We start from the raw sequence: 70,465 nt of genomic DNA, 5'->3' as shown, positions 1-70,465 counted from the left end.
GAGAACAGCTTGACGCCCTCTTCTTTGGGGCAGCCCCTGAGATACTGGAAGACTGCCATCATGTCACCCCAGTCCTTCTTTTCATTAAACTAGACATACCCAAATCCTGCGACCGCTCTTCGTACGTTGTAGCCTCCATTCCCCATATCGCTTCCGCTGCTCTTCTCTGCACTCTAAGCATCTTTTTTACATGGTGGCGACCAAAACTGGATGCAGGATATTCCAATATTCCACTCTTGCCAAGGCAATATAAAGTAGTCCTGACGCTTCACGTGGTCTTGATAACTTCCACGTCTTGTCTGACCTTCCCAGTCTAGAATCTCTAAGTGGCCTCCTCTCCCAGCCCTAACAAAACAAGGGAGGGTTTGTTCCTCCTTAGGTTTTTTTTTTTTAACAAGTAAACATGGTCAGCTAGTTAAAAGTGAATCCACGTTTCCAGGAAGGAGGAGCATCAGAATGCGGGGACGTCCTGCTGGTGGATCGCCAACGTTCCAGAACGGTGGCGCTCAACTCACCATTGGCAGAAGCTAAGCCTAAGGCGGTCTTCCTGGAAGAGAACATCTCCACAAATATTCAGGGATTTCTCTGCCACCCACCCTCTGTCTCTTATCTGTCCAGCAGCCAATTTCACTGCATCACGAGCTGATGTCACAAAGCTTCTTCATTCAAGCCCCATCCTCTCCAAGAGGTCTTGGGTCTTGAGGGCTCCTAGAAAAGGACCAGTTCCTGAGCGGTGTGCCCATCCATGTCGGTGGTGAAATCCATTGAGCTGGTGATACCCAAGGAAGTGTACGTGGCAGGCTCGACCGTGGCAGGGCAGCTGATTCTCAGTCTTCACAGCACGCTGGTGGACCCTCTGCTGAAGGTTGAGCTCATTGGGAGAGGCTACCTGGAGTGGACCGAAGAGGCCCACTTGGACAAGGACTATACCCAGCAAGCCAGCTGCGTCAACAAGGCGGACTACGTTCACAAGACGAAAACATTCAAGATTGAACGTGAGGCTGCTTAACTGGGATTGCCCTGAGGCAGTTAAGCAGAAAGGGGCTGGAGGGGGGGGTCGGTCTTCCTGGGGGTGGGAGGGAGGAGGAAGACCAACTTATCATGTTTTTAACAAACCACAGCATTTCCCAAGGCTTTCAGATTTCAACTGCAGGCATGAGGATGACCATTAGGTGGCAGCAAAGAGGTTGATCATCTCTTTGTCCCCACCTATTGAAGGCAGCTCTGTCAGCCTTACGGTTTCCGGCTTTGTGAACTCCAGTTCCCAGGATTCTCCGCAATGGCCCTTTTAGCTGGAGACTTCTGGGAGTTGAAGTCCATTCCTATGGATATCCCAAATTGGGAGAGGCCGTACCACATTTTGCATTTATTTCTCCATCCCTTCCTATCTAACTTCCCTTGGCAGCAGAAACTCAGATGCTCAGGCAGGTTTTAATCCTCCTGGTTTACCCCAAGCCCTGTTTGCCATGCTCTAACTTACTGGTTGAGTTCCCACATCATGTTATGACAGGAAAACAGTAGCTAGATTCTCACAGCACAGTACAGGAAAGTTTTTTTTTACTTTGCAAAGATATGCTCAGCTTCAAGAGTTGCAGACATCTGAAGTTGGAATCAGAAGTTAGGCTTAAGATACAGGAGGATCTTGACAGACGTGAATATTGGGCGCTATCTAACAAAATGAAATTCAATGGTGAAAAAAGTAAGGCTCTACAAATAGGCAAGAAAGACCAAATGCAGAAGTATAGTATAGGTCAGGGGTCAGCAACCTGAAACAGTGAAAGAGCCACTCGGAACCGGTTCCCTCACAAAAGGAAAAACTGGGAGCCGCAAAAAATGTGTGCACATGCGCGTACATGCGCGCATGCGCAGAACACGGTTTGACTGAAGAGTGGAGACAAGGCGAGATATGCATCTACCCTGCATATTTGAATTGATTGGTTGAACTTTTTTAGTCCCACTTTTTTTTTGGACTGCACATGGCAGAGGACTGGGAGCCGCAGGAGACGGCTGAAAGAGCCGCATGTGGCTCCGGAGCCGCGGGTTGCAGACCTGTGGTATAGGTGGTACCTTGCTCAGTAGTAGCAACTGTGAGAGGGATCTCGGAGTCCTACTGGACAATCACTTCAATAGGAGCCAGCCGTGTGCTGCAGCTGCCAAAAAGGTCAACACAGTGCTAGGCTGCATTAACAGAGGGATAGAATCAAGATCAAGTGAAGTACTAATACCACTTTACAATGTCTTGGGAAGGCCACACTTGGAATACTGCATCCAGTTTTGGTCAACACGATGTAAAAAAGATGTTGAGACTCTAGAAAGAGTGCAGAGAAGAGCAACAAAGATGATCAGGGGACTGGAGGCTAAAACATACAAGGAACAGTTGCTGGAATTGGGTCTGTCTAGTTTAATAAGAGAAGGACAAGGGGGGACATGATAGCAATCCTCCAATATCTCAGGGGCTGCCCCAAAGAAGAGGGAGTCAAGCTATTCTCCAAAGCACCTGGAAGGCAGGACCAGAAGCGACGGATGGAAACTAACCAAGGACAGAAGCAACCTAGAATTAAAGAGGAGTTTCCTGACCATTGGAACAATTAACCAGTGGAACCACCTGCCTCCACAAGTTGTGAATGCTCCAACACTGGAAGTTTTTAAGAAGAGACTGGGCAGCCATTTCTCTGAAATGGTATAGGGTTTCCTGCCTGAGCAGGGGGTTGGACTAGATGACCTCCAATGTCCCTTCCAACTTTATTATTATTATTAAATGTTCATAAGTCGAGAAATAGCTGTACACAAAACTGTGTTATATATGCTCAAAAAAAAGGAATTTTCTCTCTCTGCTGCTTCTGGCGTCCCACGCAGGCAAGGAAGAGCGTGTCTCCTGCCCCACTGCCTCTTAATTCTTTCCCTACAGCTCCTCCACCCCCAATGAGAAATATATCCTAATGTCTCTTATCTCCACCATTATATAATTTCCTGTTCGTTGGGAGCCTCAGGTGGTATTAGGATAATTATATACCTCCTGCTGCTACATAAACTTGGCTGGCATGTCTCTTTTTCTCTGGGGCGGCTCCCTTGGATGCAATCTTCCCCATGGCCTGCAATTTATTAAAAATATAGTTTACTTTCTTCTCATGGCAATATTAGGAAAGGCTGTACTAGATTAGCCCAACTTTCTCTCGCAAGGGGCCCTCCAGATATGCCCCCGTTCGTTTCTCCTAATTTCCCTAATCCTAGTTGGGAATTTTAAGACCTCACCTACAGAGGAGAGATTTTTTTATTTTTAAATAAGTCCCTTTGATTTCACCCCCTTTTTTTTTTAAAAAAAAGCTGGTTTTTCTTTTTTGGGTGATTAATGCAATGAAACGTGTCGTTCCGTCTTCGTTCGAATTTTGCACCTCACCTTGGAAGCTGCTGGAAAATGGAGGAAACTTAGCAGAGGTGGCTAAATTGACCGTTTTGATAAAAGAAAAGAATATAAGTACTGTTGTTTCCACTTGGAAACCGCTTCTGGACTTTGTGCTTGAGGTGGACCAAAAAAAAAAAATATGACACTCTGATTTTGGGTTTTGCTGATTAGATTGATTTTTTGATATAGAAATATAGACTAAAACATACGAATAACGGCTGCAGGATTTGGGTTTGGCTAGTCTACAGAAAAGAAGAAGCAGGGGAGACAGGATAGACGTGTTCCAGTATTTGGGGGGCTGCCACAAGGAAGGCGGCGTGTCAAATTATTCTCCAAAGCCCCAGAGGGAAGGATGAGAAACAGTGTTTGGAAAATGATCAGAGAGAGAAGCAACCTGGAATTAAGGAGAAATTTCCTGACAGTGAGGACAATTAACCAGTGGAACAGCTTGCCACCAGAAATCGTGGGCGCTCCATCACTGGAAATTTTTAAGAAGAGACTAGACATTCACCTGTCTGAGATGGTATAGGACAGACATGTCAAACACAAGGCCCAGGGGCCGGATCCGGCCCGCGAAGTGGTTTCATGCAGCCCGCGAAGCCATCCTGGAAACAGTGAGGGAACGGCCCCCACTGCCTTGGCCCTGGCCCAGAGACCCTCCTTCTGCCAGAGACCCTCAGATCTGTCCCACTCCTGCCCAGGCCCCCATAGGCACCCTTGATGCCAACGATGTAGAGGTGGCCACGCCTACCCAGTAGGCCACGCCCACCCTGGCCACACCCACCCGGCCCCCTGAGGGCAACCGCAATGCTGATGCGGCCCTCAATGAAATTGAGTTTGACACCCCTGGTATAGGATCTCCTGCTTGAGCAGGGAGCTGGACTAGAAGACCTCCAAGGTCCCTTCCAGCATTATTCTATTCTGTTCTGTTCTGTTCTACATTCTACATTCTATTTTATGTTCTATTCTATTTTATTCTGTTCTATTTTCTACTCTATAAATCTATTCTATATTCTATTCTATTCTGTTCTATTTTCTATTCTATATTCTATTCTCTTCTACTCTGTATTCTATTCTATTTTCTCTTCTATCCTATTTTCTGTTCTATTCTAAATGGCTAGTTCATACCAGTGCTTTTTTGTAAAAGAAAAAGGTGCCGGAACTCAAACATGTCATACAACCCGCCTTGCCTATCCTACAAGGTTCCATCCAAAAAAGGTGCCGGAACTCCGTTCTGAGCGTTCTATGAGAAAAAAAGCCCTGGTTCATACTACCACAGAAATGTGAAAAGTTGAGATTTGATCTTAATGCCTTATTTTGCTGCAACAGAGCGAGTCGGAAGTCAAAGCCTTTTTTTTTTCCTTCCCCCCCTCCCCCTTTCCCACACTTCTCTTTTTTCCCCCTTTCCTTATCGTTGTTCCTTACTATTTGCTTTTGTATTTTGGTATGTTAAAGGGACGCGGTGGCTCAGTGGGTTAGGACGCTGAGCTTGTCGATCAGAAGGTCGGCAGTTTGGCAGGTCGAATCCTGAGTGCCGCGTAGCAGAGTGAGCGCCTGTTACTCATCCCAGCTTCTGCCAACCTAGCAGTTCGAAAGCAAAAATGCAAGTAGAAAAATAGGGAACACTCCGGTGGGAAGGTAACAGCGTTCCGTGCGCCTTTGGCGTCTAGTCATGCCGGCCACATGACCACGGAGACGTCCTCGGAAAAGCACTGGCTCTTCGGCTTTGAAACGGAGATGAGCACCAGCGCCTAGAGTCGGAAACGACTAGCACGCATGTGCGGGGGAACCTTTACCTTTACCTTATTTTGGTATGTTATGTTAGAAATGAATAAAAAAATTATAATCAGAGGAAGCTGCTGGAAAATTAACACACACACACACACACACACCCCAATGAATTTCTTTGCCTACAAGCAAAGAAGGAGGAAATGAGATTTTTATTATTATTATTATTATTATTATTATTATTATTATTATTATTATTGCTTTGCAGATAACTGGCTGGGCCCGGGTGTGCACAAATTTGATTTTGACTTCGTCTTGCCTCCGAGCATCCCATCAACTTTCACCAGCCGAGTGGGAAGAATTAGCTACTTCCTCCAAGCACTCTGTGCCACGCGAGAACTTATCCTTGGCAAGCAGAAAAAGTATATTTTGGTTCAAGGGATTTCGCTGTACAGCCAGGACACGGTGCAGTCCAAGGTATAGGGAGTCCTCGATTTACAACCGTTCATTTAGCGACTGAAGTTACAATGACACTGAAAAAAGTGACCGGTGACTGTTTTTTCACACTTATGACCATTGCAGCATACCCTTTTGGTCACATGATCAAAATTCAGACGCTGGGCCTCTGACTCGTATTTATGGCAGTCGCTGTGTCCCCAGGGGTCACGTGCTCCCGTTTTGCGACCCTCCGACAAGCAAAGTCCATGGGAGAAGCCGGATTCTCTTCACAACGGTATTACTAATTTAACAGCCGCGATGATTCACTTAACGACGGTGGCAAGAAAGGTCGTAAAAGGGTGCAAAAAACAATCAGTTAACAGATGTCTCACTTAGTAACAGAAATTTTGGGCTCGCTTCTGGTCGTCAGGTGTAATTTAAAGTAGAACGGCCTTCTCTGACAATAAAAGTTGGGACCTGAATTTTCATTGCTAAGCCAGCCTGCTTTTACAACCTTTTTTGATATGGTTGTTAAGCGAATCACTGCAGTTGTTAAATAAATGACATGGTCATTAAATGAATCCAGCTTTCCCCGTTTGACTTTGCTTGTCAGAAGCCAGCTGCCAAGGGTCGCATATGGTAATCACAGCCCCTGTAATAAGTACATACCTAAGGCGGGACTAGAACTCACCGTCTCCTGGGGATTGGCCCAAAGTCACCGAGCCGGCTTTCATGCCTAAAGTGGGACTAGAACTCACCATCTCCTGGTGATTGGCCCAAAGTCACCCAGCCGGCTTTCATGCCTAAAGCGGGACTAGTACTCACCGTCTCCTGGGGATTGGCCCAAAGTCACCCAGCCGGCTTTCCTATCTAAGGCGGGACTAGAACTCACTGTCTCCTGAGGATTGGCCCAAGGTCACCGAGCCGGCTTCCATGCCTAAAGTGGGACTAGAACTCACCGTCTCCTGGTGATTGGCCCAAAGTCACCCAGCCGGCTTTCCTATCTGAGGCGGGACTAGAACTCACTGTCTCCTGGGGATTGGCCCAAAGTCACCCGGCCGGCTTTCCTATCTAAGGCGGGACTAGAACTCACTGTCTCCTGGGGATTGGCCCAAAGTCACCCGGCCGGCTTTCCTATCTAAGGCGGGACTAGAACTCACTGTCTCCTGAGGATTGGCCCAAAGTCACCCGGCCGGCTTTCCTATCTAAGGCGGGACTAGAACTCACTGTCTCCTGGGGATTGGCCCAAAGTCACCCGGCCGGCTTTCCTATCTAAGGCGGGACTAGAACTCACTGTCTCCTGGGGATTGGCCCAAAGTCACCCAGCCGGCTTTCCTATCTAAGGCGGGACTAGGACTCACTGTCTCCTGAGGATTGGCCCAAAGTCACCCAGCCGGCTTTCCTATCTAAGGCGGGACTAGAACTCACCGTCTCCTGGGGATTGGCCCAAAGTCACCCAGTCGGCTTTCCTATCTAAGGCGGGACTAGAACTCACCGTCTCCTGGGGATTGGCCCAAAGTCACCCAGCCGGCTTTCCTATCTAAGGCGGGACTAGAACTCACAGTCTCCTGGGGATTGGCCCAAAGTCACCCAGCCGGCTTTCATGCCTAAAGCGGGACTAGTACTCACCGTCTCCTGGGGATTGGCCCAAAGTCACCCAGCCGGCTTTCCTATCTAAGGCGGGACTAGAACTCACTGTCTCCTGGGGATTGGCCCAAGGTCACCGAGCCGGCTTTCATGCCTAAAGTGGGACTAGAACTCACCGTCTCCTGGTGATTGGCCCAAAGTCACCCAGCCGGCTTTCATGCCTAAAGCGGGACTAGTACTCACCGTCTCCTGGGGATTGGCCCAAAGTCACCCAGCCGGCTTTCCTGTCTAAGGCGGGACTAGAACTCACTGTCTCCTGAGGATTGGCCCAAAGTCACCCAGCCGGCTTTCCTATCTAAGGCGGGACTAGAACTCACTGTCTCCTGGGGATTGGCCCAAAGTCACCCGGCCGGCTTTCCTATCTAAGGCGGGACTAGAACTCACTGTCTCCTGGGGATTGGCCCAAAGTCACCCGGCCGGCTTTCCTATCTAAGGCGGGACTAGAACTCACTGTCTCCTGGGGATTGGCCCAAAGTCACCCGGCCAGCTTTCCTATCTAAGGCGGGACTAGAACTCACTGTCTCCTGGGGATTGGCCCAAAGTCACCCGGCCGGCTTTCCTATCTAAGGCGGGACTAGAACTCACTGTCTCCTGAGTATTGGCCCAAAGTCACCCAGCCGGCTTTCCTATCTAAGGCCGGACTAGAACTCACTGTCTCCTGGGGATTGGCCCAAAGTCACCCGGCCGGCTTTCCTATCTAAGGCGGGACTAGAACTCACTGTCTCCTGAGGATTGGCCCAAAGTCACCCGGCCGGCTTTCCTATCTAAGGCAGGACTAGAACTCACTGTCTCCTGGGGATTGGCCCAAAGTCACCCGGCCGGCTTTCCTATCTAAGGCCGGACTAGAACTCACTGTCTCCTGGGGATTGGCCCAAAGTCACCCGGCCGGCTTTCCTATCTAAGGCGGGACTAGAACTCACTGTCTCCTGAGGATTGGCCCAAAGTCACCCGGCCGGCTTTCCTATCTAAGGCCGGACTAGAACTCACTGTCTCCTGGGGATTGGCCCAAAGTCACCCGGCCGGTTTTCCTATCTAAGGCGGGACTAGAACTCACTGTCTCCTGGGGATTGGCCCAAAGTCACCCGGCCGGCTTTCCTATCTAAGGCAGGACTAGAACTCACTGTCTCCTGAGGATTGGCCCAAAGTCACCCAGCCGGCTTTCCTATCTAAGGCGGGACTAGAACTCACTGTCTCCTGGGGATTGGCCCAAAGTCACCCAGCTGGCTTTCCTATCTAAGGCGGGACTAGAACTCACCGTCTCCTGGGGATTGGCCCAAAGTCACCCAGCCGGCTTTCCTATCTAAGGCGGGACTAGAACTCACAGTCTCCTGGGGATTGGCCCAAAGTCACCCAGCCGGCTTTCGTGCCTAACAGCTTTGCCTCCAGAAATTGTGGGCGCTCCATCCCTGGAGGTTTTAAAGAAGAGGCTAGACCAGTGATGGCGAACCTTTTAGAGACCGAGTGCCCAAACTGCAACCCAAAACCCACTTATGTATCATCGGGTACCAGGTGGGAGTGGCTCACTGGGTGGGTGTGGCTCACTGGGTGGGCATGGCTCATTGGATGGGCGTGGCTTATTGGGTGGGCATGGCTGCATTGGTAACGGCAGACTGGCTGGCACTAAAAAGTTCAATCAATCAGTTCCAACTTTGTGAGATCTTTTTTTTCCCCCGCAAGAAGTTGAAATTCATTGATTAACCTTTTTTTTTTGTGGCGGCGGAGGCCTAAAGCGAAAAGATTTTATAAAACCCAGCCAAAGGCCTAGGACTGGGGCGATGGTGCACGTGCCCACAGAGAGGGCTCTGCATGCCACCTGTGGCACCCATGCCATAGGTTCGCCACCATGGGGCTAGACAGTCACTTGTCTGAGATGGTAGAGGGCCTCCTGCTTCAGCAGGGGGCTGGACTAGAAGACCTCCAAGGTCCCTTCCGACTCTCTGTTATGCCGTTCGCCTTCTTCTCACCCAGTTCTCCTCAGCTTCCTTCAATAGTGCCTTTCCTCCTTCCCATCTTTCAGTACCCGTTGGTGGTCGAAGTTCAGAAGATCCTGGCTTACAACTGTTGTCTCAGGAGCGCCCCCATCACCCTGCGCATGTCGCTAAGCAAGAGCCTCTACCTGCCGGGCGACAACATCAGCTTCACCACCGAAATCACCAACCCGATGGGCAAGTCCATCCGGAAGGTGGTTTTCACCCTCGACTCGGTGGTCCTCTACAAAGCTTTCAACTTCCGAGCGGAGCCCCGGACGTTAGAGCAACACGAAGAGATGATGCGGCTGGAGTCGAACATCGAGCGAGGCCCTTGCGAGTTCACCAAGATTCACAGCACCCTCTGCTTGCCCAAAGTGATGCCCGTCACCAGCGCCCAAAAGTCCGACGACATCATGGAGATCGGCTACGAGCTGACGGGGGCGGTCCACTTCCCCTGGTGCCTGAACAGGGTGGTGGCCAAGATCCCCATCGTGGTCAGAAACGAAGCCACGGGGCTGCCGGAATAAACGAGGGAAGGCCGGACCCTGAACCCTCGGCCGTCTTCACCCAAATAGCTGGATATAGTTTTCAAAATGGATCCCGTTCTCCATTCCCGCCTCCTGACTCATTAAATGCTCGCGCTACGTTTCCATTTCCGAGACTCCTTGTCCACTTGGCTGGGTTGTACAGGTTGTCCTCGACTTACAACCGTCATGGAACCCAGCCTGTTACGATCGTAGGTTGCGATGGTCATAAAGCGGGTCGTTGTGCGATCAGTCTGATCTTACGGCTTTGTTCCAGAGTGGTCGTTAAGTGAGCCACCACGGTCTACAGTCTTTACGTGGAACCCGTTGTTTGCCATGCAGCATTTGTGCTGGATGCGAGGTAGTCCCAAATTGACAACCATTCATTTGGTGGCCGTTCGACACTAAATGAAAAAAGTGACTTATGACCGTTTTTCACACTTACGACCACCGCAGAGTCCCCAGGGTCAGGTGATCAACATTCAGACGCATGGCAACTGATTCCTATTTACGATGGTTGCAGTGTCCTGGGGGGGGTCCACGGGATCCCCTTTTGCGGCCTTCTGACAAGCAAAGTCAACGGGGAAAGCCCGATTTGCTTAGCGACCACGTTGTTAACAACAGCAGTGATTCACTGTAGTAGGAAAGCTGGCAAAATGGGGCAAAATGCACTTAGCAACTGTCTCACTTAGCAAAAGAAGTGTCGGGCTCAATCGTGGTCGTAACCCGAGTACTATTTGTCAGTTTCAGGCAAAAATGTCATAACAAGGCCACAATTGTGGGGTGCTGCGAATGGCTATAAATGGAAGCCAGTCATCAACTGGCCAAAATATGGTCACATGGTTGTGGGGGAGCTTGGACAATAGATCCAGGGCCTATGGACGAGGGGGCACATGATAGCAGTGTTCCAGTATCTCAGGGGCTGCCCCAAAGAAGAGGGAGTCAAGCTGTTCTCCAAAGCGCCTAAAGGCAGGACAAGAAGCAACGGATGGAAATTCATCAAGGAGAGAGGCAACCTGGAACTAAGGAGACATTTCCTGACAGTTAGAACAATTAATCAGTCGAATTGCTTGCCTCCAGAAATTACATGTGCTCCATAACTGGAGGTTTTTAAGAAGAGATTAAACAACCATTTGTCTGAAATCATGTATGGCTTCCTGCCTGAGCAGGGGGCTGGACTAGAAGACCTCCAAGGTCCCTTCCAACTCTGTTATTCTGAGAACAGTTAACAAGCGGAACAGTTTCCCTTTAGAAGTTGTGGGTCCTCCATCACTGGAGGTTTTTAAGAAGAAACTGGACAGCCATTTGTTCAGAATGGTATAGCGCAGGGCTAGGTAACCTTGGCTCTTTTATGACTCGCGGACTTCAACTCCCAGAGTTCCTGAGCCAGCCTGGAAACCTCTCCCTTTCCCCCTCAGTGTGGCTGGCTCAGGAATTCTGGGAGTTGAAGTCCACGAGTCATAAAGTGGCCTAGGCCTAGGCCAGGGGTAGGCAACCTTGGCTCTTTTATGACTCGTGGACTTCAACTCCCAGAATTCCTGAGCCAGCATGGCTCAGCTTGGAAACCTCTCCCCTCAGCATGGCTGGCTCAGGAATTCTGGGAGTTGAAGTCCACGAGTCATAAAAGAGCCAAGGTTGCCTACCCCTGGTATAGAGCTTCCTGCCTGAGCAGGGGGTTGGACTAGATGACCTCCAAGGTCCCTTCCAACCTTATTATTGTTAAATACTTTTTTTGGGAGGGGGGTGATCCACTGTACTGTCTAACCATCACTAAGTCATAGGTTGAGGACCTACCTGTATGGAGTTTCCAATCTTCTTTTTTTAAAAAAAAATATATAAATACAGAGAGTCCTCGCCTTACAACCACAATTCAGCGCCAAATTTCCACTGCTTAAGCGAGACGTTTGTTAAGTTAAAAAAAAAAAGGCCCCATATTATCACCTTTCTGGCCACAGTTGCGAAGGGAATCATTGCAGTTGTTCAATGAGCGACACGGCCGTGAAGCGAATTTGGCTTCCCCATGGTGTTTCCTGGTCAGGAGGTCGCCAAAGGAGATCACGTGACACACACCCCCCAGGAGGCTGCAACCGTCATAAATATGAGCCAGCTGCCAAGCATCTGAATTCTGATAATATGACCGTGAGGGGCATGCTGGGGCAGTCATAAGTGTTCAAAAATGTCATCAGTCACTTTTTTCAATGCCATCACAACCTCGGTCACTAAACCAACTGTTGTAAGTCGAGGACTCCCCATACAACTATTTTTCCACCCTCATCGCGTCCGCAGATAATCGCCCGGCTGCCTTGTTCAGGGTGACTCGCTCCCTATTAAACCAAGAGGTGAGGGAGGAACCCTTGCAGGGTCGAGCCGAGGAATTCGGTCAATATCTGCTGGATAAAATTGCTCGGATTCGAACTGGCCTGGACTCCAACTGGGCTGAGATCGAAGAACAAGACATGGACAGTCTTGTCGACGTCATCTGGGAAGAATTTGATCCTGTAACTCCTAAGGAAGTGGACAGGATTATTTTAATTTAATTTAATTTAATAACATTTATATACCGCCCTTCTCCCTGAGGACTCAGGGCGGTTCACAGGGCAGAATAAAATAGCAAATACAAACATTAAAAAAGATTAAACAATTGCCCTAGTTAAAAACAATATAAATACAACGCTAAAAACCCCCAGAAAAATTAAAAAGCGAAAGATAAAACAACCCCAACACCCCCCCCTCAGGCTAGGCCGGCTTGTACAAACAAGAATGTCTTGAGATCGCGACGAAAGGAGCGAAGATCGGGCGCCGTCCGGAGCTCTACCGGTAGCTGATTCCACAGCTCCGGAGCGCCCACAGAGAAGGATCTCCCCCTGGGGGCCACCAATCGACATTCTCTGATCGGTGGCACCCTGAGGAGGCCCTCTCTGTGGGAACGCACAGGGCGCAGGGAGCTTGATGCCGGCAGCAGATGTTCCCTGAGGTACTCCGGCCCCATGCCATGGAGTGCTTTGAATACCGTTACCAGTACCTTGAATCTCACCCGGAAGACAACTGGCAACCAATGCAGCTCACGGAGCAGAGGTGTAACGTGGGAGTATCGGGAGACTCCCAACACCACTCTCGCGGCTGCATTCTGTACCAGTTGGAGCTTCCGAGTGGTCCTCAAGGGCAGCCCCATGTAGAGAGTGTTGCAGTAGTCCAGACGAGAGGACACGAGCGCATGAGTGACCGTGCATAGATCATCCCGGCTAAGATAGGGCCGCAACTGACGCACCAGGCGAACCTGTGCGAAGGCCCCCCTAGTCACGGCTCCTATATGATCTTCCAAGGCGAGCCGTGAATCTAGGAGGACCCCCAAGTTGCGAGCCCTATCTACGGGGGGTAATAATTCACCCCCCATAGCTAGAGGTGGAATGTCCGAATAAACCCGGGATGAAGATATGCAAAGCCACTCAGTCTTGTCGGGGTTGAGCTGGAGTCTGTTCCTCCCCATCCAGACCCGAACCGCCTCCAGGCAACGGGACATCACGTTGAGGGCATCACTGGGGTGGTTTGGGGTCGAAAAGAAAAGTTGGGTATCATCAGCGTACTGATGATACCCAACTCCAAAGCCACGAATGATCTCACCCAGCGGCTTCATGTAGATGTTGAACAGGAGAGGCGAGAGGACCGACCCCTGAGGAACTCCACAAATGAGAGACCTCGCGGTCGACCTCTGCCCCCCTGCCAACACCGAGAAGGTTGAGCTCCTCCACATGCTTACTGGACCCGTGCCCTTCCTGGCTGGCCTATGCAGCTCGAGAGGGGACACGAGGCTGGTTCCTAGCGGTCATCTCTGCTTCTCTGAGTGAGGGTCACTTCCCCACCGCCTTGAAGGAGGCGGTGGTGAGACCTCTCCTCAAGAAGCCCACCTTGGACCCATCCTCTTTGAATAACTTTCGTCCTGTCTCCAATCTTCGCTTCCTTGCGAAGGTTGTTGAGAGCGTGGTGGCGCACCAACTTCCTCAGATCCTGGATGAAGCGGTTTATCTAGACCCGTACCAATCGGGTTTCAGGCCGGGCTACAGCACGGAGACGGCATTGGTCGCTCTGATGAATGATCTCTGGAGAGCCCGGGACAGGGGCCATTCCTCTGTCCTAGTCTTATTAGACCTCTCGGCGGCTTTCGATACCATCGACCATGGTATCTTGCTGCGACGCCTCAGGGGACTGGGAGTGGGAGGCACGGTTCTGCGTTGGTTCTCCTCCTTTCTCCAGGGTCGCTCGCAGTCGGTGCTGACAGGGGGACAGAGGTCGACCCCGAGGCCTCTCGCTTGCGGAGTCCCTCAGGGGTCGGTCCTCTCGCCTCTCCTGTTCAACATCTACATGAAACCGCTGGGTGAGATCATTCACAGTTTTGGAGTAGGGTACCATCAGTATGCTGATGACACCCAGCTTTTTATCTCAACTCCAAACAATATCAGTGATGCCCTAGACGTGATGTCCCGCTGCCTGAAAGCGGTCCGGGAATGGATGGGGAGGAACAGGCTTCAACTGAACCCGGACAAGACTAAATGGCTGTACGTTCCGGCAAGCCAGGATATTCAGAACGTCCCATTGCTTAACATCGGGGACAAGTTACTACCCCCTGTTGATAGGGCCCGCAACCTGGGTGTCCTCCTAGACTCGCAGCTCTCCCTAGAAGACCACATAGGAGCTGTGACCAAGGGGGCCTTCTCCCGGGTTCGACTAGTTCGCCAACTACGGCCTTATCTGGACCTGGATTCCTTACGTACAGTCACCCATGCCCTTGTGACCTCTCGCCTAGACTATTGTAACGCTCTCTACATGGGGCTGCCCTTGAGATCCACTCGGAAGCTTCAACTGGTGCAAAGTGCAGCGGCACGGACACTCTTGGGAGCCTCCCGATACTCCCATATCACACCTCTCCTCCGTGCGCTGCACTGGCTTCCGGTTGCCTTCCGTGTGAAGTTCAAGGTGCTAACAATGACATACAAAGCCCTACATGGCATGGGTCCGGACTACCTACGGGAGCACCTTCTGCCAATGTCAGCACCCCACCGTCCTGTGCGCTCCCACAGAGAGGGCCTCCTCAGGGTGCCACCGCTCAAGGAATGTCGGCTGGTGGCCCCCAGGGGGAGGGCATTCTCAGTGGGTGCGCCAGCCCTCTGGAACAGCTTACCAACCGAAATCTCGATGGCCCCCGACCTCCGTACCTTCCGACGCGACTTAAAAACTTTCCTGTTCCAGCAGTCCGGCCTGGCATGATAGCGTTAATTGGGGTCCCAGTTTGTTTTCACTATTGTTTTTATTATTTTTATTGTTCATCTGTATACCTTCCTTCCTCTGTACACCGCCCCGAGTCCCTCGGGAGAAGGGCGGTTTATAAAAACTAATAAATAAATAAATAAATAAATAAATAAATAAATAAATACGTTGGTTTGCACTGTGTCCTTGCTGTACAGCGAAGTCCCTTGAACCAAGATATACTTTGGTTTGCTCACTAAAGAAACTGTTATAAATTGAGGTTCACAGTGCTTTTCAACCTTTTCACCCACTGTACCACTTTTAGGATACGGCAACATACGACGACCACCAGTCGCCTAGCAAGGTGTCAAAAGCTTAATGAATGACCAAAAAAAAAAGGAAAAAAGTGATGAAGTCCAGGTAGTCCTCGACTTACAACAGTTCGCTTAGTGACTGTTCGAAGTTACAATGGCACTGTAAAAAGTGCCCCCCCCGAAGCCACATCCGAGCAAGACACCTGCCTGCCCGCCCAGCGGCGCTCTTCCTCCTGTCTGAGGTTTTCATCATTGTGAGCATTTCTGTTGAGGATTGGCAGTGGGGGTGGGGGGGTGTTTGGTTTTTATCCCCCCCCCCCGTCTGCTGTGTGGTCGCAGCAGGTTTTGGTCACTTCACATGACCCTGGGACACTGTGACCGTCATAAATAGGAATCAGTTGCCAAGCGTCTGAATGTAAATCACAAGACCCTGGAGATCCTGCAATATTCCAGCTGATCGGCGCTTCTTCTGGGCTCAGCAGAAGCGCCGGGATCAGTGCTGAGCTCCAGCTGGATCCTGGTGCTGATCCTGGCACTTCCGCTGAGCCCTGACAGCCCTGCAGCTCCAGCCGTCTCTCGCTCAGGCTTGTGCGGTGCTGCCACCAGTTCAGCTCCTTCCCCTCCCCCGCTACCACTTTTCTAGGATGGTCGTGTACCACCTGCCAGGTGCCAATGTACCACAGGTGGTACCCGTACCACTGGTTGAAAAGCCCTGGACTAGAAGACCTCCAAGGACCCTTCCAGCTTCTATTCTATTCTATTCTATTCTATTCTATTCTATTCTATTCTATTCTATTCTATTCTATTCTATTCTATTCTATTCTATTCTATTCTATTCTATTCCATCTTGCATTTTTAATCCAGAGCCATACTTTTCAGCTGTTTGAAGATGAGTCCACATGTCTTCCGTTGGTTGAGGTTAAGAAACCGGATCTCCCTGATGGCACCTAGCAGGACCAGATTCCCTTTGACCTACTTCCAAAACCTGCAGCATCTCTGTGTAGGCTTGACATGTCAAGTTGCTCTACCTGTGCTTTCACCATCTCCACCCCTGCACTGATCCCTCATTGGCCCAAACCAGAGGAAGGCGACTCCTTGCTCTGCCTCAGTTTTACCTACTTAAAAACTCCCTGTGTAAACAAGCCACATTTGACCAGGAGTTTGTCTACAGCCATCTGGAAAGGACCGTCAACCGATCACAAGACCAGGTAATTTACTGCGACGGATTGTGTTGGTACCGCCCTTTGTGTGTCCTCAAGTTTCGGCAACATTTAGCTGCTAGAATCCCCAGAATGGTTTGAACGCAACGGAAAGCCTTGAGCGAATCAGATTGAATTAGATAGATGCCACCACGTGCAGAAAAGGGGAGCTTACAAGGGCCTGTAAACCATGAGTAAAGATCTCCAGATCTTGGCTTCTGCTCCAACTATTTAACCTCAGAGGTTAAATGGCATTTTGAGGAACGTAGTTATGATGCTTGAACTCAGATCCGGTGCTCAGATGCCTGGATCCTGCAACCTGGAAATTCCCTAAACTTTTTTTTAATTATTATTCAATTTATAAAAAATCCATACAGGTAGTCCTCAACTTAGGACCACAACTGGGCCCCAGAATTTTTATTGCTAAGTGAGACATTTCTTAAACGGGTTTTCTCACATTTTGCGACTTTTCTTTGCCACAAGTTGTTAAGACGGTAACCGGGTTGTTAAGGGAATCTGGCTTCCCCATGGACTTTGCTTGTCAGAAGTTTGCAAAAGGGGATCACGTGACCCTGGCCGTCATAAAGATGAGTCAGTCGCCAGGCATCCAAATTTTGATCACGTGACCGTAGGGGATGCTGCGAGCGTGAAAAAACGGTCGGGTCACCTTTTTCAGTGACGTAACTTTGAATGGTTCCTAAGTGAACTGTTGTAAGTTGAGGACTATCTGTATTTTAATGACTTAAATCAGGGGTCCTCAAACTTGGCCACTTTAAGACTTGTGGACTTCAACTCCCAGGATTCCCCAGCCAGCCACAATCCGTCCCCAGCTGGCTGGGGAATCCTGGGAGTTGAAGTCCACAAGTCTTAAAGTGGCCAAGTTTGAGGATCCCTGACTTAAACGAACTGTGTCTTCTGCTTTTTTCTCCTCCTTGAGGAGAGTTCTCCAAAGTGGTCAGTGGCTGACCTCCAAGGATGGCACTGCGGGCAGTGCTCGACTTGCAACTATTCACTTAGTCACCATCCAAAGTTACAACGGCCCTGGAAAAAAGTGCCTTAAAACCTGGTCCTCACACCATTCTCACAGCATCCCCAAAGTCATGGGATCAATATTTGGGCACCTGTTGATTCGATTGGCATGTATTTATGATGATTGCAAAATGCCCAGATCACGTGATCGCCATTCGCAACCATTCGCAGCAGACTTCCGAGAAACCAGGTCAGTGGGAGTAGCCGGATTCGTTTAATGACTGCACGATTCACTTAACAACTGCTGAAATTTACATTAAAAGAAAGATTGTAAAATTGGGCAGCATTCACTTAACATCTGCCTTGGTTAACCACAAACATTCTGCTCCCAATTATATTTTAAGTCGAGAACGAGCTGTATCTCGGTATAAGTAGATCAAAACTTGATATACAGACGGTCCTTGACTTCGGATCACAATCCAGCCCCAAATTTCTGTGGCTAAGCACAACAGTTATTAAGCGAGTTTTGCCCCCTTTTTACGACATTTCTTGCGACTGTTGTTAAGTGAATCACTGCAGTTGTTAATGTCAACGCTGCCAACATTGGATATTTTTGCACTGACAACAGATGGAAATGTAGCCATCTTTTTCCCTTTCGCTTTTAGAGTTAGATGATGGTGGGAGGGGGGGACGTGAATGAGAATCCAGCTAGACATAACAACACTAAACCTAGCATGAGAATCAAGGTTATTGGGCCCAGAGCTGATAAAGAATTGGTGGGCTAGAGAGCTGGAGAGTTAGAGCTGGAACAACCTGCCTCCAGAAGTGGTGAATGCTCCAACACCGGAAGTTTTTAAGAAGAGACTGGACGGCCATTTGTCCAAAATGGTATAGGGTTTCCTGCCTGAGCAGGGGGTTGGACTAGATGACCTCCAAGGTCCCTTCCAACTTTATTATTATTATTATTATTATTATTATAAGCCCGCACTTCAAGCTTGGTGGAGCAGTGGGCTAATGCCTCCTTAAGTAACACCAGCTGCCTGCAATTAGTGCAGGTTCGCATCCCACCAGGCTCAAGGTTGACTCAGCCTTCCATCCTTCCGAGGTAGGTAAAATGAGGACCCAGATTGTTGGGGGGCAATTAAGCTGACTTTGTAATAATGCCGCTTGGGGTGTGTGTGTGAAAGCCCTAATAAGCAGGCATATACATAGAATGAAGGCTACTGCTAAGATTGTAAGCCGCCCTGAGTCTTCGGAGAAGGGCGGGATATAAATGGAATTTTTTTTAAAAAAAGCTAATTGGAGAATGTGATTTATGACTGTTAATTGGAGGAGGGAATTGTGCTTTGATACTATGTGCCCAGGGGAGGGGAATTCAGTTTTTGGCTTAGATTATGTAAGCGTCGACGTTATGCTACTGAAATAAAATATACTTTAAAGTAAACAATGCCTCAAAGTTCTTTTGAAGAGTTTCATCTGTCGGAACCATGACAGTTAAATTAGTAACACGGTTTTTAAGTGAATCTGGCTTCCCCATTGATTTTGCTTGTCAGAAAGTCACCAAAAGGGGATCACATGACACATACCCCGGGGACACTGAAAACCCGTCATAAATACACGGCCGTTGCAAAGTGTCTGGATTTAGACTGTGCGACCGCGGGAATGCTGCCACTGTTTCAGTGCTGTTGTAACTTCAAATGGTCACTAAATGAAGGATTGCAAATTGAAGGCATATGTAGACCAGGGGTGTCAAACGTGCTGGCCTGCAGGCTGAATGTGTCATGGGAAAACCGCGCCCGCCCCGTTGCCAGCAATGGGGGAAAAAAGTCGCGATACGTCGCGACACGTCGCGTGACGCTGCAAGTTTGACACCCCTGATCTAGACTTAATGGAAACAAATCAATAGCCCAGCCCACCTCACAAGGTTGTTGTTGGGAAAATAGGAGGAGGAAGAATGTTTGTTGGGTATTTTCGTTGCCCTGAGTTATTTGTAAAAGTATAAAGTTGGATGACAGAATGATACAAAGATTGACAGATAGATAGATACAGGGCTATTTTTGTCATAGAACGCCCAGAACGGAGTTCCGGCACCTTTTTTGGATGGAACCTTGTAGGGTAGGCAAGGCAGGTTGTATGACAAGTGTGAGTTCCGGCACCTTTTTATTTTACAAAAAAAAACACTAGATAGATAGATAGATAGATAGATAGATAGATAGATAGATAGATAGATAGATAGATAGATAGATAGACAGAGAGAGAGAGAGAGAGAGAGAGAGAGAGAGAGAGAGAGAGAGAGAGAGAGAGAGAGAGAGAGAGAGAGAGAGATACAGTGGTGGGATTCAAATAGGTGAACAGCTGGTTCTTTGTGTGGGGATGTCGCTTCCAGAAGTCCATTCTGGGGCTGGGCAACAAAACATTAGCTACCGGTTCTGCCGAAGTGGTGCAAACCGGCTGAATCCCACCAGTAGATAGATAGATAGATTGATAGCGATAGATAGATAGATAGATAGATAGATAGAGAGAGAGAGAGAGAGAGAGAGAGAGAGAGAGAGAGACAGACAGACAGACAGACAGACAGACAGACAGACAGACAGACAGACAGACAGACAGTGCTAGCATTTTTCATTTTTCATTTGACTCGGATGACATACGCAATGGGCTTTTCAGAAAATGATTCAGCTGCAAGAGACCAACACTACAGGAGAGCTGCAAACTTTCGCAACTGATGTGTGTTTGTTGTGTCAAATGCATTTGTTGGGCCTCCAGGACTGCAAAAGTCTTTGCTCTGATCCAGCAACATTTCCTTTCAAAAATCTATAGTTGGGACAGCAATGTGGCATTGGCTGTGCCTAGGGATAATCTACCTCAAATTATTAATTGCACAACATAATTAACCCAGGAAGTTCACGTTCTTGCTCCCAGCTTCTTTGAGGGACGTCTCCAAGGCACCTGGTTAGCTAAGATGGAGTCTAGGAAGACCAATTATTAGTATTTTTTTTGGCTGAAAATGTAAAGCACACAAGTTGAGAGTTACTGGATAAAATCCTCCATGCGTAGGTGCAGTGTACCTTCAATAACTACCTGCTATGGGTGAGCAACCTCAGAATGCTTCCGCCTCACCGCTCAGCTGGATTTTGCAGATCAGATGTACAGTTTGGGCGTGCAGGAATGTTTTGGACCAAGTAATCTGTCGCAAGTAATCTGGAATTTGTTGTGAAGTAACCCGTTTTTCCAAACATCCGCCCCCAATTTTTGTCCTGTTAAGCAACTCCACAACACCAGCACGCAAGGTTGCGCATGGCCTTCTTGTGACATCCTCCATTGCGCCATCCCTTCCTTCCACGGGAGAGAGAAGAAGGAAAGATGCCTTCAGAAGAAAGGTGGTGAAATGGAGCGAAGCTCACTGAACAAACGTCTCACTTAGCGACGTCAATTTGGGGGCTGAGTTGTGGTCATAAGTCAAGGACTGCCTGCGGTTGAGGATGAGAAAATAAGAGTTTTCCCCCCACTGGAGAGCGGTCCCATGCAGCAGCTCCAACTTTGATTCACTCGCCTGGATGAACATCAGCTGGATGGTTGCTGCGTGGGCAACATGGAGCAGAAACAACTGTCCCACAGGTCACATTGTCCCTCGGCTTCCTCTTGCTCTTTCTCCCTCCCTCACCCTGAGGTCAATTTCAGGAACTTGCCCAGGCAAAAACGGGCTGCGCCAGTTTGTAAACTTCACGAGGGATTTTGCACGCCACCCAATGCTGGCTGTGTCGATCATTGTCCACGGGATTCGGTTTCTATACAGTTTGCAATCCCTACCTTGTCTTCTCAACCCTTGATATCTGAAGAGCTGGACTTCTGGCTTGGGTACCACCTCTTGGAAGATCTGGAATGGATTGGTTGGCTGGTTTGATCTATGCCCATGCATGTCCACGCCTTCCCACATGCTGGAGGATCCACTCTGATCACGCCCTGTAGCAGTTCATAGGTCTCCACGGTATACAGGACGAAAAAAATAAATGTTACACGCTTACCGGATGGATGGCATAGGGGACAAAGCTGTTGCAAAATCTGGTGGAAAGGAAGGAGGGAGGGAGGGAGGGAGGGAGGGAGGGAGGGAGGGAAGGAAGGAAGGAAGGAAGGAAGGAAGGAAGGAAGGAAGGAAGGAAGGAATTAAATTAAACTATGAATTGGTCTCTCTTTCAGTTAAACCAGAGTTCCTGATGGCCACGGAAGGGGAGAACCAGAAGGCTACAAAGGCTGAGGTCAGATTCCAAACTCTTCTTTCAGGGAACGATGGTTGTTACCATGAATACTGTTGAATTGTTTGCGAAGTCCACTGGGGGCTGTAAGCCGAGGATTACCCATACTGTGACGGTTGTAAGTGTGAGGACCGGCCATAAGTCGCTTGTAACCTTGAACAGTTGCTAAATGAGTGGTTGTAAGCTGAGGACTGCCCATACTGTGATGGTCGTAAGTGTGAGGACCGGCCATGAGCCGCTCGTAACCTTGAACAATCGCTAAACGAGTGGTTCTAAGCCGAGGACTACCCATACTGTGACGGTTGTAGGTGTGAGGACCGGCCATAAGTCACTTATAACCTTGAACAGTTGCTAAACGAGTGGTCGTAAGCTGAGGACTGCCCATACTGTGACAGTCATAAGTGCGAGGCCTGGCCATAAGTCACTCGTAACCTCAAACAGTCGCTAAACGAGTGATTCTAAGCCAAGGACCACCCATACTGTGACGGTTGTAAGTGTGAGGACCGGCCATAAGCCACTCGTAACCTCAAACAGTCGCTAAACGAGTCATTGTCAACAAGCCGAGGACGACCCATATCGGCAGGGTCGCAAGGCTCAGCAAGAGTGGCGGGAAGATCCCCAGAGGGAGAACACTCCCATCAGCCCCAGCCACAAAGGGAAACACCCAGAAGTTGATGGGAGGTGTAGTCTGGGCACTCTAGAAGCCCCCGGGAAAGCCGCCGGTCTCTGGCCGGGGGATCCCACCTGAGATCAGTTTTCTCACTTCCCTCCAGAATATCGTGACCCGGGTCACCAGCCTCCCCTTGGTCAGCTCTGCGTTCGACCTTTGGTCCTCCGTGTACCAGTATGCCAAGAAGACCTACCCCTGCGTCAACACCGCCTGCAACATTGTCGAGCTGGTGGCCGCCGTGGCCGTGGGCAGCGCCCGAGGGGGCGCCCAGCCTCTCCTGCCCCACCTTGAACCCCAGAGTGAGTCCACAAACACTGCCTTGAAAGAGTCCGGCTGGCTGCTTGGGGCTCCCTTCTGCAGCCTTTCCAGTTTCAAGTGCCACTTTGAACTGCCGCCGTCAAGTTTCTAGTCCTCATGGCACAAACGTTTCTTGGCCGGCCCTGTTTTGGCCTCATCTTCCAGGCTTCTCTCTCTCCTTCCTGTGAAGAGAATATGTCAGACTTTTTCATCTTTTCCACCTTTCTTCTGCTTGGCAGTTTAATTCAGGGGGGTTTTACCTCCTGCGACACCTTCCCTCGACCCCAACCCCAAAATGATCATGATCTAACAAGTGAGCAGAACATAATAATAACAATAACAATGATGATGATGATGTTGTTGTTGGAAGGGACCTTGGAGGTCATCTAGTCCAACCTTTTCCCTCTCTGGAGCAAAGTTGAAAGGCCCTCAGTCTGCGCAGTTCTGTAAAATATCCGGTAAAAACCTTTTCACAAAAATCCTTGTTTGCAAACCGCTGAAACTAGCCTGTTTATAAATCCAAAGTCATCTATAACTCTCGTCTTTTCTCCCTTCAACTCCGGCTTTACAAATAAACCCAGTCCCCTTTTCTTTTATAAAAGAGGATGCACCATTTTCGCTCTTTGCACAAGAGTCAGGCCTAAATAATTTTAAATAAATCATAACATGTGAGGTATGTGTTTTCTTTTTAATCTAGTTGTAAGAATAGAATAGAGCTGGAGGGGACCTTGGAGGTCTTCTAGTCCAGCCCCCTGCTCAAGCAGGAGAACCTATACCATCTCAGACAAGTGACTGTCTAGCTAGCCTCTTCTTAAAAACCTCCAGTGATGGAGCGCCCACGGTTTCTGGTGGCAAGCTGTTCCACTGGTTAACTGTCCTCACTGTCAGGAAGTTTCTCCTTAGTTCCAGGTTGCTTCTCTCCTTGACCAGTTTCCAACCATTGTTTCTCGTCCTTCCCTCTGGTGCTTTGCAGAATAACGTGGCCCCCTCGTCTTTGTGGCAGCCCCTCAGATACTGGAAAACTGCTATCATGTCTCCCCTATTTCTTCTTTTCTTTAGACTGGCCAAACCCAAGTCCTGCAACTGGATTCAGACGGAAACATAGTGTGAGGCTGGTTTGACTTAACGCCAAAAGTTTAAAAATTGTGTTTTTTTTTCCTTCCTTCCTAGTTGCAACCGTGAACGACTATGCTTGCAAGGGTTTGGACAAGCTGGAGGAAAAACTGCCAATTCTTCATCAACCAACTTACCAGGTGACATAAATTAGCAAAGTTCCCACAACACACCTTGCTGGCTGGGGAATTCTGGGAGTTGAAGTCCACACATCTTCCTCCAGGTTGAGAAACATTGCTCTCTAGAGCTGGGGTCTTCAAACTTGGCCCTTTTCTGACTGGTGGACTTCAACTCCCAGAATTCCTGAGCCAGCATGGCTGACCGTGCCTGGTTGAAGAATTCTGGGAGTTGAAGTCCACAAGTCAGAAAAGGGCCAGATTTGAAGACCCCCTACTCTAGAGCAGATGTGGGAAACTATGGCCCTTTTATGACTTGTGGACTTCAACTCCCAGCATTCCTCAGCCAGCCACGCTCAGCCATGCTGGCTCAGGAATTCTGGGAGTTGAAGTCCACAAGTCAGAAAAGGGCCATACCTGTAGTTCTCCCCCTCCCCTGCTCTAGAGGGTTGAAACTTTAGTAATCCACAACTTACAACCACAACAGAGCCGAAAAACTGATGTTGCTAAGTGAGAAATGCATTAGGTTTTGCCCTATTTTACAACTTTTCTCGCCACATTTCTGAAGTGACTCGCTGCAGTTGTTAAGTTGGTAACCCGGTTGTTAAATGAATCTGGTTTCCCCCCCAGTGACTTTACTGGTTGGAAGGTCACAAAAGGGGATCATGTGACCGTCATAAATACTAGTCAGTTGCCAAGCCTCTGAATTTTGATCCCGTAACCGCGGGGTTGCTGCGATGGTCGTAAGTGTGAAAAACGGTCCTAAGTCCCTTTTTTTCCAGTGCCGTCGCAACTTCGAACGGTCTTAAATCAAGGACTGCTTCTCACTTGCTCCAGAGGATAAATAGATAAATAGGGCAAAAAGTCACGAATCGGGATATAGATTAGAGGTTGATAGGACCTTTCTTGATGGTTAGATCTCTCCGTCAGTGGAAGAGGTTACTGCAAGGAGAGGCTCCCTCCTCGTGACAGGAGTTTTCGTCATAGAGTGAATCAGTGCCATCTGCAGAGCGTTGGACTAGATGACCTCAGAGCTCCCTTTCCACCCTATGATTCCAGAGATTCTTTTTAAAAGGTGCAATTAAAAGACAAGGGAGGAAAGAAACAAGGCGAAACATATATATATATATGTCGAATCCCGAGTGCCACGTAACAGAGTGAGCGCCTGTTACTCATCCCAGCTTCTGCCAACCTAGCAGTTCGAAAGCACGTCAAAATGCAAGTAGAAAAATAGGGACCACTCTGGTGGGAAGGTAACAGCATTCCGTGCGCCTTTGGCGTCTAGTCATGCCGGCCACATGACCACGGAGACGTCCTCGGACAAGCGCTGGCTCTTTGGCTTTGAAACGGAGATGAGCACTGGCCCTTTTGGATGGAACCTTGTAGGGTAGGCAAGGTGGGTTGTATGACATGTGTGAGTTCCGGCATCTTTTTCTTTTACAAAAAAAGCACTGTGTGTGTATATATATATATATATATATATTCCCCAGCAATTAACATCTGGATAAACAAGAAATTGAATCTGATAACGATGCAGTGAAGGAACTCCACCCCAGGGCTGGCCGAATTCCTACCTCTCGAGAACTTGTAATATATTATAATATCTGTAACGAGATCGTGATAGGAAAATTATCAGCAAACGTAATGCGTAGGGAGATGCTCACTCATCCACGTCCGGGTTGTCCCAAATTTGCTTTTGTTCAGGAGGCAACTGGACTTTCTTGTTTTTCCTTTGAAGACGTTTCGCTTCTCCTCCGAGAAGCTTCTTCAACTCTGACTGGATGCTGAGGAATGGGAGGATTTACACTCCTTGCAGACAGCTGGTCATTTGCATCCTTTTAGAGAGTCGTTGAGGCCACTTGGAGGCTTATGTGCATCCTCGGGGTCACCTGTGTGGTGCAAATGGGTGTGGAGCCTTCTTGGAGCTGCTGAAAGGACCGTGTTGCAGACGGGAGACGGACGATGTCGTATCACAGATAAACCTCCAAGTGGCCTCAACGACTTTCTAAAAGGATGCAAATGACCAGCTGTCTGCAAGGAGCATAAATCCTTCCCTTCCGCACCATCCAGTCAGAGCTGAAGAAGTTTCTTGGAGGAGAAGCGAAACATCTTCAAAGGAAAAAAAAGGAAGTCCAGTTGCCTCCTGGAAAAAAACAACCACCTTTGGGATATCAGCAAGCTTCACTCCTCCTTATACTGATGACGTGACCTAGCAGGGGAATGAAACGTCTACAGGAAAACCATCCACGTTACAGAATCCCGCAGACCCACCACATTCTTGGAAATACAGGTAGTCCTCAACGTACAACCGTAACAAAGCCAGTTCATTACAGTCACAAGTTGGGACAGTCATAAAGCGGGTCACTCGCACGATCCACCCGATTTTACAACCTTATTGGGGGAGCCATTTAAATAAACGCTGCAGTTGTTAGATGAACACTGCCATCATTAAGCGAACCACGGTTAGCTACGGGCACAGTTTTGCTGAAAACTGGATGTAATTTCCCTTTTTTTGACAAAACCGTCATAAACCACAGCCACTTGACTGATCCGACTTACGCCCGTCACAACATACAACTGTAATCGGCAGACTCCATTACAATCGTGTTGAAGATTACCGCTGCGGGGGGTGGGGGGGAGTGACATCGGAACTTTAGAACTGGGTTGCAACTCAATTTTTTCAGGTAGGTCATAGCTTTGAATGGTCGCTAAGTGATCGGTTATAAGTGGAGGACTCTTTGTATATTTTACTCAGTGGCTCCAGAGTTATTCTCTGATTTCAACTGGAGTTTTCCACTCAACCAGTTTCTGGTTTTTGCACAAAAATTTACAAAAATAGGATAGAATATAAAATAGAATATGGGATAGGATAGGATAGGATAGGATAGGATAGGATAGGATAGGATAGGATAGGATAGGATAGGATAGGATAGGATAGGATAGGATAGGATAGGATATAAAATAGAATATGGGATAGGATAGGATAGGATAGGATAGGATAGGATAGGATAGGATAGGATAGGATAGGATAGGATATAAAATAGAATATGGGATAGGATAGGACATAAAATAGAATATGGGATAGGATAGGATAGGATAGGATAGGATAGGATAGGATAGGATAGGATAGGATAGGATAGGATAGGATAGGATATAAAATAGAATATGGGATAGGATAGGATAGGATAGGATAGGATAGGATAGGATAGGATAGGATAGGATAGGATAGGATAGGATATAAAATAAAATATGGGATAGGATAGGATAGGATAGGATAGGATATAAAATAGAATATGGGATAGGATAGGATATAAAATAGAAATGGAATAGGATAGGATACAGAATAGAATATAGGATAGAATGGGATAGGATAAAATAGGATAGGATAGGATAGGATAGGAAATAAAATAGAATATGGGATAGAACAGAACAGAACAGAATAAAATAACAACATTACTGTCATTTTATTTTATTTATTTATTTATTTATTAAATTTTTATACCGCCCTTCTCCCGAAGGACTCAGGGCGGTGTACAGGGCAATAAATAAAAGGTAAAGGTTCCCCCGCACATGCGTGCTAGTCGTTTCCGACTCTAGGGGCCGGTGCTCATCTCCGTTTCAAAGCCGAAGAGCCAGCGCTTGTCCGAGGACGTCTCCGTGGTCATGTGGCCGGCATGACTAGACGCCAAAGGCGCACGGAACGCAGCGCTTGTCCGAGGACGTCTCCGTGGTCATGTGGCCGGCATGACTAGACGCCAAAGGCGCACGGAACGCTGTTACCTTCCCACCGTAGTGGTCCCTATTTTTCTACTTGCATTTTTACGTGCTTTCGAACTGCTAGGTTGGCAGAAGCTGGGACGAGTAACAGGCGCTCACTCTGTTACGCGGCACTCGGGATTCGACCCGCCAAACTGCCGACCTTCCGATCGACAAGCTCAGCGTCCTAACCCACTGAGCCACCGCGTCCCTATGGGCAATAAATATCAGAATATAAATACAAAAGTTAAAAAAGAAGTTAAAAAGAATTAAATAATCATGCCCAATATAATACAATAATTAAAACTATGTTAAAATTAGATTTTAAATGTATACTAATCAGCATACTTTAAAAGGAGATGTTGTTTCATACATATATGAATTCATCTGCAGGTTGTCCTAGATGACCGGCCAGCCTTGCTGGACCCATTCCAGAGTCCCAAATCTTTGGGATATGAAAGTGGCCGACATCTTCCCATCTCGGGACTCGAATGGGGGGAACCTTCCTTGCTCCTGAATTCCCACCAAATGACTCCCGCTCGGCCTTTGACCTCCATCCCTCCTCCTCCTTCTAGGTCTTTGAAGACGGCGTCACCCTGACCAAGACGGTGGTTTCTTCCACCGTCCAGGCAGCTGGCGAAGCCAAGGGCCGTGTGACCCAGAAAGTGACCGCAGCTGTTGGCCTTACCAAGGACATCGTCCAAGACGGCATCACCTTGACCAAATCCGTGGTGAACTCCACCGTCTCCACGGCCCGGAACGCCGCCAGTGAAGCCAAGGGTCTCGTGACTCACCGAGCGGCTGACGTGGTCAAGCTGGGCAAGGAGACTCTCAATGAAGGCGTTGACCTGACCCGATCAGTGGTGTCCACCACAGTCAACGCCGCCCGTCAAGTGCAGAGCTCGGGGGCTCTCCAGGAAGGGGTGGAGATGGCCACGTTGTTCCAGCAAGCCATGGCCAGCGGGGTGGACAACATGTTGGATAAGACGGAGGAGATGGTGGACTACTACCTTCCTGTGTCTGAAGAAGAGCTGGGTAAGAGTGGAGGCGCCACGTTCTCGAACACGACACCTGATCATTACCTAATCCAGGCCGTCCTCGACTTACAACAGTTCATTTAGTGACCATTCAAAGTTACAACCGCCCTCAAACAAGTGACTTAGGACCGCTTTCCACACTTAATGCCCGTTGCAGCATCCGCCACAGTCAGGTGATTTATATCCCGAGGCTTGACAACCGGCTCGTACGTACGACAGTCGCAGCATCCTGGGGTCGCACGATCCCCTTTGGCGACCTTCTGACAAGCGAAGTCCGTGGGGGAAGCCAGATTCACTAAGTGACCGTGTCACCAGCTTAAATGGAAAGTAAAATGGGGCAAAACTCACTGAAGAAATTTCTCCCTTAGCAACATAAATTTGGGACTCGATTGTGGTTGTAAGTCGAGGACTGCCTGTGATCACTACTGTCACGACCACCCCATTTGCTTAGCAACCGCTGTAAAATAGTTTCTAAGAACAGGTCCGGTCACGTCGTAGACCCTGGAAAGTGGAGGAGCAGCCCCTGTAGCTAGGCCAGGAGTAGGCAACCTTGGCTTTTTTATGACTCGTGGACTTCAACTCCCAGAATTCCTGAGCCAGCCATGCTGAGGGGAAAGGGAGAGGTTTCCATGCTGAGTCATGTTGGCTCAGGAATTCTGGGAGTTGAAGTCCACAAATCATAGAGATGGCAAGGTTGGCCTAGGGCAGGGGTAGGCAACCTTGGCTCTTTTATGACTCGTGGACTTCAACTCCCAGAATTCCTGAGCCAGCCACACTGAGGGGAAAGGGAGAGGTTTCTAAGCTGAGCCATGTTGGCTCAGGAATTCTGGGAGTTGAAGTCCACGAGTCATGAAGGGGCCAAGGTTGCCTACCCCAGGCCTATACGCTAAACCAGGGGTCTTCAAACTTGGCCCTTTTATGACTTGTGGACTTCAACTCCCAGAATTCCTGAGCCAGCATGGGGGAACTATGGCTCCTTTGTGACTCGTGGACTTCAACTCCCAGAATTCCTGAGCCCGCCATGCTGAGGGGAAAAGGAGATGTTTCCATGCTGAGTCATGCTGGCTCAGGAATTCTGGGAGAGCCAAGGTTGCCTACCCCTGGGCTAAGAGAGAGGTTTGCCTTCTCCACTGCAGGAGGATTTCGGCCTCCCTGCAGCATTTGTCAGCTTCACAAGCACGTTGTTCCCTTAGCAACCAGCACAAGAGAGATCCTAAAAATAGTTTTGTCACCTGGTGACCCACTTTGAGACCATGTGACCCAAATTGCCATGTTCAATTATGGTCAAAAGTCGAGGACTGCCTATATAAATGTATACAATCAGTCAATAAGGCCCCGGTTTAGGGGACGCTGAAATCAGTTCTCCCAAAATCTCTGTACCCATCTTTCTTTCTTTTTTTTTCTTTTTTTTAATCCCATTTATATCCAGCCCTTCTCCGAAGACTCAGGGCGGCTTACAATCTAAGAAGCACAAATCAATGTGCTTAGCACATTTCTTTTTTTCTTTTTTTCTTTTTCTTTCTTTCTTTCTTTCTTTCTTTCTTTCTTTCTTTCTTTCTTTCTTTCTTTCTTTCTTTCTTTCTTTCTCCCTCCCTTTTCTTCTTTTTCTTTTTCATTTTTTCCTTCCTTTCTTTCTTTTCCATTTTTTCCTCTTCCTCTCTCCCTCCTTTCTTTCTTTTTCTTTTTCATTTTTCCTTTTCTTTCCCTTCCTTCCTTCCTTTCTCTTTGTCTTTTTCATTTTTTCCTTCCTTCCTTTTCTTCTTCTTCTTTCTTTCTTTCTTTCTTTCTTTCTTTCTTTCTTTCTTTCTTTCTTTCTTTCTTCTTTCTTTCTTGTCTTTTCTTCTTTTTCTTTTCTTTCCTTCCTTCCTTCCTTCCTTCCTTCCTTCCTTCCTTCCTTCCTTCCTTCCTTCCTTCCTTCCTTCCTTCCTTCCTTCCTTCCCTTTCTTGTGGGCCAGCCCTCTCATCCACAGGCAAATCATGAGATAAACAAATTTGGGGAAACTAACCACATAAAACTTGAAGGTGGAAAGGCTGGGATGAATTCAGGGTTTTTAGAGCCCTGGGGCTGGGGGTGGGTGGGGAGGGGGCTGATCCTTCCTGGGCAGGGAGGGCACCTGTTCACACCTGCTTTCTCAAACTCTCTGCAGCCCAGCTGGCCACCGAGGTCCACGGCGTCAGCCAGGCTGCCCTGGACCAGCAGCAGAGGGAGCAGAGTTATTTTGTCCGCCTGGGGTCCCTTTCCAGCAAGCTTCGTTCCCGCGTCTACCGACATTCCCTGAATCGGCTTCATGTGGTCCAGGAAAAGACTCAGGACATGCTCGCCCAGCTCCAGTATGTGATTAACCTGGTAAGCCAGCCCTGGGTTCAAATCAGCCAGGATGCAGTGCAAGCCAAGGTACGGGTAATCCTCGACTTACTACAGCTCGTTTAGCGACCGTCCAAAGTTAGAATGGCACTGAAGAAAAGTGACGTACGACCACATTTTACACTTAGCGACCCTTGCAGCATCCAGGTGGTCATTGGGGGTTCGGGGCGGGGTCGTGTTCTGAGCTGCGATGGCCTGCTTTATAATGGCTATCACGACTTACACTCGCAGGTTTAGTTACGGCTGTAAGTCGAGGACTGCCTTTCCTCGGGTTACAAACGGAGTATTATTGCATTGCTTTCTTAAATTGTTTTGATTTCTGTTGGGCTGGCAGGTGGAACACTTCAAAAGCAGCGCGGGGAGTCAATTCCAGGAAGCACAACAGAAACTTAGCCAAATTTTGCTTAAATGGACCCAAATTCAGCCGGAAGAGGATCAGGAGGGAAGAAAGAAAGAAAACGTCCCACAGCAGGTATTCTATGCTTCCGACTACAGTTAGTTCTCGACTTACGACCAAGTGGGTTTATTGCATGTTAAACTATTGTTCGTTGCAGTTTCCACCCCCCAAATTTGGCTGCTTTAAGATACGTGGACTTCAACTCCCAAAATTCCCCAGCCAGCTATGCGGCTGCGGAATTCTGGGAGATGAAGTCCACCCATCTGAAAGTTACTGGGGTTAAGAAACACCGTCATAGAGACTATGGGGGTCCAGGAGCATGGGTGTGCGTGTACTTCGATGTTATCTCTATCAGCTTTCTGCAGCTTTCCACTTCGACCTTTCCTGCAGGAGCCAGGAGCGTAGCTGGCTGGGGAAGATATGTGGACTTCGACTCCCAGAATTCCCCAGCCAGCTATGCTGACTGGGGAATTCTGGGAGTCGAAGTCCACCCATCTTCAAGAGGCCATATTTGAAAAACAATGGTTCATTGCAAGTCACAATCCCTCATGCATCACACTTGTTGCGATGCACACCTGTTGCGACGCTCGAAATTTGTCCTCCGCAGGTCGAGCCGATGACTTTGGCCATGTTGCGATCCCTCATCCAAGATCTGAGTCCTGCTTACACCTGGCTGATGTCCACCGTGGAAGCGCTGCCCAGGAGCCTCCGGGACAGAGTGGACCACATCCAGAGTAGCTTCCACCAGCTCTATCACGCCTTTTCTTCCGCTGAGTCCTTCCGGGATCTGCCCTCCGGCCTCCTTGCCCAGAGCCAGGAGACTATCGCCCAAGCCCGAGAGGTTCTCCGCACGTTGGCCGAACACCTCGTCCAGATCACCCCTCTGAATTGGGTCGTGGGGCCCTTCCGATCCCAGGAAGGAGGATCGGGAACCCCGCAGGAGGAGAGCAGGACAGCGAAGGTGAAGGAGACGGGCAAAGAGGCCAGGGCATCCTCGGAGAAGGTGGCAGCTAAGAGGGTGAAGAGGATGGAGAAGGCAACAGAGGAGGACCCGAGAGAGTCCACAGAGGCGATGGGGGCCTTGAAGGAGCTGCTGGCGGGGTCGGAGAGGGCCCCCCAAGAGAAGAACTCAGAGTAAGGAGAGGCAAAGTCTCCAGGGGTATCCACAAGGCCTGGTCAAAAGTCTCCAGGGGTTGACCACAACAGAGCTTTGATGGCCTCATTGGGACCACCTTCTTCTTTGACCAGACCCTGCGGACATCCCTGGGAGCCTCTGAAGGGCCGGGCAAGTTGCCGTAAAAGTTTTGCAGCCCTTCCTCCCCAACTACGATGCCAGCCCCCAAACCCCAAAAGTGGAGGCCTTCTCCCCAAAAGTCAAATGAAGGAGACCCAATTTCCAAGAGGGGAACTCCAGTCCCTGTGGAAAGAGAAACAGGAAAGCTAAAAGCTTGCCGAGAGAGAGATCTGCTCGGATCCATCTTTCCTTCTCCCCAAAGGGACCCAGATCCCACTTTCCATCCTAGGGCTCCATTGTGTTAATTTCCAAGGAAGCCCATCTTAGAACTCTGCTTTGATTCAGAACTGCAACCAAAATAGAACGGAACGGAACAGAACATAACCTGGAAGAGACCTTGGAGGTCCTCTAGTCCAGCCCCCTGTTCAAGCAGGAGAACCTATACCAGGGGTAGGCAACCTTGGCTCTTTTATGACTCGTGGACTTCAATTCCCAGAATTCCTGAGCCAGCATGGCTCAGCATGGCCTGGCTCAGGAATTCTGGGAGTTGAAGTCCACGAGTCATAAAAGAGCCGAGGATGCCTACCCCTGGTCTAACCTCTTCTTAAAAACCTCCAGTGATGGAGGTTTTCAAGAAGAGATTGGACAACCATTTGTCCTGAAGGGTTTTCCTGCTTGAGCAAGAGGTTAGACTAGAAGACATCTAAGATCCCTTCCAGCTCTACTATTGGGTTATTTGTCTGGAATGGTGTAGGTCTCCTGTTTCAGCAAGGGGGTTGGACTAGAAGACCCCCAAGGTGCCTTCCAGCTTGGTTATTCTCTTATTCTGCTGAGCCTAGCATTTTATAATCTAATTGAGCGTTAAGCGTAGCAAGCAATTCCAAGGAAGGGATGGATAGAAAGGAATTCAATTTCCTCCTCTTAGTCAAGCGTCTAGTCCTCATTAGTGCAGAGATCAGCTTGTAAATAGGTGTAAGGCTGGGCGGTTGAGGTCAAAAGCTTAATGGCAAAGGTGGACTTGAAGGTGATATTTGAAGGCAGGCAGAAGAAATGGCGACTTTGTTTAACTCAGGGGTCTTCAAACTTGGCCCTTTGATGACTTGTGGACAGTCATCAAAGGGCCAAGTTTGAAGACCCCTGAGTTAACTCTTTGGTGGGGGGGGGCCTTTCAGACTTCAGAATGGGTCCAGCTGAATTTCCATGAAGCTAAGCTTTGAGCGTTTTCCTGTGGGTCCTTCGTTTGTGTCCATGCTGTAGGAAAATAAATTTTAAAAACATGTCTGCCAGTTTCCGTCATCTTTTGCAGTCGAAGAGATTGTGGGGGCTTGGGTGTGTTTGTGTGTGTGTGTGTGTCTGTGTGTGTGTGTGTCTGTGTGTGTACATAAAAGTAGGCCAGAAGTGATGGGCGGACTTTCATTTAGGGCCCTTTTATGACTGGTGGACTTCAACTCCCAGAGTTCCTGGCTGAATTGAAGCCGAGATCACAAAAGGGCCATCTTCCCCACTTGATTTAGAGCCTGCCAATTTTCAAGACAGCATGGGCTGGATTTGAATGAAGTCCCTCTGAAAGCACCCAATTGGGAAGGGTCTATTGATGGATGGATAGAAAGATGGGTGGATGGCTGGTGTTATGTATCCAGTGCAGGTATCTGCATGGCAACAGCCACTAGGGGGCGTTGGCCTGGACGGTTTCGGCGGGAACCCCAGTTTCGGCGGGAAACCTAGGGCCAACCCCATTGGCTGGACGCCTACCTCGCTAGGTATTTAAGGAGGCCAGGTAACCCTTGTTCCTCAGTACGCTACCCCCCCCCCCCAATAAAGAGCTGAACACGTACTCCGGCTGGCGTCCTTGCGTCGGACCCACTCCATTACAGGTGGGTGGATGGAGGGATGAATGGGTAGGTGAAGGGATGGGTGGGTGCATGGAGGGATGGCTAAAAAAGAAACTAAAAAAAACTACATCGTCTTGCCAGCAATCAATACTTAGATAAGCAGAGATTAACATCAGACAAAAAACCTCAAAACAATATTTTATTTATTTATTATTTATTTATTTTTATTTTAATCCCATTTATATCCCCGCCCTTCTCTGAAGACTCAGGGCGGCTTACAAGCTTAGCAGTAGCCTTCATTCTATGTATATGCCTGCTTGTTAGGGCTTTCACACACACACCCCCAAGCGGCATTATTACAAAGTCAGCTTAATTGCCCCCAACAATCTGGGTCCTCATTTTACCTACCTCGGAAGGATGGAAGGCTGAGTCAACCTTGAAGTGAGGTTACCTAGTTGGGTCATGTAGTGTCTGGAGGGAAACCACCAAGCTCAGAGAGCACCAGGGACCCCGCAGACTTCCTCCTCCTCCTCCTCTTCCTCCTTGCACTGGTGATGTTACCCAGTTGGGTAATGAAACGTCTGCAAGAGAACAACCAAGGACCCCACAGTTCTCCTCCTCCTCCTCCTCCTTTCCACAACCCCCCTTCCTTCTAGCCCTAGTGACGTTACCTAGTTGGGTCATGAATTGTCTGCAAGAAAACCACCCGGCTCAGAGAGCACCGGGGACCCCTCAGTTCAACCCTACAGATATTCTTCGCTGTTTGATGACATGGCTGTACTCACCCTTTCGATGTCCCTGGGAAGCATCCCCACAACCCTAGAGAGCCGAATGACACCCCGTCATTCCCATCCAATCCCACCTCAGCAAAGACATCGAGTTGCAGACGTTTGTGTTCAACCTGCTTAGAAGAAGCCCCAGATCTTGATGCCTGCTGGGTCCTGAAGTTACCCCCAGAGGGCAGCCTGGGCCCTTATTTGCAAACCGTCATTTCAAACAGAACCACAGCCTAGCAAACTGGTGACTTCCTTCCTTCCTTCCTTCCTTCCTTCCTTCCTTCCTTCCTTCCTTCCTTCCTTCCTTCCTTCCTTCTTTTCTCTTTCCCTTCTTTCTTTCTTTCCTTCTCTTTCTCTTCTTTTTTCCTTTTCTCTTTCTTTTTCTTTCTCTCTCTCTCCCTCCCTCCCTCCCTTCCTTCTTTCTTTTTTCCTTCCTTCCTTCCTTCCTTCCTTCCTTCCTTCCTTCCTTCCTTCCTTCCTTCCTTCCTTTCTCTTTCCCTTCTTTCTTTCTTTCCTTCTCTTTCTCTTCTTTTTTCCTTTTCTCTTTCTCTTTCTTTTTCTTTCTCTCTCTCTCCCTCCCTCCCTTCCTTCCTTCTTTCTTTTTTCCTTCCTTCCTTCCTTCCTTCCTTCCTTCCTTCCTTCCTTCCTTCCTTCCTTCCTTCCTTCTTTTCTCTTTCCCTTCTTTCTTTCTTTTCTTCTCTTTCTCTTCTTTTTTCCTTTTCTCTTTCTTTTTCTTTCTCTCTCTCTCCCTCCCTCCCTTCCTTCCTTCCTTCTTTCTTTTTCCCTTCCTTCCTTCCTTCCTTCCTTCCTTCCTTCCTTCCTTCCTTCCTTCCTTCCTTCCTTCCTTTCTCTTTCCCTTCTTTCTTTCTTTCCTTCTCTTTCTCTTTTTTCCTTTTCTCTTTCTTTTTCTTTCTCTCTCTCCCTCCCTTCCTTCCTTCTTTCTTTTTTCCTTCCTTCCTTCCTTCCTTCCTTTCTCTTTCCCTTCTTTCTTTCTTTCTTTCCTTCTCTTTCTTTCTTTCCTTTTCTCTTTCTTTTTCTTTCTCTCTCTCTCCCTCCCTTCCTTCTTTCTTTTTCCCTTCCTTCCTTCCTTCCTCTTTATTTCTTTCTCTTCTTTTTTCCTTTTCTTTCTTTCTTTCTTTTTTCTTTCCTTCTCTTTCTTTCTCTCTTCTTTTTTCCTTTTCTTTCTTTCTCTTTCTCTCTCTCCCTTCCTTCCTTCTCTTTCTTTCTCTCTCTCTTTTCCTTCCTTCCTTCCTTCCTTCCTTCCTTCCTTCCTTCCTTCCTTCCTTCCTTCTTTCCTTCCCTCCTTCCCTCCCTCCCTTTCTTAGCTTTCGTACCTGAATGCAAAATACAAATGAAAATGGAGGCAACAGGAAAGTTCGAGAAAAGAAAGGGGAAGTAGAGGGAAAACCCGAAAGAAAGCCGGGCTCTCCTACATTTTTTCCCCCCAGCCTAGTCAAATCCAGAGCAAAGTTACAATCTCACGTTTAACTTTCACGTTACAAAAAGACCAGCCCTTTCCAGGACGACCCCCTGATCCAAACCCAAAGTCAACATTTCATTCACCCTTGTTTTAAAACACGGAGCCCAAAGTCCGGAATGAGTTTCCCAAAGATCAACACAGCCAGTTAAACTTTCTTTTCCTTAATAATTAAACATTCCTCGGCTGGCTCCATTGCTCCTTCTCCCACGGTGGGAATTGGCCAAACGGGTGAGTTTCTATTATTTGCCCAAAGAGAGGTAGGGTGTGTGTGTGTGTGTCTCTGTGTGTGTGTACATAAAAGTAGGCCAGAAGTGATGGGCGGACTTTCATTTAGGGCCCTTTTATGACTGGTGGACTTCAACTCCCAGAGTTCCTGGCTGAATTGAAGCCGAGATCACAAAAGGGCCATCTTCCCCACTTGATTTAGAGCCTGCTAATTTTCAAGACAGCATGGGCTGGATTTGAATGAAGTCCCTCTGAAAGCACCCAATTGGGAAGGGTCTATTGATGGATGGATAGAAAGATGGGTGGATGGCTGGTGTTATGTATCCAGTGCAGGTATCTGCATGGCAACAGCCACTAGGGGGCGTTGGCCTGGACGGTTTCGGCGGGAACCCCAGTTTCGGCGGGAAACCTAGGGCCAACCCCATTGGCTGGACGCCTACCTGGCTAGGTATTTAAGGAGGCCAGGTAACCCTTGTTCCTCAGTACGCTACCCCCCCCCCCAATAAAGAGCTGAACACTTGCGTCGGACCCACTCCATTACAGGTGGGTGGATGGAGGGATGGGGGGATGGAGGGATGAATGGGTAGGTGAAGGGATGGGTGGATGCATGGAGGGATGGCTGAAAAGTAAAGTAAAAAAAAACTAGATCGTCTTGCCAGCAATCGATACTTAGATAAGCAGAGATTAACATCAGACAAAAACCCTCAAAACAATACCCCATCAAGAATACCATATATATACTCTTTATTTCTTTCTCTTATTTTTTCCTTTTCTTTCTTTCTTTCTTTCTTTCTTTCTTTCTTTCTTTCTTTCTTTCTTTCTTTCTTTCTTTCTTTCTTTCTTTCTTTCTTTCTTTCTTTCCTTCTCTTTCTTTCTCTCTTCTTTTTTCCTTTTCTTTCTTTCTCTTTCTCTCTCTCCCTTCCTTCCTTCTCTTTCTTTCTCTCTCTCTTTTCCTTCCTTCCTTCCTTCCTTCTTTCCTTCCCTCCCTCCCTCCCTCCCTCCCTTTCTTAGCTTTCGTACCTGAATGCAAAATACAAATGAAAATGGAGGCAACAGGAAAGTTCGAGAAAAGAAAGGGGAAGTAGAGGGAAAACAGAAAGAAAGCCGGGCTCTCCTACATTTTTTTCCCCAGCCTAGTCAAATCCAGAGCAAAGTTACAATCTCAACTACTTTCACGTTAAAAAAAGACCAGCCCTTTCCAGGACGACCCCCTGATCCAAACCCAAAGTCAACATTTCATTCACCCTTGTTTTGAAACACGGAGCCCAAAGTCCGGAATGAGTTTCCCAAAGATCAACACAGCCAGTTAAACTTTCTTTTCCTTAATAATTAAACATTCCTTGGCCGGCTCCATCGCTCCTTCTGGGTGTGGTTTGGGTGTGTGTGTGTGTGTGTGTATGTTGTGTGTTTTGTGTGTGTGTGTGTGTGTAGAATTCACTTCCGAGCCAGGAAAGAGAAAGAGTTTCTATTATTTGCCGAAAGAGAGGTAGGGTGTGTGGGTGGGTGTGTGTATGTTGTGTGTTGTGTGTTGTGTGTGTGTGGAATTCACTTCCGAGCCAGGAAAGAGAAAGACTTTCTATTATTTGCCCAAAGAGAGGTAGGGTGTGTGTGTGTGTGTGTGTGTTTGTGTGTGTGTGTGTGTGTGTTTGTGTTGTGTGTTGTGTGTGTGTGTGTAGAATTCACTTCTGAGCCAGGAAAGAGAAAGAGTTTCTATTATTTGCCCAAAGAGAGGTAGGGTGTGTGTGAGTGTGTGTCTGTGTGTGTTTGTGTGTCTGTGTGTGTGTAGAATTCACTTCCGAGCCAGGAAAGAGAGTTTCTATTATTTGCCCAAAGAGAGGTAGTGTGTGTGTGTGTGTGTGTGTGTAGGGTGTGTGTGTGTGTCTGTGTTTCTGTGTGTCTGTGTGTGTGTCTCTGTGTCTGTAGAATTCACTTCTGAGCCAGGAAAGAGAAAGAGTTTCTATTATTTGCCCAAAGACAGGTAGTGTGTGTGTGTGTGTGTAGGGTGTGTGTGTGTGTGTGTGTCTGTGTTTCTGTGTGTCTGTGTGTGTGTCTCTGTGTCTGTAGAATTCACTTCTGAGCCAGGAAAGAGAAAGAGTTTCTATTATTTGCCCAAAGACAGGTAGTGTGTGTGTGTGTGTGTGTGTGTGTGTAGGGTGTGTGTGTGTGTAGGGTGTGTGTGTGTGTAGGGTGTGTGTGTGTGTGTGTGTGTGTGTAGAATTCACTTCCGAGCCAGGAAAGAGAAAGAGTTTCTATTATTTGCCCAAAAAGAGGTAGTGTGTGTGTGTGTGTGTGTGTGTGTGTAGGGTGTGTGTGTGTGTGTGTGTGTGTGTGTGTGTGTGTGTAGAATTCACTTCCGGGCCAGGAAAGAGAAAGAAACCTCTGCTCCTTCTTTTTCTCTGCAGGACGACCAACTTCCTACTTTGGGCTGACTGGTTTTTTTTCCACCCAACCGGGAGGAGAGACAAATAAATAAAGGAGGAATAAAGAGCATTTTGGGGTGGTTTCCGCCTCCTGCTAACCAGAGCCAGCTCAGCCTTTGCAGGGAGGCCTCAGCCCCAGGTAAGTCTTCGTGGGGAAACCCCCCTCCCCCCAGCAGAGACCCCCAACCCTCTTTCTGAAACCAGCTGGGGTGGAGCAGAAGAGCAGTGAAGATGATCCAAGGCCGTGGAGACCAAACATACGAAGATCAGCTGCAGGACTTGGGTTTGGCTAGTGGTCTAAAGAAAAAAACAGAAATAGTGGGGAGGGGGGAACACATGATGGCAGGATTCCAGTATCTGAGGGGCTGCCACAAAGGGGAGGGGGTCAACTTCTCCAAAGCACCAGAAGGCAAGGAAAAAAAAAATGGATGGAAAGTGACCGGAGAAGCAACCGGGAATTTAAGGAGAAAACTTCCTGACCGTGAGGACAATTCACCGGTGGAACTGCTTCCCTCCAGAAGTTGCGCTTGTGTTTCATCAGTGGAAGTTTTCAAGAAGAGGCTGGGTAGCCCCCATCTTTGAAACGGCACAGGTGGTCCTCGACTTACAACGGTTCATTTAGCGCCGTTCAAACGTACCACAGCCCCGAAACAAAGGGACTTAGGACCCGTTTTTTTTGCACAGTTTTGTGACTTTGGTAGAAAGCGCCACGATCCTGTGGTCAAATTGCTCGGCAGCTGGCTGGTACTTGCGACTCTTGCTGTGTCCCGGGGATTCCTTGGGACCCCTTTTGCCACCTTCTGACAAGCAAAGGCAAGGGGGAATCCAGGTTTACATAAGAAGCAAACGGTGTATGTGTGTGTGTGTGTGTGTGTGTGTGTGTCTTTGTGCAAATGCAGCGAGTGGTGAAGTAAACATGGCAGGTCCTTGTTCAGCCAATTCATTTTATTGGGCGTTTTATGCCAGGACTCGTAATACTCTAGAATACAGCTTCTATCGCGTCATATTATGTTTAACATATTGACATAACACACTGTATATTATACACAGAATATTACCGTTTTTCTCAACCGTGGCAATTTTAAGTTCTAGATCAGGGGTCTTCAAACTCGGCCCTTTAATGACTCATGGACTTCAACTCCCAGAATTCCTCAGCCAGGCACACTGGCTGAGGAATTCTGGGAGTTGAAGACCATGAGTCATAAAAGGGCCGAGTTTGAAGACCTAAGAACGGCTGCAGGTTTTGGGTTTGGCTACTCTTGAGAAAAGAAGGATGAGGGGGGACATGACAGCAGTATTCCAGGATTTGAGGGGCTGCCCCAAAGAAGAAGGGGTCTGCTTATTCTCCAAAGCACCCGAAGGCAGGACAAGAAACAACGGATGGAAACTCATCAAGGAGAGAAGCAACCTGGAACTAAGGAGAAATTTCCTGACCGTGAGAACAATTAACCAGTGGAATAGCTTGCCACCAGAAGCTATGGGTGCTCCATCACTGGAAGTCTTTAAGAAGTGACGGGACAGCCACTGAAATTGTATAGGGCAGGGGTAGGCAACCTCGGCTCTTTTATGACTCCCAGAATTCCTGAGCCAGCCATACTGAGGGGAAAGGGAGAGGTTTCCAAGCTGAGCCAGGCTGGGTGAGGAATTCTGGGAGTTGAAGTCTACAAGTCATAAAAGAGCCGAGGTTGCCTACCCCTGGCTTAGGGTCTCCTGCCTGAGCAGAGAGTTGGACTAGAAGACCTCCAAGGTCCCTTCCAGCTGTATTCTGATTGATTAAAGCCTTCATTAGCTAACAAGGAGCAGGTAGTCTTTGATTTAGGTCCACATTTGAGCCCGATTTCCATTGCTAAGTGAGACAGTCATTAAGCGAGATTTACCCACCCACCCCATTTTACAATCTTTCTTGCCATCGTTGTTAAGGTGAATCGCTGCGGTTGTTAACTTAGGAACACGGTCATTAAGCAAATCTGGCTTCTCCAATGACTTTGTCAGAAGGTCACCAAAAGGTAGATCACCTGACTCCGGGACACCGCGACTGTCATAAATATGAATCAATTGCCAAGCATCCAGGTTTTGACCATGGGGGATGCTGCAATGGTTGTAAAGCGTGAAAACAATGACCACAAGTAACTTTTTTGAGTGCCCTTGTCTCTTTGGTCACTAAACGGGCTGGTCTAAGTTGAGGACCGCCTGTATTAGATCTGCCCCTTACTTAAACACCTCCAATGAAACAGAATTATTTATGTTGGTGTGTACGTACGCAAGTATGTACATATGTATTCATTCATTCATTCACTCACTCATTCATTCATTCATTCATTCAGGCTCCCCAAACTGTTCCAGAGTTTCATTATCTTTATTTCTCTCTTTTTTTCCAGCCTTCAAGCTTGGCAAAAATTACGACGCCCACCTCTCCTGTAGCCTTACACAGGTTTGCCCTAGGCGACATATAGGCTTCCTGGTATCCGACCTTTGATAAAGGCTGGGCAGCCGTGCCCGTCCTCTGCCTGTGCCACCCCTTGTGGATCCAACATGCCCTCCAATTTGGACCCGGCTCCGCCCAGGATGACAGGCACTTCCCAGGTAGATCTGGGCTTTGAAGGGATCCTCCAGATCCTAAAGGGGATCCCGGCGGAGAGGCTCATTCAATATAGGCACAAGCTGTGCTGCTCGCACCAAAACCGGAAGAGCTGCCATCTGCTGCACGTCATGATCCTCTGGTCCTTGGGGAGAGAAGAGGAGGCAAGGGTGCAGCTCCACAGCTTCAGAGACGACGTGGTGGCCCACCATCTCTCTCAAAGCCTCTGGGCCACGGGTGGAGTGAAGGGGACAACCCCAGAGCAACTGAAGGACCAGGCCAAGGTGGCCCAGGCAGTGGCGGAGATCTATTCGCTCTTGGTCGATGAGAAGCTTTGTGAATCCCTGGCCAGAGACGAGGCGTACAGAACCGCTATCCAAGCCTTTATGACCGGTCGCGTTGAAGGAGCCCAACTCAAAGGTCTCCTGGATGAAGCTATGGAGAAGTGTGGACTGCCATTCCTCTTGACGGTGCCCAGGAATAATTCTGGAGCTCTGGCCTCAGGGAGGTGGGAGTTGACTCCACCCAGAAGGAGCAGTCCGGTGTCCATTGACAGCTCTTTTCCTTCTGATAACCCTCAGCCGTTACGTTCCACAGGAAGCCCCCTCTCCTACATCAGCCACCTTCAGATCAGTGAGACTTCAACAACCTCCGGCAGCCCTTCCAGCCCGGGAGGGTCTGTGTCTCTAACATCAAAAAGCCAAGCAGAAGACACCAGTTCTGCGTCGTTGGTCAACAGCTGTTCCGCCAACTCGAGAAGACCTTCTCTACCAATTTCCAGAGGTCCCAGTTTACCGCCTGATACCAAAATCGCACCGTCTCTCAAGGCGTCTGCCCAGGGCTCCATGCACTGCACCACAACCCCTGTAACAATGCTATCAGGAGACTTGCCTCTCAGCTTCCAGGTCCCACCTCTTCAGAAGTTGGGTTCGACACCTGCAGAAAGTGCTCTACAACCTGGAACCCGTTCCTCTGCTTCAGCCCCGAGCACGGGTTTTGGACCTCTGCTATCGTCTTCTTTTACTTCTTCTTCAGATCTTGCCTCTCATAGCTCAGAGCCTTCTTCGGTGGTCCCACCAGATGATGAAAGACAGTTCTACACCTTCGTGGTCCTGCATGCCGCAGAGGACGAGCTGGTGGCTTGCCGGGTGAAGGAACGCTTGGAGGCCTTGGGTGTCTCCAACGGAGCCACCTTCAGCGAAGATTTCCTCGTCCCCGGCTGTGGCCAACTCAACTGTTTCCAGAACGCCTTGGACAACTCGGCCTTCACCCTCGTGCTCCTGACAGAGAACTTCACGGGCCGCCTTTGTGACTATCAACGCGACACAGCCTTGATGGACTCCCTCACCCGCTGCTGCAAGAGGGACTCGGTGATTCCGTTGGTGCCCAAAGAACACACGCTGAAATCCAGGGAAATGCCCCTCCTGCTGGCTTCGTTGGTGCCCTTGGTTGAAAAATCTCCTGTGTTTGACAAAAGGGTGAAGAAGACCTTCACTTCAAGGGTGATCCAGGAGAAAAAAGCCACCTGGGAGCTCACGAGACAGATCCAGGAAAGAGAGAAGGAGAGAGAACGAGAGCGAGAAAACCTGAGGCTACAACAGCGTCTCGCTCTCCTCAACCTTCAACCACCACAACCAGTGGCGGACATTTCAAGGCTACCAGCCTCAGCAGGCCGAGTCTTTCCTCCTTCCACAACATCCTTTATGGAACCAGGGCCCAACCAGGCTTCCTTCTCCCAACCATTCATGTTCTCGGTGGGTTCTCCAAACACAATGCCGGGTCCACAGCTCATCATTCAGAATGCCCAAATGATTCAGATCGGTGATTATAACCGCATGCAGGTGGAAAGAAGCAATGCAGCGGTGGGCACGGCCAATGGGACCATTGAGGGGCCACCAGTGGAGGAAGGAGAGGACAATCCTGGAGAGCAAAAATGAGTCCATGAAAGAAGACATCAGAAACATTTGTAAGTTTCTTAGAAGCATCGGCGACTTTGCCAAGGGACGAGACCTGTTTGACAAAGAGACCGGTGTTACGGGAAGATGTAGGGGCCAACAAGAACTGGCACCTTGAACTTCATGGGTGACCATCTCCTCTTTGGAATCCCCCAGGGACTCGTAAAGCAGAGGTCCCCAACCTTTGGGGCACCAGGGACCACCGGTTCCGTGGAAAAGTTTTTCCGCGGACCGGAGGGTGTGTGGTTTTGTGTGCTGCCTGCATTCCGCAGATGGGGCTTTGCTTGTTTGTGCGGACCGGTTGCGGCATGCCGTGGTTCCGTACTGGGGGTTGGAGACCCCTGTTGTAAAGGACAAAATGCACTACAGGTAGTCCTCGACTTACAACCATTTGTTTAATGATTGTCTGACGTTACAATGACACTGAAAAAAAAGGGACTTATGAACGTTTTTCACACTTACAACCGTTGAACGTACAGTGTGATCGTAATTCAGACGCTTGGCAACTGACTCGCATCTGTGACTTTTAGAGTTTCCTGGAATCACGTGATCCCCTTTTGAGACCTTCTGATCCACCAAGGACAATGGCGAAGCCAGATTCACTTAACAACCCTGTTGCTAACTTAACAACCGCAGTGATTGAATTAATCACGGTGGCATGAAAGGTTGTAAAACAGGGCAACATCCACATAAGAACTGTCTTGCTTAGCAAGGGAAATTTTGGGCTGAGTTGTGGTCGTTGAGGACTTACCTGTATTCTTAATCTTGCAGCTGGGGAGACAGGAGTTATGGGGACCCTTTCGTGCAATATAGAAGAGAGGGAGAAGGAAGCCATTTTGCTCTTTTTTTGGGGGGGGGGGAAACCCAGCAAGAATGTTAGAAGGGATTAATCTCAAAGGACGGAGACAGAGGAACTGCACCACGATTTACTTGGGTGAAAATTCTGAAATGTGTACAATTGCTTCGTTATGCGACCCCTATGCAATATATATGTGGCCTTTGGAAATGACTGGGTTCATGTTGCGATTGGAATTACAAGGAGCCTGGCTTGATCTTGGTTTAAGAGGCAAAGAGTCACTGCGATCTTGCTTATGGCTTGGGGTGTCTCCACTCCACCAATTGTGACTTAAAGTCTATATAACCAGGTTTAAGCTATGGCTTAATGCAGAGCGTAGCAAGCGAGAGCTCTTTTAGATTACAGGCAACGCTGGAATCTAATAGGGTAGTCAAGTTAGCCAAGATATGTGGACTTCAACTCCCAGAATTCCCCAGCTAGCACGGCTGGCTACGGAATTCTGGGAGTCGAAGTCCACCCATCTTAAAACTCGTTCAAGTGGAGAGTCGTAAGACTAAGGGGGCGCAGGAACATGGGTGTGTGTGTATACCTCAACATTATCTCTTATCAGCTTGCTGCAGCTTTTCACTTTAACCATCTCTGGAGAAATCAGGATTTGCAGATTGCAATGCCCCCCAGCCCCAATTCCTCCCTTCTTTTCTGCATTTCATCAGATCTGGCGATCAAGACCCACTCAGATCTGAGGAGGGATCCAGTATCTGGAGAAAGGGACCAGGTACTTTTTCCAGTCTGGAGAAGAGGCATTAAAGAAGAGATAATACTGTCTGTCTTTTAAAGACATCCAAATCAGGGAGAAAATTATGTATTTATTTATCTTCTTTTTTTGGTACTGCAAGGAAATGTGTGTCCTTCTTTGGGAAAATGCATCAGAAACTCCTGAGAAAAAAATTGGGGATCCTTAATTCCCCCCCCCTTACATTCCACTCTACTCAGTTGGGCCAAGGGGTTTCCTCAACGCCACCCCTTATAGGCTGTACCAACAAAGCTTGCCTTTTCTGCTCCCCACCCCCCCAAAACTGGCAGATGATTGCATTTACGAAATGATGTTATATTCAGTGTGGCATCTAAAGCAGGGGGCATCGAACAATGACAAGTTATTGGACTTGTGGACTTCCCAGAATTCCCCAGCTGGTTATGGTAGCTGGGGAATTCTGGGAGTTGAAACCCACAGCTTTTAAAGCGGTCGAGGTTGGGCAGCCCCGATTTAACACTTCGGACATGCTTTACGAGTGGTAAATAATACCGGTAAGACATGAACCTATGAGTAAATGGGGATGAACACAATGAGGGACTCTCATTCTTTTCTTGTATAGTTAAATTTAACGTTGAATTTAATTTAATTTAATTTAATTTAATTTATTAATATTTCTATACCGCCCTTCTCCCGAAGGACTCAGGGCGGTGAACAGGGCAAGAATAAAAAGAATAAAAAGCCTGGTTGGTAAACATAATACCACTGTTTTAGACATGGCCTACTGTGAGCTATCAGATGCTCGGCAGAAATCCACAGATCCTCATATGGGGAGCTTCACTGTGGATTCCTGAGTGCTCTCTTGAGTTTGGTTTTACCAAAAAGACGGTGAGACTTTGGAAAAAGTGCAGAGAAGAGCAACTATGATGATTAAAGACCTGGAGGCAAAAGGAAACGAAGAACGGTTGCAGGATTTGGGTTTGGCTAGTCCAGAGACAAGGAGGACTAGGGGTGATATAGCAGTATTCCAGTATTTGAGGGGCTGCCACAAAGAAGAGGGGGTCAAACTTATTTTCCAAAGCACCAGGACAAGAAACAACGGATGGAAACCAATCAAGGAGAGAAGCAACCTGGAATTAAGGAGAAACTTCCTAACAGTGAGGACAATTAACCAGTGGAACAACCTGCCTCCAGAAGCTGTGAGTGTTCCAACACTGGAGGTTTGTAAGAGGAGACTGGACAGCCACTAGTCTGAATTGGTATAGGGCTCAGGTCGGCAACCTGAGGCTCCCAGTTGCCCGGTGCGCGCGCACCTCTTCGAACGGGCCGTGGTGCGCACACACCTCTCCAAATGGAGAATGGCACCGCCCGTTCCAACAGGTGCGCGCGCACCTTTCTGAAGGGCGGAGGTGCACGCGCACTCTCCAAACCGCTGCCGTCCCGTTTGCACAGCTGCCGCGTTCATCCATGTTTGACGAACGCGGCAGGTCTCCGAACAGGACAGCAGCGGCTTGGGAGAGGTGCGCGCGCACTCTCCAAACCACCGCCGTCCCGTTTGCACAGCTGCCGCGTTCGTCCATATTTGACGAACGCAGCAGGTCTCCAAACGGGACGGCGCGCACCTCTCCAAAGGGGAGACCCGTCGCCGCACAGGTGCCTTCCATTTTGCGCATGCACAAAGTTTTTTGCGCATGCGCGTGAGTGGACGCACGCACGCACACGTTTTGCGGCTCCCACTTTTTTGTTTGTGTGATGGAACCGGTTCTGAGTGGCCCTTTTCCTTTTTCCGGTTGCCGACCCCTGGTATAGGGCAGTGATGGCAAACCTTTTAGAGACCAAGTGCCCAAACCGCAACCCGAAACCCACTTCTTTATCGCAAAGTGCCAGGGCTGCATTAGCATTGTGGTGACTTCGGGGGACGGGGTGGAGGAGGCATCTCCGAGTGCCGCCTCTGGCACACAAAAACTGGGGGCGCAAAAATGGGCCACCCTGCTGCAAGATGCAAAAACGGCCGCTGCCGCACGGTGGGGTGCAGATACAAGGCACTGCACCACGCAAGAATGGGGCAGGGCTAGTAAAGTATCACGCAGGCACTCACCCTGCCCCGTTTGCAGCGCGTGCGTGCTTGTGGCTCCGTGCGCGCACGCGTGGATCTAAAATGCTTCCCCCTCCCTTTTCTTCCAGTCCACCAAACGACAAGTGGTTGGTGATCTCTGCCCTACCACCTCTACTCGAGCTTGCTAATTGGCCGCTTCGTGTCCTTTGTGCTGGGTGGGGCTCCTACTCCGGGCCGCTGAGGCGGCCCGATGGAGCTGCTGCTGGCAGCGGTGGCACGCTCTGTGAGTGCCGCCTCTGGCACACATGCTATAGGTTCGCCACCGCTGGCCTAGGGCCTCCTGCTTGAACAAGGGGTTGGACTAGAAGACCTCCGAGGTCCCTTCCAGCTCTTATTCTGATTGATTGGCGGTTTTCTTGCATACGTTTCGTGACCCAGCTAGGTAACGTCATCAGTGCTAGAAGGCAGTGTGGGGTACTGGTAGCTCAACGGTGAATGTGGGGTCCTTGGTGCTTTTTTTTCTGGGAGACGTTTCAGTACCAAACTAGGGAATATCACGAGTGGATTACATGGGGCAACATGAGCCGACGTAGCCCATAGAAGTTGACCCTGCTATAGGATTCTTCCATTTGTAACTTGCTTTTTCAGAAATGCCAAACTCTGAAGAAAGGCAGGTGTCTTTCTCAGGCTCCAAAAAAGCCACTACATACATTAGTCCTCGACTTACGACTGCTGACAATGGACTGCCCCCAGAGTTACTTACAACCCAGATTTGACATTCCGATAGCCCCTCTGATAGTTACACAGTCGCCTTTCCGGGGCTTGGGAGCTGGCTGGCATTTACAGCCGTTTACAACGTCCCGCAGTCACACAACCACAATTTGCAAAACTTGGGGCTGAAAACCATTGTCTCCAAGCCAAAAAATAAAATAAAAATATCAATGGATTTGCTTAACAGCCAACCTGTCTGCTTCGTGGCCTTCGACCGCTTTCCGTTAAGAACCGTCACAAAAGCGTTTGCAAAATCAGGGTGAGGTCACCGCGGCGACCCCGCTTAAGCGACCGGCGTGACTTAAGACCAGAGTTCCAGACTCAAAACAGTGGTTAAGTTGAGGATTACCTATATAGTAAACACCTCTAGCCGTACGCCCGTATGAACAAGAAGAGTCGAAGACGCGGTTTTGTATGTTTTAGCAGCACTTTTTTTTCCCCTCTCCTTGATTTTCACCGTTAGTTCAACTTTTATTTACTTCCAAGTGAGGAAGGCTGGCTTTTCAAGGGTATTATAACATTTCTTTCGGCCATGATTGGCAAATCGACTCCATTCTTTGCAACAAAACAAACAAAAAGATAATGGTAACCCGAAACTTCCTTTTATCAGCTAACCTTCTGTTTTGTTTGCTTTTAACACTGCAAGAATGCAAAGAGGCAGAGAAGTTTCTGCAAAAGCCACTAAGGGGAGGTGGGGGGGGACACAAAACCCTGAGGTTTCTGTAGTTCTGTTTTAGCTCTAAAAGCAGTTTTTCAACCTCTGCAACATTGAAAGACGTTTGGACTTCAATTCCCAGATTTTCCCCAGCCAGCTGTGCTGGCTGGGGAATTCTGGGAGTTGAAGTCCAGATGTCATCAAGCCGCGGAGGTTGAGCAATTCTGCAAGGCAAGTTCAGAACTCTGCTTTCTTGTTATCCCTGGGCTGTGTGAAGATGCAGAAATGGTTCCCCAAAGTCACCCCCTAGTCTACACACACACACACACACACAAATATATATATTGACCATTTGTGGCTCCACCCTGCCCAAACCAGGAATCCAAAGCCTTCTTTGGGGTAGCTTGCTTCTTTGGTGTCCAAGAGAAAAACAAAGCAACATCTTTAAGCATCCTCGGGCATCAGCTGATACTAACCCCCCCTTTTCAAAGCAAATCTAAACTAGAGATGGATTCAAAGAGAAGGCCGACCTCTTAAAACTATGGAGGCCGACGGACTGAAATGATGGCTTCAGCTGAGGTTCCTCGGAGGGAAAGATTATCAGACGAGCTTCGGGATTTTTTGGGGGGGGGGGAGAAACTCTTTTAAACACACTGAAACTTTCCGGTTTTTTTCTGGTCCATTTGACTTCTCTCTCTGTATGGAGGTCATCAAAGGTCCACCTTTGCTGGTAGGCCGTCGAACCGAGTCTATCTGAGGGAAGCAGTGTTTCACGAGACCTCAGCAACTTTGACAAGGGTGGACCTCGACTCCCAGAATGCTGAAGTTCCTGAGGTTGAGAAACAACTCTTCAAAGCCAGGGGTCTTCAAACTTGGCCCTTTTATGGACTTTGTGGACTTCAACTCCCAGAATTCCTGTCAGGCACGAGGAATTCTGGGAGTTGAAGTCCACGAGTCATAAAAGGGCCAAGTTTGAAGACCCCCAGATACCAGGGATGGATATGTTTGATCTGGGGGGGGAGGGGGAAAGTCTTATCTGGACACCATAGCGCCAAAGATGGTGACAGCAACCTGTTGGCCTTACTTCAGCCTACTCTGACCTTCAGCAGTCCTGCTACTATGAAGAGTTAAGATGACTCAGAGGTCATGCAACCCATCAACAACCACAGCCATCTTACAACTGCTCCGATCCTCTGCCGTGACACTGTTGGTGAGGTAGACCCGGAGAGAAGGGACGAGACAGGTCCTTCAAGACCTGAATGCAACTATGAAGTCATTTTCCATCCATCCACCCCTTCTCAAGCTTTCCAAGTCCACCCACCCACCCATCAAGCTTTCCATCCATCCATCTTTCCATCCATCCATCCATCTTTCCAAGTCCATCCATCCACTGACACCCCCCCCCCACCTTTGCCACCCTTTTTCTCTTGCCTAATGCTGCCTCAACCCCAACTATGAACTCTGAAGAGAAGAACGGAATTTAAAGGACCAGCCAAACAAATCAACCCGGCACAATCTGACAGGATAGCTGAGTAACGGTGAGTGTGTGAGGGCTATTCACATCTATCCTTCAACATCCATTTCCACCCTTTACATATTTTTTTTTTAAAAAAATCACTGCTTGATACATCTGGGGGAAAAGTAATTCTAAGAATCCAAGTTGCAACCTTGTGACTTTTCTTGCAGGGATGAATAAATTTCTTTTTTGATGCCCACCTGTCCTAAAGAGTTAAGGAAGGCAAGGAAGGACCTGTGGAGTAACTGGGAAGCCACAGTGTAGTAGGCATTTAATTCACCTCTGCTCACTTTGGTGGGTTACTAGGCACGGTTTTTAATGGGAAGAAAACCTGGACAGGCCCACAGTTCCAAATAGGTTTTCAGCACTGTTTTCTTTGGCTCTGGGAGATTTTTAAAAGCACCTGCTCCTTAACCTTTGCAGAGGATGCAAAGAGATAGTTTGGACAATGAAATATTGCCCAATCACCTCCTGTTCCTTCCAGAAACACTGGGGCCACCCCAGCCAGAAAGACATACATCAGGGCTCTCCAAACCTGGCAACCTGGGAGACTCGTGGACTTCCAACTCCCAGAATTCCTCAGCCAGCCATGATGGCTGAGAAATTATGGGGGGTTAGAAGTCCACAAGTCTTCAAGTTGCCACGTTTGGAGACCTCTGGTGCAAACACACACCGGTTTTTGCCAGTGATAGGGTGAAAAATCAATACCCTGGGGTTTCTTCTTAATAGGAAAAAGAAACGGAGGGGTTGGCTTGATTAAATTTCAGAATTTGGGGAACCTTTTACAGCCTGGTCTGCCTACAGTGCAAGGCTCACTCTGCTGACAAGAAGAAAAAAAAAACACCAGCCAAATGTTTAAAAAATGCATTACCAACAGCTTTGAAAACAGCCAGCAAAATCTCAGCCTATGTTAAAGAGATGTTCCAAGCGAGAACTGAAATGCAAGGGGGGTGGTGGTGGAAAAAAATATATATCAAACCTCACTGAACCCAGTTTGGGTCAACCATGCAAAGAAGCAAAGAACTTGCTGTTCAAAATGAAAGTCATCCCTTCCCCACCCCCACCCCCCGCCTTAAGTTACACGGCTGAGCTGAAAAACAGAACATTGTTAAGACTTGGTGGGTTTGCCTTAATCCATTCTTACATCCTCGACAAGGAAGGGTGCAAATGAAATAACTTAAAAGCTCAACCCAATGTGCAAGCTGAAAGCAGGCCATGCAAAACATTCACCTATTTTGCACCGGGCGACTCTGGAGCCGGTCACAACCGGATCCACCAGCCAGCCCCCCCCCCCCAATTTCCCCACTTCTCACATGAAGACAAAGAAGATGGGGCAGGCTGAGAGAAGATTGGAGGAACTCTGGAGCAGGGTGTCAGCCCTAGAGGTTTCCTAGGGTGTCGTAGCAAAGTTCCAGCAAGCTGAATCTAGCCAATTTTTTCTTTTCTTTTTGCAGCATCCCAAAAAGGGGGGGGGGGGTAAATTAGAGGCTAAATTCAACTCCTTGGCTTTGTCTGGAAGGCCAGGGAGAAAAATTCGAAGGAACTTTCAAAGACAGATTAGGGACAGACCCGTGGACGAGTAAGGCAGCGTTTTCTCAACCTTAGCCGCTTTTAAAAATAAGTGAACTTCAACTCCCAGAATTCCCCAGCCAGCACAGCTGCGCTGGCTGGGGAATGCTGGGAGTTGAAGTCCATCCATCTTAAAAGGGGTCAAAGCTGAGAAACACCGCAGTAGAGGCCATCATCTACCTAAGAAGACCCCGGAGAGTGAGGCCACTTGTGCATTGGGTCAAAGACGCCTTCTCCATGTCAGGGGCTGGACAGAAGAAAGACAAAGAGACCACCTAAGATGGCCAAGTGCAAACCAAAGCTTTTAAAATCCAGACCCCAGGAAGACCATGAGTCCCACGTTCTCTCCCTGCCAGCTGCAGCCAGGTCTAGGAAGAGACCAGTAGGGAGTACAGCCCTTCTTGGCTAATGCAGCTCAATGAAGGCTTCCAATTCTTCAGGGATGAAGCCCTTATAAGGGATCTTGTGTTTATCCAGCGCTCGAGCTGCAAGGCACTGTAAGGTGATGTAATTAAATGGCTGCATCATGGCCTTGGTGAGCTGCTTCTCATCCAGGAGCTCGTAGGCCGTCTGTTTGAAAGCGTTGGTCGCATCCATATGAGCTCCGGCTTCCATTAGGGCGCTCATGATGAGGGGGCAATTGTTCCGGGCAGCCACGTGCAGCGGGGTGTTGTTGTCGTAATCCCGGCTGTCCGGATCGGCCCCGCACTCCAACAGGAGGTTCACCACGTGGAGCGAGGGGAACTTCCCCACCGGATAGCGGCCCACGGCGGTGGTGTCCTTGTCCACCGCCATGTGCAACGGGGTGAAGCCGTTCTTGCCTCTGGGGTGACACTTGAGCAAGCGGTAGATAGTCTGGCGCTTCTGGTGCTCCTGTTCGGGCGCGCACTCCACTTTTTCCAGCAAAAAGACCAAGTGGAGGATGATAGCCAGGGCTTTGGTGAACTGGGAAGCGTCCGCCACCGGGTCCTTCCTGTGCTGGAGGGCCCGCTCAACCTCGCGGACCCCTTTGCTCAGAACCACCATGAGGTCAGAGAAACCCAGCTGGGTCCCTAAGGCGCCCTTCGAACGGTCCTGCAGCACGTAGGAGAAGAGCTCGGCAAAGGAGAGAAAGCTGCTGGCCGTCATCGGGCTCAAGGGCTCCAGGTTGCCCTGCTGCATTTCCAAGGCGTACTTCCACAGGTTAATGCAACGTTCAAAGTTGCCCGAATCGGCATAGACGGCCCCCCGGTAGCGGATATAATACGAGGTATCCGGGTGAGACGGGCCCAAAATACGCTCCCGGACCAGCAAGGCCTGCATCCTCATCTCATCCGGATCCGTGATCAGCGATTCCAGCTCCTCCATGCTGCTGACTTCCCGGGCGTAGTCGTAAGCCAGCACCCGCTGCCGAGGCTCCAGCTTAGAGAGGCCCTCGCCCCCTTGGAGACGCAGCTCCATCGCCCGGCGCCAGTGCTTCAGGGCGCCGAGCAGGTCCCGCTTCTTGTCCACCATGGTGGCGCCCAGCAGTTCCAGCGCCTCCACTGCGGCCTCGCGGGTGCAGTAGACGTGGGATCCGCCGGTCTCGTCCTCCTCTTCTTCTTCCACGTCTTCCCGAGTCTTCTCTTCCTCTTCATCCTCCTCGGTCTCCTGGCTTTGGCTCTCATCCTCCAGCGCTCCTCGGATGAGATACTCCACGATGTTGGCGTGGCCGGTGACACTGGCAGCCAGCAGCGGGGTCATGCCGTAGCCGTCCCGTTCCATCCGGGCCCGGCGGGCCAGCAGCAGGCGCAAGATCTCCAGGCTGCCGGACTCGGCGCAGTCGTGCAGGGCGGTGTTGCCCTTCAGGCTGCGCCGGTTGACCTGGGCGCCCTGCTCCAGCAGGTAGCGGGCGATGTCGGCGTGGCCCTTGTAGCAGGCGATCATCAGGCAGGTGTGGCCGTGCCGGTTGGCCACCTCCAGGTCGGCGCCGCACTCGCCCACCAGGTAGCGGGCCACGGCCAGGTGCCCGTCGAAGCAGGCCGCCCGCAGCGGCGTCGAGTTGGTCAGCGTGGTCTGGTTGACGCAGGCGCCGCGCTCCAGCAGGCTCCGCACCACCGGCAGGTGCCCGGCGGCGGCGGCGGCCCACAACGGCGGCGCCCCCTCGATGGTCTCGCCGTCAAATCGCACCGACCCGCCCGCGCCCACCCGCGCGCCGCAATGGTCCACCAGGTACTCCACCACCTCGCGGTGCCCGTGGCGGGAGGCGATCAGCAGCGGCGGCCCTTCCGCGCCGCCGGGCCCCGCCGCCAGCCGCTGCCGCTCCTCCCGGCCTCGCCCGCCCAGCAGCTTCTGCAGCAGCTTCAGCTTCCCCTCCCGCGCCGCGTTGTAGACGGCCAGGCGAAGGTCCATGGCCGAGGGGTTTTTTTTTTTCCTCAGCGGGACTGGCCGCGCGGACGGGCCGCCGGTCGCCTCAGCTTCTCGGCGGACGCCGGCGCCGCCATCTCGCGCCCTCTTGAGGCGAAAACAAAATGGCCGCTCTTTCCGCCCGCCCAGGCACGCCGGGATTTGTGGTCCGGCCGCGCAGGTCTCGCCCGGCGTTTTGATAAGTCCGGCAGGGCCGCTCGTCACTACGTTTCCCAAGAAGCGCCGGGAAGGAAAGCCGCGGGCGCGCGAGGGAAGCGAAGGAGGGGGGGGGTAGGCTGGCCGCGAAGGCTTTCGGGAAGGGTAGTTCAAAGAAGGGAAGGCTTGGCTCACCTTGGAAACCTCTCCCTTTCCCCTCAGCATGGCTGGCTGAGGAATTCTGGGAGTTGAAGTCCTCGAGTCATAAAAGAACCAAGACTGCCTACCGCCTGGACTAGACGCCGCTGGGTTTCCCCCGATAGGAAGGAAACTCCGTTTCCCAGAATGAGGCTGAGGAAGCAGAGGCTTGTGGGGACGTAGCGGCGGAGAGAGCGCGTCAGAGTAGGCGAGCTGGCTTCTGGGAAATGCAGTTTGTTTGCTTTTAAGTCTCCTGGTGGATGCTCTTTCTAATTAAAAAAATGCGTGTCCCCTCCAGCCTTACTTTTATGATTAGAGACCAGGCAATAATAACGTAGGTGTGAATTTTCTGCCCAGAATAGGATTCTTAGGTAAAGGTAAAGGTTCCCCCGCACATGCGTGCTAGTCGTTTCCGACTCTAGGGGCCGGTGCTCATCTCCGTTTCATAGCCGAAGAGCCAGCGCTTGTCCGAGGACGTCTCCGTGGTCATGTGGCCGGCATGACTAGACGCCAAAGGCGCACGGAACGCTGTTACCTTCCCACCGTAGTGGTCCCTATTTTTCTACTTGCATTTTTACGTGCTTTCGAACTGCTAGGTGGGCAGAAGCTGGGACGAGTAACAGGCGCTCACTCTGTTACGCGGCACTCGGGATTCGACCCGCCAAACTGCCGACCTTCTGATCGACAAGCTCAGCCTCCTAACCCACTGAGCCACCGTGTCCCTTATAGGATTCTTAGAGCAGCACAAATGAAAGTAGATCTACTAGCCATTGGTTGCAATTATCTAGTGGGACGCTAGAGGGCGGCAGAAACACGTCCGCCCTCTAGCGGCCTTCCCAATGTTTGCCGCCTAGATTTTTTTGGCTTCTAGAAACTAACCAAGACTGAGGTTGGTGTAGTTACAGGTAGTCCTTGACTTACAACAGTTTGTTTAGTGACCGAAGTTTCGACATCGATGGAAAACATGACTTATAGACTGTTTTCACACTTATAACCGTTGCAGAATCCCCATGGTCAAGTGATCGAAATTCAGATGCTTGGCCACTGACTCATATTTATGACGGTTGCAGTAACCTGTGGTCTTTCTCTGACCAGCAAAGTGAATGGGGAAGCCAGATTCACTTTACAACTTAACAACTACAGTGATTCACGTGACAACGGTGGCAAGAAAGGTTGTAAAATGGGGCAAAGCTCACTTAACAACTATCTTACTTAGCAGCAGAAATTTTGGGTTCAGTTGTAGCCGTAAGTTGAGGTCTACTTGTATTTCTTTGTTTTGCTCAAGCAAAAATTCTTAAATCAACCCCCTTCCACAAAACCTAAAATTAAAGCCAACATTTGTGGCCAAGACAGCTCCTAGAGGTCATTGTGTCATGGTTCCGACAGATGAAACTCTTCAAAAGAACTTCGAGGCATCGTTTACCTTAAAGGAACTTTTATTCGAGTAGCATAACGTCGGCACTTACATAATTGAAGCCAAAAACTGAATTCCCCTCCCCTGGGCACCTAGTATCAAAGCACAATTCCCTCCTCCAATTAACAGTCTTAAATCACATTCCCCAATTAGCTTGAAGCCCAGGCTTCTTCTCCAGCTCTCCAGCCCACCAATTCTTTTATCAGCTCTGGGCTCAGTAACCTTCATTCTCACGTTAAGTTTAGTGTTGTTATGTCTAGCTGGACTCTCATTTACATTCCCCCCCTCCCAGCATCATCTAACTCTAAAAGCAAAAGGGAAAAAGATGGCTACATTTCCATCTGTTGTCAATGCAAAAACATCCAATGTTAGCAGCGTTAACAAATTTTTTTTTTACAGCCTGGGCAACTGGAAGATGTGTGTGTGGACTTTCACTCCCCAGAATTCTCCTGCTGACTTAGAATTCTGGGTGTTGAAGTCCATGCACGTTTAAGTAGCAAATCTGTACATGGAACTTTTTTTAAATAAATGAAGACAGTTGCAAATTGTTGACAGTGCAATACTGTCCCACGCCAGATGTAAGACACAGCCCATCTGCCCTTATTGACTTAGAGGTGTACGTAGAGGTAGTCCTCGACTTACGACCGTTCATTTAGAGACCATTGAACGTCACAACGGCACGGAAAAAAGGGACTTAGGACCACTTTTCCCACTTACAGACATTGCAAAATTCAGACACTTGGCATCCCTATTTATGACCCTTGCTGTGTCCCAAGGTTACGCAATCCCCTTTTGCGACCTCCTGACAAGCAAAATCAATGGGGAAGCCAGATTCACTACACACACACACACACACACACACACACACACACACACACACACTTTTATTTTCAATTGTAAGCTGCCCAGAGTTTGACAATGAGGGAGGGGGCCATACATATCTTTTAAATAAATAAACAAAACATTATATTAGCACATGTTGGCTGTTTATTCTTCCTGAATTGCGCCTGCCTTTTTTTCTCCATGCAGTCATGCGATCCATGATTGAAAGAGATCCATTTTCCAAACAAGAATCAAAAGAGACCTGAGGACGGAGCGATGGGCAAGGTGCACGGGGCCGCCGGGGATGATGGGTGTGGTAATCCGAGACACCGTCCCCCCCCTGGATGCCACACCTGGTGGAGCGGCAGATGTCTAGATTCCAAAGTGGGTTTCAAGGGACGCGACGGAAGGTTTGCAGTGCAAACAACCTGGCATTGGCCCCTGCCACGTTGCCATGACATCGGGAGATGCGGCCCTACTTTTATCTCAAGTGTCCATTAGTAAGAACTGCATCCATTTAATTCCCAGGCTGACTCATGGGCCTTTTTTCGCCTTTCCCTCAGCCTCCCACCCGCCTCCAGACCGTTAGGACCCTCCCTTGCCTCTTTGGAGTGAGGCTGTGGGAGCCCGAACCCTCCCAGGTGTGCCTTGGAAAGAGGTAGAAGCAAGCTGGCCCTCTCTTTGGGGTGGGAGAAGGCAGGCAGTCATTCTCCAGGTAGTGTTTCTTGCCTCATCTAGGTTAAGATGGGTGGGCTTCATCTCCCAGAATTCCCCAGCTGGCATGCTTTAAGATGAGTGGACTTCGACTCCCAGAATTCCCCAGCCAGCATGCTTTAAGAAGGGTGGGCTTCATCTCCCAGAATTCCCCAGCCAGCATTCTTTAATAGGGGTGGGCTTCAACTCCCAGAATTCCCCTCCAGCATACTTTAAGAGGGGTGGGCTTCAACTCCCAAAATTCCCCAGCCAGCATGCTTTAGGAGGGGTGGACTTCGACTCCCAAAATTCCCAGCCAGCATGCTTTAAGAGGGGTGGGCTTCATCTCCAAGAATTCCCCATCCAGCATGCTTTAAGATGGGTGGGCTTCAACTCCCAGAATTCCCCAGCCAGTGCTTCTCAGCCTCAGTAATGACAAAATATGTGGACTTCAGTTCCCAGAATTCCCCAGAAAATGCTTTTCAACCTCAGCCATATTGATGCCTGGAGTTCGACTCTCAAAATGGATTCTTTCCCAATGAAGTATGAATCACTAACTCAGAACACTTCCTTTTCCCCCATAATGGCACCTGGGGGAATTCTGGGAACTGAAGTCCACGCATCTTGAAATGGCTACGGTTGGGAAACACTGCTGTACCGCATGCTTTTGTGTGTTTTCGGGAAGAAGAGAAGGTGTCTGTGCACATAAAACCTCAAAAGGATTCGAAATGTATATAATATGGAAAATATTGTCTCTGTGTGGGGACCGAGAGAAGCATTAGATAAGATCTAATGGGAAAGAAAGAGAAGAAAAGAGAGAATTGGAGGCCAAAAATTGGAAATTACCCCCTTTTGACATGACCTTCTCTCAAACATGGCAAGGGGCCTAATCTTTTTTCCATCAAATGCCAGCCATTGTCTGTTCCAATTGAAGAAGGCTGCAATTTCCTGGCTTATTCTGAATAACTGCCCAATTCTCCGTTGCAAATGGGCTCGCCGTTTTGCTCAAAGCAATAGTTGGAGAACAATTTTAAGCCACAATCTAAGGGATTTATTGGACTGGATGGGAACGGAGGAGGGCTCCTCCATGTGATGGACCTCTAGGCCTAGGCCCACAAAGGGTCAAAAAAGTCAAAACGGCTGACACAAAGGCGTGATCGTATTTCTCAGGCACTTCTGGGGCTGTTGTAGAACTTCAGTTACATCCTTAAGGTCTCAGCTTGGAACATTTTGAGCCTATCCCGTGGACAGACCTGCCTCCGGCTGGGATGCTAGCTGGGGGATTCTGGGAGTTGCAGTCCACCCATCTTCAAGCATGTTCGAAGATGAGATGCACGAGACACACATCTAAAATAAATAAATAAATGCCGTCCGGGGAATCCTGGGAGCTGAAGTCCACTCATCACAAACCATGCCGACTGGGACATTGTGGGAGTTGAAGTCCACCCATCTCTTGAGGGAAAAAGTCTTCACCATGGTTCAATCCAAGCCAGGAATAAACAACATGGCGACTGTTTTAGAAAGAAGGTTGCAGTTTATTGAAGAGGAGAGCCAGACAGAAAGATGGCTCTGGCAGAAAAGAGAGTGAGCACATGTAGGGAGTGGGTTTTTATACCCTCTGCAGCCTTTTTTGTTTGGAGTTGTTTCCTGTTCCTGTTTGAGGCTTTGTATTTCCTGTGTCATGTATTTTGACCTGTGTCCCTTTGGCATCTGTGGGTTAATCCTATTATGTCCTGTCTTAGAGTTTGGGTGGGCTGTGTAGATTTTAGGTGTCTTTGTGTTCCTAAGCTTCTAGTTGGAGGCCTCCAACCTTCCTGAATGGATTATCACATCTGAATTTCTACAGAGCTGGTTTCTGCTTGGGGAAGGGAGACTTGGGGCTATTAAAAAACCTGCCTTTTCTGCCTCTTTAATATCCTTTGAGGAAATATATACTGCTCAAAAAAAATAAAGGGAACACAAGATAAGACATCCTACTATTAAATACAGTACATTGTGTTGTTTAAGTGTTTCCTTTATTTTTTTGAGCAGTATATTTTTCTGCCCTTTTAATATTTCCTTCTCTCGGGGGCTGAACACATCATAAACCATGCTGGCTGGGAAATTCTGGGAACTGAAGTCCACCCATCTTCAAGCATGGTGGCTGAGAATGCAGGGAATTGTAGTCCACCCATCTAAAACCATGCTAGCTGGGGAATTCTGGGAATTGAAGTCCACCCATCTTAAAGCTGCCAGGGTTGAAAAATACTGTTCTAACCCTTCTGACTTGTCCTAGTTCAAGCAAGGCTGTTTTGTGGTGTTCTACTTTTTCTTGTTTGGCCAGTTTGAGAATTATGAACCTTTGCGGATCAAGGTGTTTAGGAGATACCATGTAGAGAACTGTCACCTTTAGGGGTTCTCACCGGCCCAGATTTGGTTTAAAGATCAGGAGAAAAAACATTGAGAAATGCAGAGAAGAGCAACGAACATTATCAAGGAACTGGAGGCTAAAACATATAAGGAACGGTTGCTGGAATAGGGTCTGTCTAGTTCAGGGGTAGGCAACCTTGGCTCTTTTATGACTCGTGGACTTCAACTCCCAGAATTCCTGAGCCAGCCACGCTGAGGGGACAGGGAGAGGTTTCCAAGCTGAGCCATGCTGGCTCAGGAATTCTGAGAGATGAAGTCCACGAATCATAGAGATGCCAAGGTTGGCCAAGCCCAGGGGTAGGCAACCTTGGCTCTTTTATAACTCGTGGACTTCAACTCCCAGAATTCCTGAGCCAGCCACGCTGAGGAGAAAGGGAGAGGTTTTCAAGCTGGGCCATGCTGGCTCAGGAATTCTGGGAGTTGAAGTCCACGAGCCATAAAAGAGCCAAGGTTGCCTACCCCTGGCCTAGGGGGTTGAGCCTAATGTTAGAAAGCCCGCCACACTATTCTATTGGGAAACGTAGTTGATTGCATAGGTTATGGGGTGGGAAGTTTAACTTTGGAATACTGTTACTTTCTGGAGGGAACTTCTATTCTATTCTATTCCATTCCATTATCTCAACAATGCCCAGCTTAATCGGGCACACCCACAGTCTTTTGCATCAAGGGGAAAAGGTTTGGCACAGTTCACACAACCTACTTAATCTGGGTACCCTATTACAGGAGTTTGGGAATTTGTCCAGAGCATTGTTGCAAATGTTTTGCAGCACAGTACACACTCAACAAGAACAACTAAGGATTTAACTGTAGGGAAGTACGCTGGCCCTGTCTCTCATTGACATGTTAATTGGGTTGTTGTGACTGCGGATGAGGTGCAATTAAGAAAGCCCACATCTGCATTTGCAAATAGAAATTAGTCTGTTGCCAATGTACGGCGTGATCAGCAGAGGGGAAATTTGGAGCAAAAGATTTCATGGCCACGTTGGTCTTCAACTGGCTTCACAGTTGACCCCTCCATATGCAGGTAGCTTACAATCATTTTACTTAGTGCCCATTTGAGGTTACAATGGCCCTGAAAAAAGGGACCTACGACCGTTTTTTCATGCTTAACAACTGCTGCTGCCTCTCCACGGTCACATATTCAAAATTCTGACCCTTGGCAACTGACTCGTATTTTAGACGTCGCAGCGTCCCAGCATCATGGGATTCCCCCTTTTGTAACTTTCTGACCGGCAAAGTCAAAGGGGAAGCCAGATTCACTTAACAACCGGGTTGCTCCCTTAACAAATGCAATGATTTACTTAACAACGGTGGTGAGGAAGGTCATAAAATGGGGGCGAAACTCACGAAACAGCAGTCTTGCACAGGGGTCTTCGAACTTGGCCCTTTTAGGACTGGTGGACTTCAACTCCCAGAATTCCTCAGCCAGACACACTGTGTGTCTGGCTGAGGAATTCTGGGAGTTGAAGTCCACCAATCCTAAAAGGGCCAAGTTTGAAGACCCTCTGGTCTTGCTGGTGGGGAGGGCAGCTGGGATCTATGTTGCTCAAGCAAGTGAGCCAAGCTGCATCAAGGCAGCTTGGGGAGGGCAGCAATTCTTAAGGAGAGGGCCTAATCTCTGCTCTTTGCACAGAGCTCCAGGTGCTTTTGTGGACAAGACCCAGCCTGCTTTTTTGCCCCTCAAAGGTTAATGCTGCTCAAGCATTGGAGCCAAGCTGCTTCAAGGCTGAGATCGAGATTGCTCAAGCAAGCGAGCCGAGCTGGAGCAAAGATTTTCGGCAAGAAGCAACTGAGAGAATTGCGGGAAAGGCCTGGCCAAGCCTTGCCTTGCAGCTGGATGTGAACATCTGGAGAACCAAGGGCCCTAGCTGCTCCCTCCCTCCCTTTGGATGCTGGGAAATTGACAATTCGGTTGTTAGCAGCTGAGTTGTGCTCCAATTTGATTTGTTTGAAAATTCTTCAAAGCAGAATATGTATCCTCTGAGCTGCTTCCCATCATTTGTCCTGCAGAGGCATGGGTAGTCTTTGCCAGCCAGGCCAAGAAGGGTGATGGGTGCTGTGGTCCCTGTGGAAAGAATGATGGGAGTTGAAGTCCAAAACCCATCTCTAGGATGCCAATTTGGGAGAAAGTGGCTCGTGTAAGAAACAACTCAGAGAAACCTGTCTGGAGGGGAGATTTAAAACCTATTTTAATGCCACAGATGTTTCTCATCTTCTCTGCAAGATAAATGCTTTTTAGACTGACCTTTCCAATTGGTTAGTAGTTGGGTTATTTTTTAAAAAAATAAATGCAGGTTTTGATATTGCTTTTGATGGCATGGGTTTTTTTCCATTTTTTCCCCTTTATGTTTTTGCAATCCATCACCTTGGCAACATTTCTCCGAAGAGGAAGCGGAGGCAGAAATACCACAAATAAATGGAATAACTAAATTCAATCAATAGGAGCTTGTGGTTGGTTTCGAATGAACGGAGATTCGAGTTAGCGGAATCTTTCACCCCCCCACCCTCCAGGTGGTTTATAACTCCCATCATCCACTACCAGCGTGCTCATACTGGGGGCGATGTTGCATCCCATATCTGATATTCTACAACTAGTCCTTGACTTACAATTCATTTAGCGACCGTTCAAGGTTGCAACGGCCCTGAAAAAAGTGACCTATGATGCGTTTTCAGACTTACGACCATTGCAACATCCTCCCGGTCATGTGATCAAAATTTAGACGCTTGGCAACTGACTCGTATTTATGACGGTTTACAATGCCCCGGGGTCACGTGATCCCCTTTTGCGATTTTGTGATAAGCAAAGTTGATGGGAGAAGCCAGATTCATTTAACAGCCATGTTACTAACTGAAGGTCTGCAGTGATTCACTTAACAACTATGGTAAGGTCGAGCAAAACTCACTTAACAACTGTTAACTCAGTTAGCAACGGAAATTTTGGGCTCTGTTGTCATACGTTGAGGACTGACTACCTGTATTTGGAGTGACTATTTTAAACTTGGCTTCGTTCATACAATCTAGGATCAGGTTAGGTTTTCATAATGTCATTGTAGCTTAAAGGCTTAATTCATACAAGCAAGGTTTATTTTGGATCTGATGATACAATTGTAGCTTGAAGTAACTGAAAAACATTGCCAACTCTACAAACCATGGTTTATGTCATCCTATTGCTCGCCGTGCTTTATACCAGGAGGTTAATTAATTTTAAAAATGTAGCATCATCCATTCACCCAAAAGATTGTCACAGATCAGAAAGGATCAATCTATTTTAATTTTATTTTGAACTTCGGATAGGACAGTATTAAGTGTGTCAGTACACCCTTGGAAAAGCGCTAAAGTTTTGTTTTATTGTTCTGGAACAAAAAATGTTTTTCAAGATGCAATCCAAATGGAGGCATTTGAAAAAGCTCCAATCTTCACTCACCCTCTTTTCTTGGAAAATGATAAATAACAAAGCTGAAAAACAGGAAAACCTGAAAGAGATTTTGTAAGGATTAAAAAAAAGGAAAAATTCAAGAGCAAAATCCAAAAAGACCTAACCAAAGAGCATATTCTAATAAAAGCATATAAAAAGCTCTAAAAGTTATGAAGCTATATGAAGTGAGTATTAAAAAGAATTTCTGCAATCAGACTGTGCTTGAAGTGGTATCGTTTGGATGGCTAAAAACAAGATGATTAAAAGAAAGGAACAGTTCCTGGAATTGGGGATGTGTAGTTTAATGAAGAGAAGGGTGAGGGGTGACAGGATAGCAGCCTTCCAGTATCTCAGGGGCTGCCCCAAAGAAGAGGGAGTCAAGCTGTTCTCCAAAGCACCTGAAGGCAGGACAAGAAGCAACGGATGGAAACTAACCAAGGAGAGAAGCAACCTGGAACTAAGGAGAAACTTCCTGACAGTGAGAACAATTAATCAGTGGAACAACCTGCTTCCAGAAGCTTTGAATGCTCCAACACTGGAAGTTTTTAAGAAGAGACTGGACAGCCATTTGTCTGACATGGTATAGGGTTTCCTGCCTTAGCAGGGGGTTGGACTAGATGACCTCCAAGGTTTTTTATTGTTGTTGTTGTTGTTGTTGTTGTTGTTATTATTATTATTATTATTATTATTATTATTATTATTATTATTATTATTATTATATATTTCTTTGTGCCTATTTATCATCTATCTATCTATCTATCTATCTATCTATCTATCTATCTATCTATCTATATCTCTGTCTGTCCGTCCGTCTATCCATCTACTATCTATCTATCTATCTATCTATCTATCTATCTATCTATCTATCTATCTATCTATCTATCAGTATCTCTGTCTGTCCGTCCGTCTATCCATCTACCATCTATCTATCTATCTATCTATCCATCTACTATCTATCTATCTATCTATCTATCTATCTATCTATCTATCTATCTATCTATCTATCTATCTATCTATCTATCTATCAGTATCTCTGTCTGTCCGTCCGTCTATCCATCTATCTATCTATCTATCTATCTATCTATCTACCAGTATCTCTCTCTTTTATATTTCTTTGTCTCTTTTTTTCTATCTATCTCTATCTGTCAGTCTCTCCCTCCCCCCCTCCCTGTCCCCCTCTCATTTGGGGTAACTCCAGGCAGCTTACAATATACGTAATAAAAAAACAGAGATATAAAAATCACTATAGAATTAAAGATGATAAAATTAAAGAACTGTCCCGTACAATAAAGGGCATACGGACCCAGGTAGCTCTCCGCTTAACAACCATTCATTTAGCGAACATTGGAAGTTACAACAGGGCCGTAGAAAAGTGATGTTCCTCAAACCTCAAACCGTCAGAGCATCCCCCACGGTCAGGTGATCAAAACTTCGATGGTTGGCAACCACTACGTACTGTGACAGTTGCAGTATCCCGGATGTGGGATCCCCATTGGTGACCTTCCCATCTGGCTTCTCGTAAGTAAAGTCAGTGGGGGCAGCCAGATTCGCTTAAGGACTGTGTGACTCCCTTAACAACTTAAGTGATTGACTTAATGAAGGGGGAAAAAATGTAAAATCTGGCGTGACTCATTTAACAACCACAACAGAAATTCTGATGCCAATTGTGTTCATACGTCAAGGACTATCTGCATACGGTCCATTCTGTATGGGAAAAGGGAAGGGACTAGCCCCAGGGATTCTTCTTGACCTTGCAGTGTGGAAGCGCAGAAAAACGCTAGGAGGAGGAGGAGGAGGAGGAGACGACTGTGGGATCCTTGCTGCTCTCAGAACTTGGTTGTCTTCTTGAAGACATTTCATGACCCAACTAGATAACATCATCAGGTACTAGAAGGGAGTGGGGTTTGGGGATAGGAGGAGGAGGAGGAGGAGGACTGTGGGGTCCTTGATGCTCTTAGAGCTTGGTTGTTTTCTTGCAGACATTTCGTGACCCAGCTAGGTGCTGGTGATGACCTATAAAGCCCTACATGGCATGGGTACGGATTACCTACGGCAACACCTGCTGCCGGTGTCAACCTCCCTCCGTCCAGTGCGCTCCCACAGAGAGGGCCTCCTCAGGGTGCCGCCGATCAAAGAATGCCGATTGGTGACCCCCAGGGGGAGAGCGTTCTCTGTGGGCGCGCCAGACCTGTGGAACCGCTTACCGGTTGAGCTCCGGATGGCCCCCGACCTTCGCTCCTTCCGACGTGACCTACAAACTTATTTATTTGAATCAGCCGGCCTGGTCTGATGGGTTTGGGGTCTGGGGTTTTAACATGGATTCTAACCAATGTACTACGTCGGGCATAATTATTTAATGTTTTTTTAACTTTTGTATTTCGTATTTTGATATTTATTGCCCTGTACACCGCCCTGAGTCCTTCGGGAGAAGGGCGGTATAAAAATTTAATAAATAAATAAATAAACAAACAAACATCATCAGTGTTAGAAAGGAGTGGGGTTTGAGGAGGAGGAGGAGGAGGAGGAGGAGGAGGAGGAGGAGACGACTGTGGGATCCTTGGTGCTCTCAGAACTTGGTTGTCTTCTTGCAGACATTTCATGACCCAACTAGGTAGCATCATCAGGTACTAGAAGGGAGTGGGGTTTGAGGATAGGAGGAGGAGAAGTGTGGACTGTGGAGTCCTTGCTGCTCTCAGAACTTGGTTGTCTTCTTGCAGACATTTCATGACCCAACTAGGTAGCATCATCAGGTACTAGAAGGGAGTGGGGTTTGGGGATAGGAGGAGGAGTAGTGTGGACTGTGGGATCCTTGCTGCTCTCAGAACTTGGTTGTCTTCTTGCAGACATTTCATGACCCAACTAGGTAGCATCATCAGGTACTAGAAGGGAGTGGGGTTTGGGGATAGGAGGAGGAGTAGTGTGGACTGTGGGATCCTTGCTGCTCTCAGAACTTGGTTGTCTTCTTGCAGACATTTCATGACCCAACTAGGTAGCATCATCAGGTACTAGAAGGGAGTGGGGTTTGAGGATAGGAGGAGGAGAAGTGTGGACTGTGGAGTCCTTGCTGCTCTCAGAACTTGGTTGTCTTCTTGCAGACATTTCATGACCCAACTAGGTAGCATCATCAGGTACTAGAAGGGAGTGGGGTTTGAGGATAGGAGGAGGAGTAGTGTGGACTGTGGGATCCTTGCTGCTCTCAGAACTTGGTTGTCTTCTTGCAGACATTTCATGACCCAACTAGGTAGCATCATCAGGTACTAGAAGGGAGTGGGGTTTGGGGATAGGAGGAGGAGTAGTGTGGACTGTGGGATCCTTGCTGCTCTCAGAACTTGGTTGTCTTCTTGCAGACATTTCATGACCCAACTAGGTAGCATCATCAGGTGCTAGAAGGGAATGTGGGGTTTGTGGAGAGGAGGACGACGGGGGAGAATGATGATGATGTGGCCATGGTAACAGGGGTGGACTACCGAGGGGTGGGCCCCTGCTGGATGGTAGGCTGTGATTTGTTGTCGCTTTTCTACACCAGAACAACAAAATCACTAGTCTTCCAATCAGAAGCAGGCCAAGTCTTCTTCTTCCATCGGCTGACGTTCCTTTGGAGTTTCCAGGCGAGGGTATCAAGGAAACGGGACGGTGAGCTTCAGGCTGGAAGGAGATTTTGTGTTTTTTTTTTTTTTTTAATACAAGAGTTTTATTGGTTTAACAAAATATAAAAGAGAAATTCAGAAAAGCAATAGAAAACTCGGAGGAGGGTAGGAAAAAGAAAAACGATGTAATGAAGGAAAAGAAAAGAGAAGAAAAGAAAAAAAATGCATCAACTTCCCACTCTCTTTAGCACAGTGGAAGATAACAACGTCACAACCGCAACTTTTTGCTTTTTCACACAACAGTACGTGCGAGCCGTTTCGATAACCATAAACCCATCTGATTCGCGAAAACCAAATCAAAATTTCCGTTTGGACTACTGCAACGCTCTCTACATGGGGCTGCCCTTGAAGACTACTCGGAGGCTCCAACTGGTGCAGAATGCAGCCGCGCGAGTTGTGGTGGGGGTATCCCGACACTCCCATGTAACACCTCTACTCCGTGAGCTGCATTGGCTTCCGGTTGTCCTCCGGGTAAGATTCAAGGTGCTGGTTATGACCTATAAAGCCCTAAATGGCATGGGTCCGGGTTACCTACGGGAGCACCTGCTGCCGGCATCGACTTCCCTTCGTCCAGTGCGCTCCCACAGACAGGGCCTCCTTAGGGTGCCGTCGGTCAAAGAGTGTCGACTGGCGGCACCCAGGGGGAGGGCGTTCTCTGTGGGCACGCCAGACCTGTGGAACCGTTTACCGGTGGAGCTCCGGATCGCTCCCGAACTTCGCTCCTTCCGATGTGACCTAAAAACATATTTATTTGAACAAGCCAGCCTGGTCTGATGGGTTTAGGGGTATTTTAATGTTATTGTATTAATTGTATTGAATTGGGCTGTAATAATTTTTTTTTTTAATTTTTGTATGTTGTATTTTATTGTATTGCCCTGTACACTGCCCTGAGTCCTTCGGGAGAAGGGCGGTACAGAAATTAAATATTATTATTATTATTATTATTATTATTATTATTATTATTATTATTATTATTATTATTATTATTATTATTATTATTATTATTTTTCATTGCAAGGACAAAAATCGGGAAGTAATTTCCAAACAGGAAGTTGGGTTAAGATATATCCTCTTCTCTGGAGAAAAAAATCCATTCGACCCACCCTGCTTCTCTTTGCTCCGAGGAATAATATATTCCTCTACTGACTCATTAATCTGGATCATAATTCATATTAAGGGAATCCTCTATAATATATAATATCAGGTGGGCTTTTTTTTTTAAAAAAAAAACCACAACCCAAAGGGAGAAAGCACTTTTTTCTAATTTGGATATTTTACTAACTTTTAAACAATGCTCAAACGTTATATAAGGTCATTGGAAGGAAATTCTGAAATCCAGGGAAGATCTACAATCAATCGAGATCTCGACAAGAAGGACAGCAGTCAGGTTCTGCGGAGAATCCACCTCATCTCAAGGGATCTGTTTCCTTGTTGAGGTTCCTCGTGTTGTTTAGGGGGATGTTTGGCTGGAGCCATGTGGAGATGACAACAACAACAACAACAACAACAATAAAGCTGGAGGTCTTCTAGTCCAGGGGTGTCAAACTGCCGGCCTGCGGGCTGGATCCATCATGCCGAAACTGTGCCCACCCCATTGCCAGCAATGGAAAAAAAAGTCGCGATATGTCGCGACACGTCACGTGACGTCGCAAGTTTGAACCCCTATTCTAGTCCAACCCCCTGCTCAAGCAGGAAACCCTATCCCATTTCAGACAAATGGCTGTCCAGTCTCTTCTTAAAAACTCCCAGTGTTGGAGCATTCAGCGCTTCTGGAGGCAGGTTGTTCCACTGGTTAGTTGTTCCAACTGTCAGGAAGTTTCTCCTTAGTTCTAGGTTGCTTCTCTCCTTGACTAGTTTCCATCCGTTGCTTCTTGTCCTGTCATGGGGTGCTTTGGGGAATAGCTTGACTCCCTCTTCTTTGGGGCAGCCCCTGAGATACTGGAAGGCTGCTATCAGGTCCCCCCTCATCCTTCTCTTCATTAGACTGGACATACCCAATTCCAGCAACCGTTCCTTGTATGTTTTAGCCACCAGTCCCCTGATCATCTTTGTTCCTCTTCTCTGTACTCTTTCCAGAGTCTCAACCTCTTTTTTACATCGTGGCGACCAAATCATAGAACTGTGAACCTTGAACTTTGATTCCCAATAGGAAATCCCTCCTTCCTCTCCCAAGTGCAAGTTTATTACACTCAAAGACCAGAAGAAGCAAAATGAATCAGTGAACATCCAGTTAAAAATTCTAGACTAAAATAATAAATAACAGATAAACATGCACATTAAAATCACAGTGTGGCCTCCAGTCTGTCAATTACATAGGGCCTAACTATACTATCATGTTGTTGTTGTTGTTGTTAGTTGCGAAGTCGTGTCCGACCCATCGCGACCCTATGGACAACGTTCCTCCAGGCCTTCCTGTCCTCTACCATCTTCTGGAGTCCATCTAGGCTCACGCCTACTGCTTCAGTGACTCCATCCAGCCACCTCCTTCTCTGTCGTCCCCTTCTTCTCTTGCCCTCAACCTTTCCCAGCATGAGGCTCTTCTCCAGTGAGTCCTTCCTTCTCTTTAGGTGGCCAAAGTATTGAGTTTTAGCTTCAGGATCTGGCCTTCTAAAGAGCAGTCAGGGTTGATCTCCTCTAGGACTGACCGGTTTGATCGTCTTGCAGTCCAAGGGACTCGCAGGAGTCTTCTCCAGCACCAGAGTTCAAAGGCCTCCATTCTTTGGCGCTCAGCCTTTTTTATGGTCCAACTTTCACTGCCATACATTGCAAAACTATACTATCACATCAGTCCTTAAAACTGGGCCCACCACTGAATACTAAAATGCAAAAAAAACCACCCAGTACAGGTAGTCCTCGGCTTACAACCGGGGTGGAACTCAAATTTTCTGCCGCTAAGTGAGACATGTGTTAAGCGAATTGTGTCCCGTGTTGCGACTTTTCGTGCCACTGTTGCTAAGTGAATCACCACAGTTGATAAGTTAGTAATACGGTGGTTAAGTGAATCTGACTTCCTCGTGGATTGCTTGTCGCAAAGGTCGCAAAAAGGGGATCACGTGACCTTGGGACAGAGTGACCGTTGTAAAAATGAAGCGGTTGGCAGGCTGCTGAATTTTGATCACGTGACCGCGAGGGAGGCTGCAAAGGTCAGAACTGTGAAAAAATGGTGGTGAGTCACATTTCTGGAGGGAAGTTTAGTCTTGATTTTACCTTGAACTGGGCCGATAACTTTGTAACCAATAAAACATGTTCTTGGAGGAAAAATCAAGCCTCGGAGTTCTGCTTTAATTGGTCTCATC

General features: G+C 48.4%; 4 protein-coding genes across 5 annotated transcripts; 3 read left to right on the top strand and 1 right to left on the bottom strand.

The window, feature by feature from the left end:
- Window positions 1-745: 745 nt before the first annotated feature.
- On the top strand, window positions 746-9,713 carry ARRDC5 (arrestin domain containing 5; the record flags this gene model as incomplete). The annotated part of the gene is made up of 3 exons (XM_081314944.1): window positions 746-995; window positions 5,400-5,608; window positions 9,234-9,713. The coding sequence occupies 3 exons, from the start codon at window positions 746-748 to the stop codon at window positions 9,711-9,713; spliced, it is 939 nt and encodes a 312-aa protein (XP_081171070.1).
- Window positions 9,714-21,647: 11,934 nt separating this feature from the next.
- Window positions 21,648-32,575, top strand: LOC308660539 (perilipin-3-like; the record flags this gene model as incomplete). The annotated part of the gene is made up of 7 exons (XM_081314943.1): window positions 21,648-21,689; window positions 22,460-22,655; window positions 23,824-23,906; window positions 28,214-28,673; window positions 30,823-31,022; window positions 31,375-31,512; window positions 32,045-32,575. The coding sequence occupies 7 exons, from the start codon at window positions 21,648-21,650 to the stop codon at window positions 32,573-32,575; spliced, it is 1,650 nt and encodes a 549-aa protein (XP_081171069.1).
- Window positions 32,576-39,435: 6,860 nt separating this feature from the next.
- On the top strand, window positions 39,436-45,171 carry TICAM1 (TIR domain containing adaptor molecule 1). Of its 2 annotated transcripts, none has more exons than XM_081325502.1 (2): window positions 39,436-39,543; window positions 41,783-45,171. In XM_081325502.1, exon 2 carries the CDS (start codon window positions 41,937-41,939, stop codon window positions 43,917-43,919), a length of 1,983 nt encoding a protein of 660 aa, XP_081181628.1. In that variant the 5' UTR covers window positions 39,436-39,543; window positions 41,783-41,936; the 3' UTR covers window positions 43,920-45,171. The 2 variants fall into 2 exon arrangements, with proteins under 2 accessions (XP_081181628.1, XP_081181629.1); XM_081325503.1 differs by lacking the exon at window positions 39,436-39,543 and adding an exon at window positions 40,327-41,668.
- Window positions 45,172-49,889: 4,718 nt separating this feature from the next.
- On the bottom strand, window positions 49,890-54,546 carry FEM1A (fem-1 homolog A). Its single transcript, XM_081336858.1, has 2 exons — window positions 52,232-54,546; window positions 49,890-51,416 (listed from the first exon to the last, which is right to left on the bottom strand). Exon 1 carries the CDS (start codon window positions 54,419-54,421, stop codon window positions 52,457-52,459), a length of 1,965 nt encoding a protein of 654 aa, XP_081192984.1. The 5' UTR covers window positions 54,422-54,546; the 3' UTR covers window positions 49,890-51,416; window positions 52,232-52,456.
- Window positions 54,547-70,465: the final 15,919 nt, after the last annotated feature.

The sequence above is a fragment of the Vipera berus genome, assembly GCF_964194415.1.
Source record: "Vipera berus genome assembly, chromosome: 1".
NCBI classification, from domain to species: Eukaryota; Metazoa; Chordata; class Lepidosauria; order Squamata; family Viperidae; genus Vipera; species Vipera berus.
Note: the sequence above shows the minus strand (reverse complement) of the source record. Positions and strands in the feature narration are given on the sequence as shown.

Bases quoted from the DNA above. Each gene is read 5' to 3' on its own strand.
- TICAM1 (XM_081325502.1), top strand. From the start codon at position 41,937: ATGCCCTCCAATTTGGACCCGGCTCCGCCCAGGATGACAGGCACTTCC.
- FEM1A (XM_081336858.1), bottom strand. From the start codon at position 54,421: ATGGACCTTCGCCTGGCCGTCTACAACGCGGCGCGGGAGGGGAAGCTG.